This window comes from Antechinus flavipes, chromosome 2 (assembly GCF_016432865.1).
Source record: "Antechinus flavipes isolate AdamAnt ecotype Samford, QLD, Australia chromosome 2, AdamAnt_v2, whole genome shotgun sequence".
NCBI classification, from domain to species: Eukaryota; Metazoa; Chordata; class Mammalia; order Dasyuromorphia; family Dasyuridae; genus Antechinus; species Antechinus flavipes.
In genome coordinates, this window is record NC_067399.1 from 480,104,312 (window position 1) to 480,176,400 (window position 72,089).

General features: G+C 34.6%; 1 protein-coding gene across 1 annotated transcript; it reads left to right on the plus strand.

Annotated features, from left to right (window-relative positions):
* Positions 1 to 24,391: 24,391 nt before the first annotated feature.
* Positions 24,392 to 30,716, plus strand: LOC127550666 (cytochrome b-c1 complex subunit Rieske, mitochondrial). The gene is made up of 2 exons (XM_051979777.1): positions 24,392 to 24,663; positions 29,908 to 30,716. Exons 1-2 carry the CDS (start codon positions 24,450 to 24,452, stop codon positions 30,516 to 30,518), a joined length of 825 nt encoding a protein of 274 aa, XP_051835737.1. The 5' UTR covers positions 24,392 to 24,449; the 3' UTR covers positions 30,519 to 30,716.
* The last annotated feature ends 41,373 nt before the right edge of the window (positions 30,717 to 72,089 follow it).

Below are 72,089 nucleotides of genomic sequence, written 5' to 3' on the forward strand. Positions count from 1 at the left end.
ATAATTTTGCACATGAACATGTGCACACAAAGAAAGATAAATCTGCATATACTCTAAGGACCTAGGCCTTCTTTGTTCATTGCTCTATTACACATACACATACATACATGCTCCGTTTCATACAGACTTGTATATACTCACTTATTTTACATATATATTTTAAAAATAACATTTTAATACATGTTATTATTCTCTGTAATAGGTAATGTTTCATTTTTTTATCTCTGCATCTTCAGTGTTTGCACATTGAAGATGTTTAATAAATCTTGTGCTTGTTGATTGATTGATTGATTGGTGAGGTAGTGGACTCACCTTACATGTTAGTCTTAAAAGAACTTTGTGAATGAAATTTTAAAGGACATTCTTAAACAGGTATATGTTGGACTAAACGGCTTTGATGTTCCATTCAGCTGTACGTCTATGATCTTATCTAAATTCCCTGGATAATTAATGCCTTTAAAGATCCTTGTCCAATGTATTTCCCTTCAGAATTTATTCAATCCCTTAGCAAAAAGGGTTTTGGTCAGTTAGAGTGCTGCTTTTTGGTTCATTTCAGATCATAAACCCCATCAATTTTTCTTCAAATTTTGATTAATATTGTTCATCAGCCTCTTTCACTGATCCATTTACAGTTAAACTACATTCTTATTTGGAATTCTGTTGTTTTCTCACTAAGGCAAGAAGGCCCATATGTTGTGGGGAGAACCACTACAGAATCTTAAAGACATACCATACACTAAATTAAAAGATAATGCCACCATTAGACCTCAGATAGCATTCAATAAGTATTGATTAAGCACCTGCTTTCTATGGAGCATTGAGACAGGCACAAGGGTGAGGGTATGATAAGGATACACATTTAGATAAAACATTATTCTTGACCTCAAAAATCCTATAATACTTAAAGGAGGAAAGAAATAAACACAACTAATTCTAATGTACAGTATCACGTGGAAAGTGCATCAAAGAAGTGTCAAACAATGTGCATCGGGCAGAATAGGACCCTCAATATGGAAGACCCATTCCTGAGGTGAGGAGAGTAAGGATCATCTTTTGGTGTACAGCGAACTTCTCAGATTTCATTTTTCCATAGATAACTTTAATGCCCTTTGTTTTCCACTTTTGAAAATCAGGACATACACAAACTTGTCCATGGCATAAGGACACTTTCATTGAATTCCTTCCATGTTTACATCAAACATTGCCAGCAGTGATATGGATATCAGAGATGGGAACTTTGTCTAATTATTATCTAAAATTTCTCAAGTATGACTAGCTTTATGACTATGGCATAATACCTAGGTTTGGAATTGGAATTCAGAGAGATTGGGAATGAAATCCTGATTCTAATCCTTACTAGCTATTACGATCATGGGCAAATCATTGAACTTCTCTGACCCTTAGAGTCCTGTCTAGAAAATGGAAATAAATGTGTATATCTTTACAAGTTGTGATAAGGACAAAATGAAATTAGATATGTAAATGCTGTGCAAATCTTAAGATATCTTTAAAAAGATAACAATTCCCTATGGTTATTTATGATCATTTCTGAGCTTTATATTCTTTATCAGAAAAAAAGAACAATAATATCTCTATATCTATGCTCCAGGATTAGTGTAAAGAAGACACTTTGTGAATATAAAGTGCAATATAAATAAATTTTAAATCAAAACAATATAAATTAGCACAGGATTTTATTGCTAGAAGACATTCAGAATGGGAAAATCATTTAATCTCCCTTTGCCTCAGTTCCCTCATTTTTTTTCTGAGACAATTGGGGTTAAGTGACTTGTCCAGGGTCACAGAGCTAGGCAGTGTTAAGTGTCTGAGACCAAATTAGAACTCAGGTCCTCCTGACTTCAGGTCTGGTGCTCTATCCACTGCACCATCTAGCTGTCCCTAGTTTCCTCATTTTTAAAATAAGGGGGGTTGAAGCAGATATCCACTGCGTAGATCCTATCTCTAGAACTGTGAAGCTAAGATGCTAGGCTTGCTAATTAATTCTTGACTGACTGATTAATCATTTATTAAACATTGAGAGTTCTAGCCACTATGTCAGCTAGCTATAGATCTCCTGAGAGGTAGAAGGACAGTGGGGTACAAGATATACATACATTAATAGAGAATAATATAAAATAGTTCACAAAGAGGCAACCTGATGGACGGTAATAATACTTCATTTTTTAAATGAAGGTTTACTTAACACTTTACATATATTATCTCACAATAAGCCTGTGAGAGTGGCCGTTATTAGCTCCATTTTTCAGATGAGAAAAGTGATGCTGAGAGAGGTTAAATGACTTGTCCGCAGTCTCACAGCTAATGATATCTGAGACAGGATTCAAATTTAAGTCTTTCTGACTCTAGATTCTAAGCTCTATCTCCTAAATCAAATAAAGGAGATCTTTGTCAACTGGAATGACAAGGAAAGCTTCAGGGGAAAGATGCTGTCAGGTGACAAGTTTCATCACATGCCAGTCATCTCCATGCAGAGTATAATTTGGGAAGAAAGCCGATCTAAACCAAAACCTACTCAGATACCAGGCTTCCTGAAGAATGTGAAGAGTCATGTGACCAAGCAGAAGAATGGTGGTTAGAGCAGCAATGCAGGGCCAGAAAGCCTACAGTTCTTAATGAAGCCAAAATATGGAATAAGACAAGGAAGGCATCTGACTCTCAAGAGCTTTGGTCTTTTTATTTTACTAGTATTTTTATTGTATTTTTTAATAATTAATGTTCATATGGTCATGGGTAATGTCTTCTAGTCTCTTACGTTGGTTTGGCGTACTTGGTCAGTGGTTCAAACAGGTATGTCTTGTTCTTGTCCTTAAAGACTAAAAAAGGGGTAAAGAGGTATAGAGGAGAAAAGGTCTTTTGGGCAAGAGGAATCAGTGTGAATCAAAATATAGGGACAGAAAATGATGGGTTCTTTGAATATAACAGTGCTTGCCATATGGTTTCTAACTATTCCCCTTCCATCAATCTCATCACTTCTAGGGAGAGCAATAATTGAGCAAATAATCAGTTATCTGGGGTCAAATTTGACAAATTAAATTGCAGGGAATTAAATAAGTTGTAGATCAATACCATTTGAATGATCTATTAATCATTCCTTGTAATTAAAGCCACCCAAACCTAGTACCTTTCATTTATGTTTTATTGTGCAATTTCTAATTTGAAGCTTTCAGGCAATTGTATTGATTGGAGGTATACTTATCATACCTGGTAATCAAAGAATTTATTAATCAGCACACTTCCTTATGGGATATCTCATTTAATTATCATGGTCTTGCACTCAGAAGAATGGTTTTAATTCAGCACAGGAATACTTTGGTATGATAGCGCATTGCCAATCTATTCTAATGGTATTGTATCATTCCATACAAGGTTTTTTCTTTTTTCCTTTCTTTCTTATAAAGGAAAGATTTAAAAGAAAAATATTTATATATTTATGTAACAGGTAAAAATGTAGGCAGTAAAGTGGTTCTTCAAATTCATATTTTTACTTTAATCTTTTTCACAGAGGCCTTGTGACTTAATTTATTATTTCCAAGGAAGAGCACTCTTGAGATTCTCAGATGAAAGGGACCATGGCAGTACAAATTGTTACTACCATTGTTATTATCTGGAAATACAAATTAAATACCAAGCAGATTACAATCTTCTACTCTGCTGCCATCAATTCTGAAATGAGTGCAAATAGATCTTCCTATTCAACCTAGGATTTTAATATGCTACTGAAGAAGCTGGACAAGTAGTTAGACTGACTTTGCTCTCACAAACTATCCCTGAAGATTTTGATAAAAGCAAAAATAATATTAATTTTTTTCTTGTTAGGTTGGGGTGCCAGCCAGGCACAACTGGCCAAGAATTAACTTTTTTCCCTCCTCCTTCCTGAATTATAGCACTTAAAAATACCCCATGGGTCTTCTTGGGTGCTCTGTAAGGTTGTTGTGCCCAAATGAGGAAAAGAGATGTAAGATATGACTGTTTCCATTGTGTAGGGAGAGGGAGGGGGAAAGGTCTGAGGAAACATCTAAGACACACTGTGAAAGGCGTATCAAGGGAGAAACAAGAAGTCACCATGAAAGTATAGCCAGATTTCATGGTTATGGAAGAGAGAAACCTATCATTGCAAAAAACATTAGGAAAGGGGAATAGAGAGGTAGATATTCGCTGTATTCCCACCTAAACTAGCTTAGTCTTGGCTACAGATAGCAAAAGGCTCATGTGATACATTTAATAAGAATAGTAAAGGAATTATGTGCTATAAGTGGTAGTTCTAGGGTGTAGTGAGTGGCTTTTTAAGGATGGGAATGCTTTGGGTTTGAGACTCTTTGGGGTTCTAGGGTTTTGATGCTGGGTGGGACTACTGAGGATCTTTGAGGGAAATATGCTTTTTGGTTGTTGCCATAGGATTAAAACAGAGGAGATATTAGCTGCCTGAAGAAGGTTCTAAGATCAGGGAAAAGAGGAAAAAGGTGCTTTCCCTCTGTCTTTTAATTTGTCCAACCTAGTTGTCTAAAATAAGAAAAGGGACAAACTCTCTGTTCTAGAATAAGGATTATGTATTTGGCTAGTATGAATGATCTTTTGTTCCAAATCTTATCGTTATAACTACAATAAAGCTAGAATTATTTATTTCTAGTTCTAAGAATTCATGGCATAGTGTTCTTTCCACTTTCCACTAGAACATTGATTCTAGTCTCAAAGGACCTAGCTTCTGCCTCTGGTGTGTGACTAACTTTCAATAAGTATCTTATTCTCCTTGAGCATCAGCTTACTCATTTGATAAATAATATAGTTGGACTAGATGGTCTCTGAGGTTTCTTTAAGCTATAACTCTATAATCCTATTATTTTTCAATAGAAAAAAACCCTCAGGTTTTGAGGTGATTACAGTGAATACAGTGATTCCAAGGATAACCAACCAGAAACTGAGGAAAAGTTTCTTTCCAATACCTCTCCTATCAGCATCTTTTCTGAGCCTTTCAGATTTTCCAGGATCTTTCATTAAGGTGCTCTGCTTACATATATCCTCATTCCCTATAGTTGAGCCTCTTACTCCTACTATTTCTCATTTTGTCATCAAAAATTACCTATCCTATGTACCATTTTCTTAGGGTTCTTTTTTCTTCAAGAGAAGTAGAACCTTAACTGATAATGATACAGATATATATATATATACACTTAAAATAAAGTCCAAGAAAAGGTGAAAAGAAAGGCTGTTTTTTGTTAATGAGGAGGGGGAGGAAATCTACATGGGTTAAATCTTTATGATTTTTAAAATGAAGAAAACACCACCTTAACTTACCTATCTATATTTCATTATCTCACAGACATTGAATTCTGGTGGCTAGCTCTAGACTTCAAGTCAGGAAAATTAGACTTCCAGTTCTGCCTCAGATCCTAGCCATGGGAAACTGGGCAAGTTTTTAAAATCTCTTTGACTATTAGTTTACTCAACTATAAAATGGGAATAATAATAATAATAATACCCCATAGAGTTGTTTTAAAGATAAAATGAGCTAATGTGTGTGAAGTATGCTCCCTTAAAAATGGGAGCTATTAGTATTGTTGTGGTGGTTGTTTGTCAATTGGTATAGGGGAGGAAATTTTTAGCAAAGTAATTACTAATAATTTATGTAAAATATTCAAAATCTGCCATCCTAACAGGAAGATTTCATTAGTACAAAGAAATTAAGTTTGATTCAGAATGCCTGGGTCAATGAATCTAAATATTCAATTTAGTAAGAATTTATTAAGCACTAACTATGTGTCAAACATAGGACTAAGCCCTAGGGATATAAAGATTTTTAATCTTTGTCCTCAAAAAGCTTACATTCTGTTTGGAGGTATGGGAAGGGTTGGACATATACTTAGGAAATTAAATACACTATTTCATTCAGGTCTAATCATACACACACATACACACACACACAAACACACATACATATGTATTATTATTTCTGGATGTAGATGGCTCTTTTCATCAGTAATCTATTGGAATTTTCTTGAATCACATCACTGTTGAAAAGAGTCAAGTCCATCACAGGTGATCATCACATAATCTTGCTGTTATTCTGTACAATGTTCTCTTCATTCTGCTCACTTCACTTAGTGTTAGTTCATGTAAGTCTTTCAAGGCTTTTCTAAAATCAGCCTGTTAATCATTTCTTAAGGAACAATAATATGCTATTACATTCATATGCATTAATTTAATCAGTTATTCCACATACACACACTCAAACACACACACACACACACACACACGTAATTTATTAATAATAGAATGAGTATTCCAGAGGATAAGATGGAAAGTTAGGATAGAGTGGACAGAGACAAGGGAAAGAAGGAGATGAGATGGATAATGTACTAATTTCTTTCTTATGTGGACATTTTTATTTATTGAAAATGGGATAAAAAAGATATTTGTGGAGACACCCAGAGAAAAGCAGCTTGAGGAGAAAAATACAGTTCTGAGAGGATTTTAGAAAAAAGCAGCCCCTCTTTGAGATGAAAGTACTGATTGACAGCTGTATTGCTTTGTTTCCCAGCAACTAATTTACACATAACTATTTTAAGAACTTCTAAGTTATTACTGGGAAACTTTGAATCAGCAAACTTTTGAGGTTCTATGGTAAAAGTATATATTAACTCTGTTATATTTTATAGAAATGTAGATTTGGAGTTTTTGAATGTATGATAAAAATGGATTACTAAATATGAGGAGGCCCTGATTTGAGGCATAGGAAGCCACATAAAAAGCCAGGGAATTCAAAATAGAAGCATATATCATTTTTTACATGAAGTATCATTTTAAATATATTTCCGCATTTATTTATGAATGACAAATCAGAAGAAAAGTGAAAAAAAAAAAAGAAAAAAGAAAAAGCAAACCAAAAAAAGAAAAATGTGTAAATAGTAAGCCTCCATCGGCTATGAATGGCATTTTTCATCCCAGTTCTTGACAATTCAAAAATTGTCTTGAATCACCACTTTTCTGAGAAGAACCAAATCTATCATAATTACTCAGAAAGGAAATTACTTTTTTTTTTTTTTCTGAGGCAACTGGGGTTAAGTAACTTGCCCAGGGTCACATGGCCACAAAGTGTTAAGTGTCTGAGGCCAGATTTGAACTCAGGTCCTTCTGACTTCAGGCCTACTGCGCTATCCACTGACGACCTACCTGCCTTCCAACCATATTTTCATATTCATTATGCTGCACAAGAAAAATCAGATTAAAGGGGGGGAAAAACATGAAAAAGAACAAAAAAACAAATAATAACAAAAAGGTGAAAATACTATGATTTGATTCACATTCAGCCTCCATAGTTCTCTCTCTGAATGTGGATGGCATTTTCTATCAGAAGTCCACTGGGATTGCCTTGAATCACCCCATCATTGAAAAGAGCCAAGTCTATTGCAGCTGATCATCACATAATCTTCTTGTTGTTTACAATGTTCTTTTGGGTCTGCTCACTTCACTCAGCATCAATTCGTATAAGTCTTTCCATGATTTTCTGAAATCAGCCTGCTCATTGTTTCTTATAGAACAATAATACTCCATTACATTCATATATTCATATTCCACAACATTCCTTTATTCCCCAACTGATGGGCCTAGAAGCAGATACCTATAGAAACTAGAAGCCAAAGAAATTAATAGAATCAGAGAACCTATATGAAATCAACTGATAACAGACAGACAGGTTCCATAGTTGACTTGGGGAATTGATCTGATTAGAGAAAAATTCTTATGCTAGGAGCTGATCTGAGTAGCAATGGGAATATTAATTTGATTCCCAATCCCTGAGTGAGTAATAGAAAGCTGGTAATGGTGAGTTATATGAATGGTGAGACAAATGATGATTCCCAGATTCAGACTGATCTTCAAGGCGGGATTCAGTGGAGTCCTCGGGACTGGCTATAAAGAAGTAAGGAATATTTGATTTACTTAGTTTTAAATCTTCAGGTACGTCACTTCTGCCCTAGGATTTATTCAAATATTAAATAGAATATCCTCCCCCCCATCAAGGAGTGGATTAAGGATTATAGGGTCTTGATTTTTGATGGAAAATATGAAGGAATTTTCATCTGGGGTCACATGGGATTTGGACATAATTAATGCAGGGTTCTTATCAGTTCTAGAAAGGATTAAGTAAAAAAAAAGCTGTCATCTTTTCTTTTGATTTCTCCTTTCCAGCCCTTTCTTCAAAGTGCCCTGCATTCAGCAAGTGATATCTTTTCTTGTATGTTCTCCATCACACACTCTCTGGGTTATAACATTCAAAACTTTCTTCTCATCAGTGAAGCTCTCTGGGCGTTAAAGCATCATGATACTATCATTTAGACACAGATTATTTACATATGATTTCTGAATTTTGTATGTTCCCTTTTATTTTCTAAATGTACACCTAGAAAAATATTCTTACAGTCTGCAATATATTTAGGGATAATTGGGAAGGAAGATAAGAGCTAAGACTACGGAATCAAGAGATAGTGCTAGTAATAGAAAAATAAGGACAAGAAATTGGGTGTATACTGAGGACAAACTGGCTCAGAACCCAAAGAAAATGAAGGGATCTTAGTGCCTCAGGATAGGGTTTTGTCATTGAAAGTTTAGAAAAATTGAAAGTAAAAATTTCCTTGAGTAGTTTAATTGAGAGAAACCAGTAGTCAGAGAAGCTAGTGTGAGGTTATCATAGTCTAAGGGCAGGGTTGGATTGCAATGGGAGTTGATTAGTGGTATATCTCCCATATTCTAAAATTACCTCATCGTCCTCTCTCTGTTTACATCTCAATTTAGCTAGTTATGGCTCCCCACAAAATTCTATGGATTTTGCCATCTTCATTCCTTTGGCCACAGTTTCCTAAAATTACAACACTCTCCTTTACCTGTTGAATTCCTACTGATCCTTTAAAGCCAAATTCAAATGCCATCTCTTCCATTAAGAGTTCTTAGAGATAGTAATCCACTCCATCTTACTCATTTCAAATGGATTTGTCTAGAGGACTATAATGCCATTTAAGAATAGGGATTTCTTACCATAATGGCAGGAACGTAAGGCAAAAGTTATGGGTTTTGCCCTTCCCTCCATGATACTAAGTGCCTCCTAGAGGATTATATAATGTACATGGCAAACACCTGATGGGAACTAAAAAGCAACTGAAAAGAGGTACATGTATATATCCCTAGTCTCTGAATAACTTAGTAGTAGTTGTAGCCTTAGGAGACACATTGCCTACATTCAGGGGCTGGGAATTATATGAAAGAAACTTACTCTCTCTGACTCAGCAAGGAGATAGAATTAGGGAACTTTCAACTAGGAGAAGACAGTAGGAAAGTTCTGACTGCTTTCTGATTGACCTTTTCCTATGACTAACAGGTGTAGTAGGTAAAGGTCTTTCTAACAAAAGAATGGAAAATATTTTCATTATCCTCTAAGTCACAAAGGGTGAAAACACTTCACCTGAGGAATTAGACCCTGCTACAGCAGATGACTACTCATCACAGAATGTAAGCTCTGAAGTCTGAGAGCAATAGAACCTATGGCATGGGGTAGAGCAGATAAGGACTGCTTCTCTAAACCCACATCTAGGGAGCCATGAAAGAAAGGAATGAAGAAAGGCATCAAGAAAACAATGCCCTTTTATTTTCTTTCTCATTGTTTTCCTTTTTGATTTGATTTTTCTTGTGCAGCAAGATAATTGTATAAATATATGTGCATATATTGGATTTAATGTGTGTTTTTTTTACCATGTTTAACATATGTTGAATTACTTGCCATTTAGAGGAGGAAGTAGAGGAAAGGAGAAATTGGAACCCAAGGTTTTGCAAAGATGAATGTTGAAAAATTATCCATACATATGTTTTGAAAATAAAAGGCTTTAATTAAAAAAAAAAAAAGAAAACAATGCCTTTTTGACTTTACTTTTCTTAAGGGTTTTTTTTTTGGGGGGGAAGATTTATGCTTTTGTTTGCAACATGACTTTTATGGAAATGTTTTGTATAAGTTCATATGTTAGGGAGAAGGTGGGAAGGAAGAGGGAGAATCTAGAACTCAAAGTCCTGTACATCACCAACAAAATCTAACAGCAAGAGATACAAAGAGAAATTCCATTTAAAATAACTGTCAATAGTATAAAATATTTGGCAATTCTGCCAAGGGAAAATCAGGAACTGTATGAGCAAAACTACAAAACACTTTCTACATAAATAAAGTCAGGTCTAAGCAATTGGAAAAATATCAAGTGCTCTTGGATAGGTTGAGTGAATATAAGAAAGATGACAATACTCCCTAAACTAATCTATTTATTTAGTGCTATACCAATCAAACTCCCAAGAAATTATTTTACTGACCTAGAAAAAATAACAACAAAATTCATCTAGAAGAACAAAAGGTCAAGAATTTCAAAGGAATTAATGAAGATAAAAGCAAATATAGGTGGCCTAGCTGTACCAGATCTAAAACTATATTACAAAGCAGCCATCATCAAAATCATTTGGTACTGGCTAAGAAATAGAGAAACTGATCAGTGGAATAGGTTAGGTTCACAGAACACAATAGTCAATGACTATAGCAATCTAATATTTGGCAAACCTAAAGGCCCCAACTTTTGGGATAAGAATTCACTATCTGACAAAAAACTGCTGGGAAAATTGGAAACTAATATGGCAGAAAGTAGACATAGACCCATACCTAATACTGTATACCAAGATAAGGTTGAAATAGGTTCATGATCTAACCAAAAAGAATGAGATCATAAACAAATTAGAAGAATATAGGATAGTTTACCTCTCAGATTTGTGGAGGAGGAAAGAATTTGTGACCAAAGAAGAACTAGAGATCATTATTGATCACAAAATAGATAATTTTGATTATATTAAGTTAAAAAGTTTTTGTACAAACAAAACTAATGCAGACAAGATTAGAAGGGAAACAATAAACTGGGAAAACATTTTTTCGATAAAGGCCTCATTTCTAAAAATATATAGAGAATTGACTAAAATTTATAATAATTAAAAACATTCTCCAAGTGATAAATGGTCAAAGAATATGAATAGACAATTTTCAGATGAAGAAATTGAAACTATTTGTAGTTATATGAAAAGGTGCTCCAAATCACTATTAATCAGGGAAATGCAAATTAAGACAACTCTGAGATACTATTACATTGTCAAAATTGACTAAGATGACAGGAAAAGATAGCTACAAATGTTGGAGGGGATGTGGAAAAACTGGAGCACTCATACATTGTTGGTGGAACTGTGAATGGATCAATCATTCGGGAGAGCAATTTGGAACTATGCTCAAAAAGTTATCAAACTGTGCATACCCTTTGATCCAGCAGTGTTTCTACTGGGCTTATACCCCAAAGAGGTCTTAAAGGAAAGAAAGGGACCCACATTTTTAAGAATGTTTGTGGCAGCCCTCTTTATTGTGGCAAGAAACTGGAAACTGAGTGGATGCCAATCAATTGGAGAATGGTTGAGTAAATTGTGGTATATGAATATTATGGAATATTATTGTTCTGTAAGAAATGACCAGCAGGAGGATTTCAGAGAGGCCTGGAGAGACTTACATGAACTGATGCTGAGTGAAATGAGCAGAACCAGGAGATCATTATACACAGCAACAACAAAACTATACGACGATCAATTCTGATGGACATGGTTCTCTTCAGCAATGAGAGGATTCAAACCAGTTCCATTTGTTCAGTGATGAAGAGAGCCATCTACACCCAAAGAGAGAACCATGGGAACAGAGTGTGGAACACAACATAGCATTCTCACTCTCTCTGTTATTTTCTTGCATTTTGTTTTCTTTCTCAGTTTTTCTTTTCCTTCCTTCTTGATCTGATTTTTCTTGTCCAGCAAGATAACCGTATAAATTTGTGTACATATATTGGATTTAACATGTATTTCAACATATTTAAGATGTATTGGACTATCTGCAAGCTAGGGGAGGGGGTGGAAGGAAGGAGGGGAAAATCTGGAACAAAAAGTTTTGCAAGGGTCAGTGTTGGAAAAATTACCCATGCATATGTTTTGTAGATAAGTTTTAAAAAAATGTTAAAAACAAATGTAAAAATTATTTTATGTGCAACTGGGGAAAATAAAAATATGAATTAATTTTTTAAAAAGAACACTGCCCCCAAGATACAGAGAATTGCTTGAAAGGGTTTCTTAGGAGGGTTTTTTAAGGAATGCTTCCTTTTTCTGTTAGCATGTCAATTGGAGGGATGTGATATGCATTTCGGTATGAAAGAAATGCAGCTGATTTTGCTTACTTTCCAGTGTCCAGTCAAATGTTTAGTTATTGGAATTATGAATCCTTTTGGTTGGTAAAGCTAGCTTGATGAAGATTGAGTCAACTTCAATTATAAAATTATCTCCTATTCCCCCTTTTCCCAAAAAAACCAATCTTATAGTATTAATGGATTAATTTCCCCTAATATTTATATTAGACTTCTAGTACCTAAGTAATAAAGTAAATCTTAGTTTTCTTACTATGCTATAAGTAACAAGGCAAGGAACAATTTTCCAACTCATAATTTCACTTCACTTTTTCTTCTGCATGAACCTTGGATATGTTCAGAAGTCATAAGCAGCCTCTGGAAGTCCTTTACACAATCCAGCTGAATGTGATGACACCCATATGTTATTGGTCAGGAACTTATACAGATGTGAGATTTCAACTATTAGTTACTCCTATGGATTAAAGTATCTTGTCTTTAGAAAGCCACTGTCAACATGAAAATATAAACTAAAAATAATTCAACATTCAATAAATATTTATTAAGCATCTACTATGTATAGAACATCTTGCTAGGTATTGGATAAAAATACAAGATCTACATAAGAAATAGTCCCTTACCTCATTAGAAAGATAAGACAGAAGCACAAGTAATTATTTTAACATTATTATGCAATAGGAATTTGAGAACTGATGGACATCTAAGTCAGCACTTGGCACAAAATAGATATTTAATGAATGTTTGTTGCTTGACTGATTGATCTTGCAACTTTTAGTTTAGAGGGACTGGAATTTCTTAATATTGAGATCAACTCTCTGAGCCAGAAAGTACATATGAGTTCTGCTTGAAAATGCCTAAAGAGGCAAATAGTTAGTGAGGGAGCAAACTACAAGGACTATAAGAACTAAACAACAGTAGCCATAATGGTGAAGTGATGGTATTATCCTAGTTATGAGCTGTGCTAGAAAAAATCAGTGGCATAGAGTTAACAAGGGAAAGGATAAAACTGAAAGAAGAGTTGAGTTGTAACAAAGAAGAGAAGGATTGAGATGGGCAAACTTAGGAATTATATTAATGCTTTATAAATAAATTTATACATTTTTAATTCTACTCTAACACTATATAGTCTAAGACATACTGAAGCATTTTGAGATTGAATTGTAATTGTCTCTTTAAGGAATGAGGAGACTTCCAAAATGTATATTCTTTTCCCAAATTTCCCCATGACTATGCAGAAATTGGCATTACCCAATAGTTTGTTAATTTCTTTTAGACAAGTGTTTCCAATATCCTAATTTTGCATTAAATATAAAGGAATTGGACATTTCCTAGAAATACACAATCTTTAAATTAGAGCAAAGAGTTAAATTTCTGTCTGTTAGAAATTTTCCTAGCTAGGGGCTCTGAACTATTGTGATTATATTAATAACTTTTCATCCAATACAAACTCCATAAAATAACCAATAAAAGGAGCGCAGGGGGAGCTGGGGTTGGGGAAGAAACCACCTGAGCCATTATGTTGTCCCTAGGCTAAAAGCAACCAAATTGTTATGACATGCTATGACTGATTAAATCCCCAGTACGGTAGATAGGGCAGTGAGAGAAGAAAAGATCACACTTTAACCTATCCCCAGGGAGGAGATCCCAGTGGTCTGAGAAGGCTTCAGTTTATCTTTTCCAGAAGGGATGAGTGAGCAAAAAAGATCAAATACATTCCGTGGCATCACTCACCTATATTATGATGATAGCCCTTCTCTTTTTCAGCTTCAAAATTCTGCACTACTCTCAGTTCAATGACCCACACCAGAGGACACACTCTCCTTTTAAATCTCTCTTGGTCAGGCATTTATATGAATATGCCTTCAGGTGTATGCTTCTATCATTGGTCAGGGTACTCCTGCACATCTAAATCCTAAAATTGTATTTAATTATATGGACACAAATACCTACAGGCAATAGAACTTTATGGAGAATTATAGGATCATAGAACTGGAAGGGTCCTCAGAGACCATATAGCCCAATCCTTCATCTTGCAGATGTAGAACCTAAAGCTCATGCTGGTTAAGCCATCTCTCTGACTCTACACAAATAGGAAGTGTCAAGTGTGGAGGGATAAATTCCTTGAAAGAAGGATAGGATTTTATCAGGTAGAGATGAAGAAGGAAGAAGACAGTGTAGGAAGAGGGAATGAATGAGTTAACAAAAATACTAAGAAACAAGCTTAAGAAGCATTGAGTCATAGGGTTTGATTGATTTGGTGAGAATGTGAGGAGGAATAAAATTTGTTTACTGGTTTGTAGAATAGCATCATAGGAAAATAAGAAGTCTCCAAAAATGTACCAAGCCAGAATACATCAATACTTTTTGGTGAGGATAAGTCACATAAGATATGGAGGCATATTGAAAAACTAGCATAAGAGCAGTCATTGCGTTTGGGCGTATTCTCAGGCAGTGATGTGGTAGATAGTGGGTGCCTTGCCAATAGGAAAACTGATACATTTTCAAACAAAGCCTGAAAATTAATCATATTTAATGAATGTGACTAATATGTTAAAGGAGCTAGTGATTAAAATATTAATACAACTGATCTCCTCCTCCCTATTTAATTCCATCTCCTCCTTGGGGTTACCAGTTTTCAAAGAGACAGGGGCACTGCATTACTGAAACTGACTGTATTGATGGTGGGTGGGGGGAAATGCCAAATTTTAAATAACTCAGATCCAAGATAGTCTGTACAATTTGAACATGACTGTTAATCTTTCCTGTTTCATTGCTCCAAAGAGAAATGTGGGGTGTGGGGAATAGCTGAATATGACAAAGAAATAAAAATATAAATTAGAAATCCCTTCCTGAGGGCAACAAAGAAATCAATGGAGATTCCTTTCAATAAAGAGAAGATTTAGGTTATACTGAGACATAAATTTAGGGAGTGAGCACTCTGAATACAAGAACTATGACTGATGAAATAGTGTTAGCTAGTGTCCAGTTCTTGTTCTATATAATATCCATTGCAGAGGTCCATATGAACATAAGTTTAAATGATTTCAAAAGGTAGTATATTTCAGTGGAATAAGTGGTGTATTGCTTTCAGAATCAGAAAACCTTATACATATATGTTTCATCAATAGGAAAACTTGGGGATGAACTGTTTCCATATTAACATGGGATAAGAAACAAATCTCAAAACCATAATATCTTTAAGAATTATAAAAAACTAAAAATGACAGGGCTCATGAGTGATTTTATTCTGTTTTGATAGGAGAAGGAGAAGATAAAAATGTGAGGGAGAAGGCAGAGGATTACACTGGGGAAAAAAGGAGGAAGGGAAAGGAAATCATTATCACATAATAGAGGTGAAGAAGATGAAAAGTATATAATCACAGAAAGAAGAGTGGGGAGAACAAGCATACTGCAAACCTAACTTTCATCTGGAAGAGATAAAGGAAGACTGAACATAATCACACACATATACACAGAGATTTCAGCATAGAAATACATTAATTTCCAAAGAGAAATAGGAGAAGTAGGAACAAGGTAGCAAAGAAGGGAGATCTAAGAGGAAGTTCAGGAATGGTAAGGAAATAGTCATAAACCAAATAAATCAAAATGTTTTGAAGAGGAAGGTGAAACAGGGATTAAAAAGAAAAGAATAAAGGGTAAAGACTTGGGATTTGGGCAGGCAAGGGAGGAAAGAAAAGCTACAACACAAAGGAAGCAGGTTATTTATTTGTAAATCACAAGGGTCAAGGAAACTCCTTTTTTACTGCCTTATTTGGAAATAGTAGGATGGGAGCAAAGAAAGGAAGAAGTACAAGAGGATAGAATAGAAAGAAAGACATGTTAACAATTATTACCATTAAAGTGGATGTAATGATGTCACGTATAAATCAGAGGAGAACAAAACAGTTGCTTATAGGGGAAATATATATAACCTGAAGACTTTCATTAATAAAAAAAGATAAAGGACAAATCAATGAATTGGACATGCAGCTAAAAAAATTGAACAGCAATAAATAAAAAATCCCCAAATAAGCAATAAAGGAGAAATTTTGAAAATTAAATAAAATAATAAAAACAACTGAATTGATAAATAAGAGGAAGACATGAAATTTTCAAAATATAATAAACTTAGCCATCTGATATAAAAAAGATAAAGAAAAAAACAGAATTGTATCAAAAATGGAAAAGAACAAGAGGAAAAAATTGTGGAAGAAATAAAACCTTATAAAATATTTATTTGGTAATTTGGTTGATACGTACTGAATAAGTAAATTATTTTAGTTGTCATTTTCATTTTTATTATATTGGTTCAACCTACCCATAGGCAATTGGGGTTTCTCCAATTATCTTCATCTATCTTTATTTTTCTAGAGTGTTTAAAGTTTATATATAGATAGCTTATATAGCTCTTGGTTACATCCTAATAGATACATCCCCCAAATGTTTTATAGCTTTTGCAATAATTTTGAGTGGAATTTCACTTTTTAGCTCTTCAGGATGGCTTTTATTGAAGAAAAATAGTAATGTTAATGACTTATATAATTTTTTTCTTATCCTGAAACTTTGCTGAATTTTTTACTACAATTAATTTTTGGTTGTATCTTTTGGGTTTTTAAGTGAATAATCATATCATCTTTAAATAAATGATAATTTTGTCTGCTTTGTTTCTCTCTGATTTAGGCATCAAGATTAGATAAAATATTTGCATCATAGAAGTTGTGAAAGTATGTGAAGATTCTTCTTCTTATGAACAGTTCATGTAATATTATAGTTAATTGGTCTTTGAATATTTGATATGATTTATTTCTAAATCCAGCTATTCCTAGAGTTTTTCCTTGGGACTTAACTTGTGACTTATTAATATCTTTTTCTGATATTGGGTTATTTAGGTAGTCTATTTTTTCTTTTATTGATCTGAGTGCTTTCTATTTTGGTAAGTATTCATCTAAGAACAATAGGAAAAAAATAACAAAATTCATCTGAAGGAAAAAAAACAAGAGAAGCTCCAAATCTATATGTCATTGAGATGTAAAAAAAAGACAGCATAAATAAGAAAACCCAAGGAAGAAATTATATTTTCTCCTGGAAATTCAGAAATGAATATTTTATAAGGATTTATTTCTTCCATAATTTCTTATTCTTGTTCTTTTCCATTTTTGACACAATTTTGTTTTTTTCTTTATCTTTTTCATGTCAAATAGCTAACTTTATTTTATTATGTTTTGAAAAAAATCAAGTCATCTCATTTATCAGTTATTTTTGTTAATTCTTTAATTTTTATAATTTGTCCTTCATTGCTTATTTAGGAATTTTTTATTTGTTGCTATTCAGATGTTCAAATATGGGAAAAGAATTAATAAGAAATAGGGAAGACCACACAAGATAAAATGGCTGGTTTTGATTCAATAAAATTTAAAAGTTTTCACACAAATGCATCTAATATAGCTAAAATTTAAAGGGAAATAGGTTAGTAAGAAAAGATCTTTGTATCAAGTTTATCTGATAAAGGTTTCATATACCAGGAATGAAAAGAACTGATTCAAATTTATAAAATTAAGGTCAATTTTCCAATAGCTAAATGGCCAAACAATATTTTTAATAGCATTTTGTTTCCCCAAATATATATAAAGGATAGTTGTCAAAATTGATTTTTGTAAAACTTTGTATTCAAAATTTTCTTGCTTCCTCTTCTATCTTCCCTTCCACAGGACAGCAAGCAATCTGATATAGGTTAAATATGTTCAAATCTTTTAAACATATTTCCATATCTGTCATATTGTGAAACAAAAAAACAGATCAAAAGGGGAAAAAACACAAGAAAGAAAAACAAGAAAACAAACAAAGAAAAATGAGGAAAATACTATGTTTTGATTATCCACATTCAGTCTCCATAGTTCTTGCTCTAGATGCAGATGACATTTTCCATCCAAAGTCTACTGGAATTGCCTTGAATCACCTCATTGTTGAAAAGATCCGAGTCCATCAAGTTGGTCATGACATAATTTTATTGTTATTGTGTACAATGTTCTCTTGGTTCTTCTCACTTCACTCAGGATCAGTTAATGTAAGTCTGTCCAAACTTTTCTGAAATCAGCCTGCTCATTATTTCTTATAGGACAATAATATTCCATTTTGTTCATATACCATAACTTATTTAGTCTTTCCCCAACTGATGGACATTCACTCAATTTCTAGTTCCTTGCTACTACAAAAAGGACTGCTACAAAGAGTTTTGCACATGTAGGTCTTTTTCTCTCTTTTATGATCTCTTTGGAATATAGATTCAGTAGAGACACTGATGGATCAAAGAGTATGCACATTTTTATAGCCCTTTGGACATAGTTCCAAATTACTCTCCATAAGAGTGGGACCATTTTACAACTTCATCAACAATGCATTAGTATCCCAGTTTTCTCATTTTCATTCCAACATTTATCATTATCTTAGCCAATCTGAGATTTATGAAGTGGTACCTCAGAATTGTCTTAATTTGCATTTCTAATCAATAATGTTTACAGCATCTTTTCAAATAACTAGAAATGGCTTCAATTTCTTCTTCTGAAAATTGCCTGTTCATATACTTTGACCATTTATTAATAGGGGAATGGCTTGTAGTCGTATTAATTTGAATCAATTTTCTCTATATATTTTAGACAGCCTTTATCAGAAACACCAACTGAAAATTTTTTTTCCAGATTTCTATTTCCCTTCTAATCTTGGCTGCATTGATTTTGATTGTGCAACAACTTTTTAATTTGTAATCCAAATTATCCATTTTGCATCTCATAATGTTTTCTAGTTCTTCTTTGGCCATATGTTCCTACCTTCTCCATAGATCTGAAAGAAAGATTATCTCATTCTCCTAATTTGCTTATAGTATCAATCTTTTATATCTAAATCATGAATCCATTTTGATCTTATCTTGGTATAGGGTGTTTAGCTATTGGTCAATGCCTAGTTTTGGACACATTATTTTCCAGTTTTCTTAGCAATTTTTGTCAAATAGTGACTTCTTGTCTCATAAGCTTGAGTCTTTGGGTTTATCAGATATTAGATTAATATATAATTATTGCCTCTTGTGTCTTGTGAACCTAACTTATTCCTCTGATTCCCTGCTCCCTAAAATGCCTTTTTTGCCATCAGATATTTTCTTCCTATGGTTTTGATGACTGCCACTTTATAATATATGTTTAAGTCTGGTATAGTTAGATGGCCAAATGATTATAACAAGCAATTTTCTAAGGAAGAAATCTAAGCTATCAACAACCACAGGGGGAAAAAAATGCTCTGAACTAATAATAGTTAGAGAAATGCAAATTAAACAACTGAGATTCTATGTCATACCCATTAGCTTGGCAAAGATGATAAAAGAGGAAAATGACAAATATTGGAGGAGCTGTAGGAAAACAGGTATTAATGCACAGTTGGTGGAACTGGTGAATTGGCCCACTCATTTTGAAAAGCAATTTGGTATGCTTCCCTAAAAATCACTAAACTAAGCATACTCTTTAAACTTAGCTACATTACTTCTAGGTCTATCCCCAAAGATGCCATGGAAAGAAGAAACATATATAACTAAAAATAATTGACATAATTAATAACTTCAGCAAATTAAAAAGATATAAAATAGTCTCACACAAATCATTAACTTTGTTGTAAATTACCAAGAAAACTCAGTAAGCAGAAACAGACTATATATAAAATATATGAAATCATCTACTAAGAAACATATTGGAATTATATAAGTGCAACACACTCTATACACACTGTATAAAAATGAAGATAGCCTTAAATAATTGAAAACACATTAATTGTGTTTGTTTGGACCAGCCAATATAATAAAAATAAGACTACTACCTAACTTGGTTCCATCTATGACTTCTAGTTTGTTTTTTTGCTGCTGGGTCTTCCTATGTAGTCCTTCCGGTTTCTTGGTTTCTGAGACTTTCAGGAAGAGCTGTGTCATTCCCAGTCTGGTCTGCTGACTTGTGACCTCTGCCTTCACTCCTAGCCTTCTGAGAAGGCCTGGATCTAACCACTCCGCCTCTCACTGTTTCATTCCTCAGCCTTCTGGAGATGTCCTGCAGTTAATCTCCCAGATCTAGGCCTCAGATCTCTGGCATTATCCCATTTTCTTCTCCAGCCCTCTGGAGAGCCTTCTGCATGCTCCACGCTGTATTTTCTGATCCTGCCTATTGGGAGCTGTGGTTCTTGGACCTCAAGAGATTCAACATTATCACTTTTCCCCAGGTGAACATCAAAAGAAGTTCCTAAATACCCTAATCACTTTCTAATGGATTAATTATTAAACTACTTTCCAGTCCTTAAAATTTCCCTGCATTCATCCAATAGTTTACATAGTCCTTCCTCATTATATTCTCCTTAAGCTAGTGATTCTGAATCCACAGATATTAGAATACTACCCTTGTCTCCATGCCTCATTCCCATTTCCTTATTCTCATCTGCCTCAAATCCATCTCTATTCTGCCCCCATTTGCCTGCCTATTCCATTGTACTTTCTGAAATGAAATGTCATCAAATATTTTCTTCATAAAAAAGAAATCCTATCATCCTCTTCAACTCCCTGGTTGCATTCTAATGACATGAGATCCCTGGCCATCTTTTCCAGTACTGGTTGCAGTTTCACTCATAAAATAACCTGGACTCACTTGTCACAATGAAGGTAATTACAACACTCTTTGCTCTACCCTGGTCGCTTCTGCTTGCATGATGGATCTGGAGAAAATGTAAAACTGTCCTGACTAGGCTGACTACAAATTTATGTCACATAATCTCACCCAGTTCACTCCCCCATTCATCTCAAGACATCTATCTATCTGATAAATTTTAGATAATCAAAAGAGGAAAGACATTAGTATTAAGAAGGACTAGGGGGCAATTAGGTGCTCAGTGGATAGAGCAAAGGCCTTGGAGTCAAGAAGACCTCACCTCAAATCTAGCCCCAGATACTTGACACTTACTAGCAAGTCCTGAAACCCTGACTGCTGGAGGGAAGAAGGGATTGAGAAAGCCTTCTTGTAGAAGATAGCATTTTAGTTGGCACTGAAAAGAAACCAAGAGATAGAAATAAGGTGGGAGAGAATTGCCCAGTCTTGATTGAGGAACAGTAAAGATGTCATTGAATCATAGAGTATGTAGTATAAAAAGGCATAAGACAACTGGATAGGTAAAAGAGGGTCAGATTTTTAAATGCTAAATTGAGGCTTTTATATTTGATCCTGAAGGTGATAATGAGCCACTGAAATGTATTGAATGGAGAGGAAACATGATATTGTCAGACCTGAAATTAAGGAAAATCATTTTGTCACCTGAATAGAACATACTTGGAATGTGGAGCAACTTTTGAGACGGGGAGGCCAGTCAAAGCAAGCTGCTGCAATATCCCAAACATGAGGTGAGAAGGGTATGCCTGAATCAGAGTGCTGATGTCATCATCAGAGGAAGAAAGGAGCATATATAGAACATATTAGAAAGGTAAAGTCTATAAGATCTGGCAACAAATTGATAACTACAGTGGGTGGAAGAAAGTGGGGAGTTGAAGAAGACATCTATCTAGGTTCTAAGCATGAGGGTCTGGGAGAGTGGTAGTTCTCTTGGCAGAGATAAAGAAATCTGAAAAAAAGAGAGTTTTAGGGAAAAGATGGAGTTCAATTTTGGACAAACTAAGTTTAGGATATCTATAGGGCATCAGTTTGAAATGTCTAATAGGTAGTTGGAAATGTGAGGTCAGCAAAGCAATTAGAGATGAATTAGAATAATTAATTAGATCTTAAGATCATCAGCATAGAGACAATGATGAGAATGGTGAATCATGACATTCACCTAGTGAAATAGTATAGAGTGAGAGGAGGATTCCAAGACAGAATTTTGGGAGACATTCATCTTTAATGTGAAAAACATGGATGAAGATCCAGCAAAAGACATGGAAAAAGAGAAGTCAGGTAGGAAGAGAATTAAGATAATGTCACAAAAATCTAGAGAGAAAAGAATATCAAGAAGAATGGGGTGATTGACAATATCAAAGACTGCAGAGAAATCAAGAAAGATGAGGATTGAGAAAAGGTCATTGGATTTGATGATTGAGATGATTGGTAGTTTAAGACAGAGTAGTTCAGTTGAACCATGAATTCAGAAGCGGGACTAAAGAAGTTAAGGAGAATGGGAGGCTAGGAAGTAGAGACATTGATTGCAGAAGGTCTTCCAAAGTAGGTTAGCCACAAAAGGAAAGAGAAGATGATAGCTAGAGGGGATGGATGGATCAAGTGAGAGTTTATACACACAAACACACACACATTTTTATTATTCAGTCATTCAATTATGTTTGACTCTTTGTGACCCCATGGACTCTAATTGTCCCTAGGATTTTCTGGGCAAAGATACTGAAGTGGTTAGGGTATGATATATATTGGGTATGAGATGTATACTTACACACATATATGTAAAATATATAAATTTTCTTTTAGTATTAGAACTAGAACTAGAACTAGAAATAAAGTTCCTGCCCATCAATTAAGAAATGACTAAAAATAATGTTGTATATAAACTCAACACACTATTATTATGCAATATAAGAAGTGTGGACAAGGATGGATTTCAGAGAAACCTAAAGTGATTTATGTGAATTGGTGCACTAATTGAACAGAGCTAAAATTTATATGATGAAAGCAAAGCAACTTTGAAAAACTAAACACTTCTAAAGAACTGTGGCCCAATGCAATGACTAACCATGACTCAAATAGAATTCCTTATAATTAGGTGACAGTCCAGAGGTGCAAAATGAGAAATACTGTTTCAGACATATACATTATGTGGATTTGTTTTGTTTCACTGTGGCTTTTTTTTTTTCTTTCCATTTTTGGGATGGGAAAAAGGAGGAGGAGATGAAGGTAAGAAAGTGATCCCCTCCTCCCTCACTGGTGTGTGAGGGGAAATAGCATTACTGAAGCATGTAAAAGAATGCACAGAAAAGACCAGAAGGTGTTAGAGGAGACATAAACAGAAAAGAATAGCTTGGAAACTAAGGTGTTGAATTTATTATGTACTTCTAAGCAGGAACATTTCAAGGGCAATCCTCCAGTCATGCTCCATGATCTTTATTTATCATTCATGTTTGTTGGCATTTGTCAAGTTCAGAGGCACAAAAAATAATTTTTGTTCTCTAAAATATAATTTAGTTTAGCCCCATATTTTACAGAAGAAAAAACTTATGTGTTAGAGGTCAGGAACTTGCCCAAAGTTACACATCACTTTTTTTTTTTTTTGCTGAGGCAATTGGGGTTAAGTGACTTGCCCAGGGTCTCACAGCCAGGAAGTGTTAAGTGTCGTCTGAGGCCGGATTGAGTTTAGGTCCTCCTGACTTCAAGGCTGGTGTCCTTTCCACTGCACCACCTAGCTGCTGCCCCACGCATTACTTTCGCCTTCAAAGTGGAGCAACTAAAAATGGGACAGATTCATAAGGATCTGGAGTTGATACACTTGTCTAGAAATTTTTGCAAGATATAATTGCTAAATGAACATAAAAGCTCATATTCAGTATCTCCGAAATCCTAGAAAGAACTTTTGCATTTTTGCTTTTGTTCGCAATCTAATTGTTTCATCTGACCTCGTTAGCTTTTACCAAGACCTTAGCATCGGTGAAGTCTCTTAGGAACAGAACAATAAGCTTTTTCCATTTTTTACCATGGAGCGCTGCTTTAACGAACTAATAGCTTCTTTGGGTATAGGGCATTGGTTAAAGAAGTCGTCTGCAAACGGGCTTTGTCCCAAACGTGATGATCCAGTCTAACTTCTAACATTTCACCCTAATGTGTCCCGATGGCTGATAACCATCAGTAAATGAATTATCAACTAGGTATTAAATGAATGGTTATAACAAGTTGTATTCAGCCGCGCAAAAAGTGGCTTTATGAGACTTGGGGGTGGGATTAGTGCTATTCCATTTCAGCGCTACATTAGCTGAACAACAAAACAGCACAGAAAATAGGTCAGGGTTCGAAGAAACAGTTCTATAACATTCAAGGCTGCGCAACGTTTTTTATAGGCACAACTGGCGTGCTCGCGTCACTACGGGCGTGATGACGCCATGCGCGCGACCGCTTTCGGGGCGCTTGCGCAGTTCGGGAAAGGTCGTCCGAGTGACCGGCTCAGGGGGTGAAAGGAGCCGTCGCCATGTTGTCAGTTGCCGCTCGTTCGGGCCCTTTCGCCCCAGTCCTTTCAGCCACATCCCGCACGGTGGTGGGTCCTCTGCGGCCGCTGGTGCAGGCCTCGGTGGTGCCCGCCCCGGAGCCTCCCGTGTTGGATTTGAAGCGGTCCCGCCTGTGCCACGAGTCCTTGAGCGGGCAGGCCGCAGGCCGGCAGCTTGTCGCCAAAGTCAGCCTCTTCGGTGAGTGGAGGGCGGGGAGGAGAAGAGACTCGGGGAAAGCAAAGCAAAGGGGCTGCGCCGAGCGGGGAAGGGCTCTCCTGTGGGGCCGAGGGAGGGAGCTGCGGCTGTTTCCAGGATCCGGGACCCCCCACTTCCGGAATCAAGGGGCGCCCAGGCCGAGTGGAGGCTGAAGGACCTGGGGGAGGGAAGGGACATTCCTCCCCTCGCTGCAGCAGAGGTCTGCTGTGCCCTGTCCTTGAACCCTGGTCAGTCCTTCCCCTCCTGGGACTTCGGTGAAAGGTGACCTCCCCACCCCCACCCTGGAACTTTTTGGATTAGCTGGCGTTTCTCTAGAGATAGGGAATAGTGATGATGTTAACTCACTTTTGAAGTTTTACACAATTATCTCCTTTACTTCCACAGCCCTTTACGTAGTAAGTGTATTAAATGTTGTTTTTATAGATAAAGAGATTGAAATTCCAAAAAGTGAAGTGACATCATAGATTTATAGAGCTAGAAGGGATCTTAGGTACAATGTAATCCGATACTGTCCTGTAATAATAATTGAGGAAATTGAGGCCCCTGTAGGTTACATGATTTGCTCAAGGTCACTCTGGGATGGGAGTAAGCTCTGAGCAAAATTTGAACCCAAGTCTTTTGAGTCTGTTCTCTTTCTGCTGCACAGTGCTGACCATGCTCGTGTTATTAGTGTGTAGCAGAGCCATATTGGAGATCACTTACTTCATTTTAAATTTAGTGTCTCATATTTTGAGTTAATTACAAGTTTTGGAGGGGAAGTTTGGTTCAGGAAAGTGACTCCATTACCAAGGTGATTGTTCTAAGATCCCACTCTGTTTTATCTCTAGGTGGAATATTATTGAACATGTTGTATGGTACTCTAGTTCTCACTTAGGTGGGGATTTCCTAAGTTTTTTCTGCTCCTAGTTTTTATGTGACCTTGGGATATATAGGTATGTAAATCAAGCATTTATTGATAATCAGTTTCACAACTCCCCCATTCAGTTCAGATACTCCATTATGGGGTCATGACCCACAGTTTAAGAAACTGGTACTTGGGTCCTACACTTGGTAATTGCCCTTTAGCAATTAGGAGATTTAGGGCAAAAAGACCTTGTTAGAGGCGAGTCTTGGAGCTCATTGACAGCTTTTTACCGATAGGATAACTAAAGTTCAGAAAAGTTAGATTACTTGTTGAAGGTCACATGACTTGGTGCATAAAATATTTACACCATATTGCTGTCTCCTAAATGTGGAGGAAGAAAGAAAATGAAGATACAAAGAAGGAAAAAAGTGGAAGTTAACCCTTAAAGGGGACTTGTATTTTATTTACTTTGTTGGAAATACTTTTACTTGTGATGGGAAAATAATACTTAGTCAATATCTTCTATCATTGAAGCCTCCAATTTGCAATATAATATTACTTTTAACTTCAAAATGCAATCTGTAGTGTTGCAGATACTTGGTAGATTACCCAAACATAGCAATTTAGAATTTACAAAGTGCTTTATTTTTGCCCTGTTTTGATCATAACATCTCTGTGGGTCAAGCATTACCATTTTACTTATGAATAACCAGGATCAGAGATTGTGATTTTTTTTTTTCTTGGATTCATATCTTGTAAAAATGTAGACCCAGGAATCATCTCAATTTTAGTGTTCTTTCCACCCAAGTTATAATTGGAAAACTGATTCCTAGATAGAATTGTGGACTGAAAAGTATATTCTGATAATGGTGAAAGTCTTGATTTAAGGGAAGATAGTTCAAATGCTAACTTTAATATTCTATCCCTAATGCTAGGTGCAGGTGAAGCAAAAAGTACATTCTCTTTTTTTGAAGACTTTTACGTCCTATTGGTCTTTCTATAATATCTTATTTTCTTCAGTTGAAATGGAGTCAAGAAATGATAAATTTGCCACCTTGGAGTCAGGATGAAATAATTTAGTGCTTGAATTTTGAGGACAGGAACTATGTTAAGTTTCTTTTCCAAGTTTCTTTAAATTCAAATAAGAAATATACCTTTTAGTCAATTAAAAAAAAATTCTGATGTAATAAGAATTTTTTCTTCCCCTTCCCCCATTGGACAATTTTTAAAAAAGGATAACCATAATAAATAATTAAGCAAAATATTCCCACAGTGACCAAGTCCAAACATGTATCTTTTGGTCTTCATTTTAAGTCCATCATCTCTGAATTATTAGGAGGTGATTAGTGTACTTTATTTTGAGTCTTTTGAAATCATGTCTATTGTTGTTTTTCAATTGTGTCTAATTATTATGTGACACCTTCTCCTTCCCCCTTTGGAGATTTTCTTGGGAAAGATACTACAGTAATTTTTAATTTTTTTTCACCAGTTTATGTTACAGATGGAAGTAATTGAGGAAACAGGGTTTGTCCAGGAATACAGAGCTAGTTCCTAGGCTGGATTTGAACTCAGGTCTTCCTCACTCTAGGCCCAGAACTTTGTCATTTATTCATAGAGGTCTTCCCAGTTTCTTTTGAAACTGTCCATCTTATGGCATATTTTATTATATTCATATATCATATTTTGTTTAGCCATTTTCCAACAGATGAGTATCCTCTTAATTTACAGGTTTTTTTTTTTTTTTTTTTAACTATTCTCTTCAAAGTCCAGGTCTAGGACTGGGATAGTTGAACCAGAAACACTTTGGAAACTTAGTTCCATATTGCTTAGCTGAATGGCAAGATTAGTTCACAGCTCCACTAATAGTGCATTAATGTACCTGTTTTTCCAGTGCCCTCCTACATTTTTTCTTTTGTGAGTGAAATCTCAGACTTGCATTTTAAAAAATCATTAGCACTTTTAAACATTTTTACAATACAGTTTTTGAAAGTATGAATTTCTAATTTTGAAACCTGCCTGTTCATATCCTTGGCTATATATGTAGCTTTTGGAGAATGTATTCTTAGAAATTTGAATCAGATCCTTTTATTTTGAATATGAGACATTTTTCAAAGAAACTTGCTGCATTTGTTAATAAACCTGCACGGTTTTTGTGCAAAAACTTTAATTTTATATAGTCAAAAATGTCTCATTCTTTGATTCTCCTTTATACCCCATCCATATATTGAAAAAGTAATTTTGTCCTTTCTCTTCTGATTTGCTTCTCATGTCACCTTTTGTATCTAAGTCTTATATCCATTTATTATTTATCTTGATATATGATGTAAAATATTAGTCAATGCCTAATTTATGCCAGATTCACTTTTCTTTAGCTATTATATAAACAAGGTCAGTTGATTACTTAGTAATTTTAATCCAGAAGTGTCCATTTCAAAGTGCTGATAGGTTTTTGTTTTGTTTTATTATAGGAATTTTATTTAATCCTGTCTTCTATTAGCAGAAATCACTTGTTTAAATGATTTTTTTTTCTTTTGGTTTGGACCGGTTATTTCATTTTGCCTGGGTAATTTCCAGTGAAAAATTGGTGCCAAGAAAACTCCCTCTATTAGTATACTTTTTAGCTCCTCTTTAATTTATAATCTTTGAAAACTGCCTAAACTTCTAACAGGTCTATGGTCAAAACCTTATAGTCAAAGCAGGTGGGGAGATTTGAATAAGGTCTTCTAAAATCAACATTCTGTCCTCTATCCCAAGCTTGTGTAGGATCATTTTCTTATTCTGGAATTTGCTTACATGCCTCCATCTGGAAAAATAATATAGTTATTTTTAGATAGATTCCACTAATTTCATTAGTCTTCCATTATAGGTAACTTTTTTTATGATTTGCACTTGGAAACTAAAGGAAAAACAGTTGAAATATATATTATACAGTGGTTTTGATTACTTGCAAAATAGTGTGAACTATATGAATTCTGGCATAGAGATTATTGTGATGGAAAGGAAGTAAGTTTTATAAGTAAAACATAGGGTATAGATTTTATATATATATGTATATAATATGTATATATAGTGTGAACTATATAAATTCTGGCATAGGGATTTTCATTGTGATGAAAAGAAGTTTTATGAGTAGAACATAGGGTATAGATTATTTAGAGTTGGAAGGAATCTAAGAGGTGTTATGATTTCCTCCTTTTATAGATCAGGCCCAAAGAGATTAGGTGCCTTGTTGAGGTCATATAAATACAGTAAATGTCAGGACCAGAATTGGGTATAATCTAACAATCTTTGGAAAAAAAATTTTTTCCTGTAAACAGAAGTGACTGAATAGATGAAATAAGATTTTTATATTTATTTTGGAGAACCTGCCAAGAGCTTCACTTTTTCTTAAACATATTTGAATATGGTACCAATAAATTTTTCATCAAGATTTGTTTCAGAGTAATTTTTAAGACAAAAGAATTTCTGTTAAAATTCTTTTAAATCATTCACTAATTATAAAAAGTATATAAAAAATATACTATACTATATACCTTAACAAGTTGGCTATTTTTGATAAGGCTGTTTCTATTTCATTCATCATTGATAATATTTGAAGTTAAAGTAGCACTAATTTCCATCTTAAAACACTCTACTTCCTCTGGACTCTGATTTATTATGCCTTGCCTATTTTGTGCATTGTAGTTCTTAAATTCTTCATGAATTCCCAATATGCTTGGGAATTTTAACATCATTTTCTTGGTATCCACCTTTGTTTCTCACTAGCTACAATATAGGTATATCTTTAATTTTGACATTTCTTGGCTATCCTTTACATTGCTTTTTGTTATTCATTCCTTGTGTATAAATTGTTACAGCTGCTAATGTTCACCTAGAGCTTCTTATTTACTTTTTGGATGGTCCTCAATTGCATTTCTGTATAGATTACAAGGTATTTCATAATTTGCCACCATACAACATTATTGGGAGAATATTGGTGTTAAAAATATGGACCTTTGTTATAGGGAGAAGCTGTCTTTGAATGCTTTACAAAAAGAAAAACCTTCAATTTCTTGTAAAATTGTATTCATAGGGTAGTCTTTTCTTGAAAAAAAGAATGTCAAAAATTCTTAGTTTTAGGTTTTTTTACAATTTGCATTATAAAGCCAGAGATGAGTTCAGTGCTAAAGAGTGGATGCTGGTGGCTAACAAATTGAATTTTTAAAATCTGAAATATTTAACAACAAAATATTGTTATTTTCAAAACATTTAATCTTTGCTTGAATTTGTTTTTTACTTTTAAAGATTGGCAGTCATATATGTGTATTTTATATATATGTACACAGACACAACTTTTCAGGGGTTTATCCAATATTCTTATAACTTTCTTTTTTATTTTGCAGCTCCTGCTTCTGTTCGTTATTCCCATACAGACGTCAAAGTTCCTGACTTCTCTGCCTATCGCCGAGCAGATGTGTTAGATAGCAAAAAATCTTCAAAAGATAGCAGTGAAAGTAGAAAAGGCTTCTCCTATTTGATAACTGCAACTACCACTGTAGGTGTTGCATATGCTGCTAAGAATATTGTCTCCCAGTTTGTCTCCAGCATGAGTGCTTCTGCTGATGTATTGGTCATGTCGAAAATTGAAATCAAGTTGTCAGATATTCCTGAAGGCAAGAATATGGCTTTTAAATGGAGAGGAAAACCACTGTTTGTACGTCACAGAACCCAGAAAGAAATAGAGCAAGAAGCTGCAGTGGATGTGTCACAGTTGAGAGACCCACAACATGATTTAGATCGTGTCAAGAAGCCTGAATGGGTTATACTGATAGGTGTCTGCACCCATCTTGGTTGTGTACCCATTGCAAATGCAGGTGATTTTGGTGGTTATTACTGTCCTTGTCATGGGTCACACTATGATGCATCTGGCAGAATCAGAAAAGGGCCTGCACCACTCAACCTTGAAGTTCCAGCATATGAATTCACCGGTAATGATCTAGTTATCGTTGGTTAAAGTACTGGACTCAGGTCATAGTTCCCTACAAATTTTTCATGTTTTCAGAAGAGTTCTTGAGAGATAATCTTAACATACTTCAAATTGGTTGATGTGAGAGATTCAAGTATTTCTGATAATGTATTGGAACACATTGATCTGAATTAAATAGTGAATACTTTCAAGTGTTTGCTTTTAATAAAACCACTGTTAAATATTGTTCTGTTGTCTATTTGTAAGGTTTTTTTTTCTTTGATAACTTTTGAATCAATTTGCATATAGGAGGATGAGAAGAGTGTATTCATTAGAAAAGAAATTGAAAGTTGACATTTATGTAACATGTCAGGACTCTGATCCTTATCATGGGTTAGGGAGTCAGTGGCAATTTAGGTAAGGTGTAAGCAACAGAAAGACTGTTAATGTAGGCTATTAAAGTGGCATTTTACCTATTGTGAATTTTGCCATCAGAGAACCAGTTGTGTCAGTGTAGCCTTATAATCTCTGTTGCTAGTGGATTAATCGCTCAAGATTAGTAATTCTGAGCTGTAAAGTGTCAAAGTGATCAAGTGTCAGCTTTGTTTGGCACCAATATAATGCCTCTTTGGGAGTGAGGAACTGTAAGGAGGGATGAACCATCATAGGTTAGGAAGCGAGTGATGGGATTTGGCCTGTGAATGGTTGCCGCCCTTCAAATCTTGGGTAATGGATCTAGTTCTTTCCCCACTGGAGAAAAATTGTGGGTTAAATTCATTCAATTATTAATTTTTTTTTTGAAAAGACTTTTCTAAGAACAACAAAGAACAAATAAAATTGATGCACGATAGATTTGATAGAGCACATAATCATAATCTGAACCTTAATTTCCAAAGCTATAAAATGTGGCCAATACTTTTTACACTAGCATATTGTGAGTAAAGCTCTTTGTGAAACTTAACTATAAAAATGCATGTCCAATCTTAAAGACCTACATATGTGGGCCTTCCCACCCCCACCCCCGCCCTTTAGGTTAGTGATATTTCAACATTTTTAAATGGAAAATGTAGCTTTTATCAGTTTTCCACTAGACACCTTGGATTTCCTGTAGATAATACAAATTAAACATGCCTAAGAACTATTTCCCTCTTCGTTTCTAATGTACTACCATCTTCTCAAACAACCAGATTGATAAATCCATAGTTGTCCTTGAAACTTCCTATTTCTGCATCACCCATATGAAGTCAGTCTCCAAGTCTTGGTCCATTTACTTCTGACATAACTAAATCTCTTTTTGATCCATGAGGCCACCATCCTAATTCAGATCTTGAAATCTAGTCTTTCCAACTCTTGCACACAATTGACAAAATCAAATTTTTAACATGTCACTTTAGTGTTTGGAAAGTGCCAGTGACTCTCCATTGTTTCTGATTAAAAAAAAAAAAATTAAGTCTGGCCTTTAAGACTCCCTACAGTCTGACCAATTAGATTTACCAGCTTTAATACACATTGCATTCTCTCCATCAGCAAGCATCTGTTAATCACTTACATTGTGCCAGAGGCTGTGAATACAAAGAACCATGAAATAGTCCCCACTTTCAAGACGCTTACAAATGTTACATAACCTCAACTGGTCCCTCACTACTTCAAGGCAGTGCTTTTATATATACCTAATTGACTCACAATTTCACTACAGTGGTTCAAAACTTTTCTCCTAAAACTTCTGTGGCTCTCTCCCTATCTTCTCGGGTGAGAATCTTGCCTTATATTTTACTGAAAAAAATAAAGGCTATTCACATCTCCCACTTCTCCCTCTTTATCATTGCCTATCATACAGATGCCTTCTGCCACCATCTCTTCCTTTACCCATCTCACAGGAGGTGGCCTTTTTTACAAGGCATGTCCTTTATGTGCAGAAGGGATACCCTTCAGTTGTGTCTTCAGCAGATTACCTCTCTATCATCCCCACTCTTTTACCTTCTCCACTGCCTATTGGCTGCTTCTACACTGCTTACAAACATGTCCATATCTGCCCCATCATCAAAACAATTTTTTTTTATTATAGCTTTTTATTTACGATATATGCATGGGTAATTTTTCAGCATTGACAATTGCAAAACCTTTTGTTCCAATTTTTCCCCTCCCCCCACCCCTTCCACCAGATGGCAGGTAGACCAATACGTGTTAAATATGTTAAAGTATATGCTAAAAACTATATGTATACATAGCCACACAGTTATTTTGCTGTACAAGAAGAATCGGACTTTGATGTAGTGTACAATTAACCTGTGAAGGAAATAAAAAATGCAGGTGGACAAAAATAGAGGGATTGGGAATTCTATGTAATGGTTCATAGTCATCTTCCAGAGTTCTTTCGCTGGGTGTAGCTGGTTCAGTTCATTACTGCTCTGTTGGAACTGATTTGGTTCATCTCATTGCTGGTGATGGCCACGTCCATCAGAATTGATCATCATATAGTGTCATTGTTGAAGTATATAATGATCTGGTCCTGCTCATTTCACTCATCATCAGTTCATGCAAACCTCTCCAGGCCTTTCTAAAATCATCCTGCTGGTCATTTCTTACAGAACAATAATATTCCATAACATATACCACAATTTTTTCAGCCATTCTCCAATTGATGGGCATCCACTCAGAAAAAAAACAACTCTTGATTCTTCCATCCCAGCCAATTATCCTATATTTTCTGGGTTTTGCTTATAAACTTCTTGAAAAGATTATGCAATAATTGCCTTCATTTTTTTTTTCTTATACTTTTTTTAGCCTGTATAATCCCTTATTCCATGAAACAACTCTCCAGAGTCACTGGTCATCCCACAATCGACAATTCAAATAGCCTTTTCCAATTTTCATATTTCTTGACCTCTGCAGCTTTGACATGTCACCCTCTTGATGCTCTCTTTCGAGGTTTTCATGATAATGTTGCTCTTTTCTTGCTCTTCTCTTAGCTTTGACCTTTTCTCTGTCCTTTGCTGGGTCTTCCTCCAGATTGTAACTATGTGTCTCATTGGGCCCTCTCATGGCCCCTTTTATCTCCTACAATATTTCACTTGATCTTATCAGTTCCTATGGATTGTCATATCTACTTACTTAATCCTAACCTCTTTACTGATCTTTATCACATCTCTAATTGAGAACTGGACATCTAGAACTTGATATCTCAAAAACTTCTTTAACTCAACATGCCCAAAAATACCCTTTTCCAAACTTTGCTATTACTGTTCAGGGAACCAACGTGCTCCTAGTCCCACAGATTCACAATTTCCATGTCATCCTTAATTCCTCTCTCTCACTGCTCTCTTCTCCCTCTCCTCTCGTTTCCAAAAGGTAATTAATGTCTGTTGATTTTGCCTTTATAACATTTCAAATCTATCCTCTTCTCTCCTCTGACACTGCCATTATTTTAGTGATTCATATTAATTTCATTTCATTTGTATATTGTCCAAGATGAAGCTCTTGAGTAGATGCAAAATTGTCTTTAAAAAGATGATATTATTGGGCCTTTGAAAATAACAGGCCTAACATTTTCAGGATTAGAATATTAATATAACTTGTGCATAATTTTTACCATGCTCTGAGGTCTTTAGGTTGAAGGAAAGTATTTCAGATTTAAACATAGGTGTCATTTTTAGAAAAAAGGAAAACATAAATTATGAAGTTAGATGATTTTAGGATCTTAGATTGCTGAAGTTTGAATTATTTCCATTTCATTATGAATTCTTCCAACTTATAGTTTGACTTTTAAAGAATTTTAGGGTCAAAAGATTTATAGACCTATTTCCAATATCTTCAGTTACAAAGAATGATAATTATTTTCATCCTTTTGTCCTTTCTGTGTTCATTTCTCATGTTGGAAATGAGAATAGAAATCTGTCCAAATAAACCCAAGTACCCAGAAGATGACTGCTTCTTTGAGGTAGTGTGGTGAATGGATAAAACCAGCTCCCTTTTTGTGACAGGAAGGATTTGTGACAATTTTTTTCTGCTTTATTATTAGCTATTATTTATCAGATGCTGCAAGTATTCTATGTTGTTGTGTTGCACAAGATGTGAAGGCAAGGTTGCTTCTACCCTGTAGACTTAAGTGACCCTCAAATCAACAACAAATGAAATTTTTTTTCAAGTGCTTGCTACTACAAATAAGTACAAAATAGATTATTATAGTATGAAAATCTTTTGTTTATAGGACAAGGTTGCAATTAAGAAGGACTTCTAACAGTATTTCTATAATGCCTCTGATAATGACAAAGGTCCACTGAACAGAAAACCTACAGTAATGAACTATCCTTTTTATTTTGACACTGCTATTATCCTAAGTTGGGGCCAGTTTGAGTGCAGCAGACTGAATACATCTGGATTCTCTCTTGCTTATCTGATTACTTTTATATGAAAATCTTTTTAACTGAATATCTCTGACTTAGTAGTATCCAACCTACACACAACACTGAAGACTTCAGTTTCTTTCCTGCCATTTTCTTGATTTTCATGACCTCTACTTCTCTTATAGACCCTTAGCCTATTTTGTGTCATGGAACCTTTAACAACTAGGTAAAGTTTATGGACTCTTCAGAATAATCTTAAATATATAAAATCAACAATTGCATTGAATACAGTTAAAAATATTAAAAGAAAATAAATTCATGGGCTTGAAGTTAATTGGACTCTAGTTGCTGGCCCTGGTATCTGGCCTTGGTGGCCCACTCTTGTAATCCTTTCTACTGGGGAACCTGAAGTTGGTGTCTTACTTGTGTTGTAGAATTCTGAGTGGAAGTAGACTAGCTAATTCAGCTGCTTGTCTACTTCTATTGTCCCTTCATCCTCACCCCATGATGGGCAATCTATTTCTTGTTATTGAGTCAGTTTAATCGTGTTCAACTCTTCATGACTCCACTGGGGTTATCCAGCAAATATTGGAACAACAAACAGAGTAAAGTGACTTGACCAGATCACATAACTAGTAATTGAGGCCAGATTTGAACTCAGGAAGAGGTGTCTTTCTGACTTCAGATTCTGACTCTATCTACTACTCCACCTAAGGGCCCTGCCAATATACCTGAGGGCCAAAACAGCCCATGTCAGAAAAATGGAACACGTTACAGGCCCAGATGCTGATGAACAAGATCAACATGGTCAACATGGAGACCTAATCTAACAACACCACTACCATAAAACCCCTGTGAACTAGGATAATTCTTTATTCTCTCTTTTCCTTCCTCTGAGTTTTTAAGACAACATATAATGAACAGTTGGAAGAGTAAATAAAGCATTTATATTGATATATACATATATGTTCTTAAGCAAACTGCTGAATATGAAAATTTTATATAAGCAACAGAATTAGTTTGCTCTAAAAGAATTCTTTGCATTATAGAAGGGTTCATATAGTTTAAATAGCCAGCTCCTCAAAAATATTTGGAAACTACTCTCTCACTTTTCCTCTGAAGCATTTTTAATAAGATTCAATTTGCACCATTTAGAAGTTTCAAAAAATTTAAAGATATATCAATAGCATTCAAATATTTAGAAATTACATATATTATGGAAAATGCTGATTTTGGTTGCGCTATATTCAACCTCTAATCTGTGACTCACAAATTTAAAAGCTTCAGAAAACTCCAGAAGTGCAGCTTTAAAATTTTTTATTATTATAAATTTAATCAAACAGCATTTCAGGATAAAAATAACTAAAAAGAAATATATATGAAATCATTAATTTCTGTTAATGTTTTATTTCTTGATTAATTTTTTATGCATTCATTGTCATATGTTTTTTTCCCCCCTAAGTTAAATTTAACAAGGTAGTAACATAATTGTCCTGCTGTGTAGTTCTCTGCATTTTATGTTTTTAATATTTTCAGAAAATTTCTTTTTTTTAATATTGTCAATCCCCACTAATTTATACTCTTCATTTCTATCAGAAGTCCTCCTTTGTAACAAATAAAGATAGACGATCAAAATGCATCCACATTGGCAGTGCCTGAAAATGTTTGTCTCATTCTGGACCTCTATCCATCATTTCTCTGCCAAGAGAAAACAGACATGTTTCATCACTGATTTTCTGAAGTGGTGATTGACCACTCTTGTTCAGTGGTCTTACAGCTTTCAAAGTTTTTTTTTTTTTTTTTTTACATTCTTGTGGTCATTGCATCCTTTGTTCATCTTATATCTTTTTCATTCTGCATCAGTTCACTCAAATCCCCCAAGTTTTTCTGAATCCTTCAAATTGTCATCTCTTGTTATAATTAATATTTTATTGTATTAATTTTTTTCTACCAAAAATGGAGCATTTTGAGTATTCACAGAAAAATGTGATACAAATACAAAATAGAGAGGTAATTTATTTCAATGGATAATAATTGAACTGAGGCAGCTAGATGGCACAATGGATAGAATATTGGGCATGGAGTCAGACCCGAATTCAAATGCAGCTTCAGATATTCGCTATCTTATGACACTGTGCAAGTCATTTAATTTCTGTTCACCTTAATCCACTGCAAAAAAAAATGGCAAATCATTCCAGTATCTTTGCCAGGAAATTTATGGTACAGAATCATGAAGAGTCAAATACAACTGAATAACTGAACAACAGAAAAATTGAACTGAATTCCATGGTACTACCACATTATCCTCCCATTTATTTTTAAAATATGAGAATTATTTGCCATTAAATACACACACACATATATATATATATACACACACACTCACACATACACACTTCTATTCCCTGTAAAACATTCATTCACCAGTGAATCCTGTCAAGTTTGATCCAGATGTGAAAATTATAAAGTGAACTTTAGGAAAAGATGATAAAGATAGTATATCCCAAAAGACAATTAAGTTCCTGGAAGTCAACAATATCATTTCATCTAATCTGTTTTTCCAGTTCTGTCACAATAGGTATTACATATGTGTGTTTGCATCTCATTATATACCATGTATAAACACTGTCTAGGTATATGATATAGATATTTTTATGGGCATCCATGAAGGGAAATAATTGCTAAAAACTGTGATTTGTTATATGGTTCATTGGACATTTGTTGAAAGTTAGAAATCCCCACAAATCTAAATTGATACTTGGAACTTAATATTCCAAGTTCATTTCAAGTTCTTTTTTCCAAATTTAATGGTAGCAACTTCTAAATTTTAATTATTTTAAAGTTGTTTAACAGCTTTTGACAAGCCAGCATGGTATAAGGACATAGAAATTGGTCCTGAAGTTAAGAGGACCTGGATTCAAGTTAATTCCACTGTACATACTATATAATTAGTCACAAGTCACTTAACCTCCCAGTGTCCAAAGCAACTCTCTACGGCTCTATGTAGACTCCTGAGTTTTCACATTTGGAATTCCTACACAGAAGAAATCACAGCTTCAGATCAAACCAAACCAAACAAAGCAAAACAGGTATTGATTGCGTGTTCGCTGTGCTGAGTAGCCTTTTATATTAGGCATCACAGGCAGATAAGAAGGGGAGAAAAGGTATTGTCCTGATCTTCAAGCAGATCAGATGCTAGCTAGTGAAAAACCAGCTTTCTTTCATGAAACAACAGGAACAATCAAAAAAGCAATGTAGTAAAATGCAAAGTGTAAATGCTGAAGAGAGGTAAAGTGGGATGTAGTTAACCAAGAAAGGCTTGCTTGGAAGCGTGGGTTAGAGAGGGAGCTTAAAGAAGTATGGGAATAGGTATGAATAGTTAGTCAACAGGAGGAGAGAACATTCTAAGAGTATTGTAATATTGACAGCAAAATGTCCATTGTGTTATCGCTTTGTAAGAGAAAGAAAAATAGTGAAATTGAATGAATAACATCATTTTTCTTAAGCTTGATAATATAGTCAGATATTGAATTATCTAAGGTCTTACCGTGATGTACCAGAATTGCTTTTCATTTGAAAATAGGGGGCACCAAGATTGGGAAGTTTAGTAGAAGGGAGAAAGGGTAATTCCATCTACTCCCTTTTTGCTTGTCTTCAGTATTGCTGATGTCTGAAGTAGTAGTAGTTCAGTTAAAGCATTTACCAGGTGCTCTTGCAGTGTCCTGAGGGGAATCTTTTACTTATAGGTTCCAGAATCTGTCCCTTTGTCACTTTTAAACATTAAATTCACTCTCAACCTTTAAGAAAAAAGAGGATTACAGGTTGTTTGATAGACATAAAAAAGATTATAGAGCAAAAGAACAAGGCAGAAAACTCCAAGAAGGAGAGTTTTACCAGCCAACACAATTGCTCCAGCAATTCAGGAGCTGATGGGCACTCAGTGTGGTTGTATATTGTAAATCACATTATTTAAGGAAAAAGGTGTATTTGTCATTTGTTCTTACCACTCACTTTATTCAGGCAAAATGGTGGTTCTTGGCAGTTCACTGGTCTGTTGAGTGAGAGGTTATCATATACCATCTTGCAAAAAGCAAGGATATTTAGTTTGAGGCAAAGCCTGCACTAAGCCCTCTAAAATCATAAAAGGAAGTGTATTGCAAACCAAAAAAGTTAAAAATGATAAAAATTAGATAAAGTAGAGGAAAAAGAAAAATTAATGGAAAGATTAAAAATACCAAGAACTTAAGCTTTGGATAAAAGCTTATGTTATATGATATTATAAACATAATATTATATATATATTGCACATCCATACATACACCCATATATACATGCACACACACACACACATCCATACATAAAAGGGCCACTTATCTTCTATCTTGTGCTCAATTGGTGATCCCATCATGAAGATGACTCTTAGATCTATATGTCACGGACATTTTGAACTAGATGTCCTATAGACATCACAAACTCAACATATCCAAAACAGAACTTATAACCTTTTCCTTTACTGACTTCCCTGGCTCATTATACTGTATCATCATCTTTCATTTTTCCTAGGTTATGAACCTTAGTATTATCTTTTTATTCCTCACACTCTTTCACCTTATACATTCAATCTGCAATTTTTTTTAACCTCCATACCATTTCTCACATCCACTTCCCTATTGCTATACACATAATCAACCACCTTAGTTTTGGTCCTTATCTCTTTTCACCTGAGGATTGCAATAACTTCCTAATTGGGCTCCCTGTCTCAAATCTCACTCCACTCCAAACCATCCTAAATACTTATCAAGAGGCAACCACAACTACATGAAATTTGTGTGAAAACTAGGTTTATTTCAAGAGAAATGAACATGCATATAGAACACAAAGAGTTCATAATCTACACAGAAAGTTGTATTTTTATAATAGTAGGACAAAGGGAAGATAAGAAAACACAAATTTCCTCCTAAAGGGGCACAGTATGGGAGGAAAAAAGGAGTCATAAAAGTGGAGAAAAGATAAAAATCTCTCCTGAAGGAGAAGAGCAAGATGATGGCAAAAGCAGCATTTTTTTCCTCTGTAAACTGAGGGACTAAGAAATGGGGGGTCTGCTTATGTACAAGGGTCCCAACTGGCTAAGCAGTTTCTCAGCCTCACCCAGACTGACTGATGCCTGTCCTGACTCCTAAGGACACATAGGGAGTCGAATTTGGGATACAAATAATACATTATGTCAGCTGGAAGTGGAGAGGGACTTTATCCATGACACATTCAGGGCCTCCTGTATGCTTTGGATCTAGTGTTTCTGGAAAATATAGAAACTCAAACAGAGAAGTTCAAGGAACCCTTTAATGTTCCTCAACAAGTTTCTCATGCTTTTCCTTAAGTACTTGTTTGACCATGTCATTTTTCTTCTCATTTAATTGCAGTGGCTTGGTCTTGCCTCTAGGTATGAGCTTTTTGTTGTTTTTAAAGTTGTTTCATCTGGCATAAATTGAACTTTCCAGCTTCACTATTCATTACTCTCCTTCACACATTCTATAGTGTAACCAAACTAGCCTTTTACTCCTTCTCATATAAGTGCTCTGTCTTCCATATCCATGCCTTTATATTGGTTGTTCCCCATATCTGGGATGCACTTCCCAGCTCTTTCCTCTTTATACAATCCCTTATTTCCTTCAAAATTCATCTCAAGCATCAGTTTTGGGAGGGAGGGAATCACATATGTGATTCCCTAAACTCCTAGTTCCCTCCCTTCCAAAACTAGTTTGTATTTATTTTTGTATTTATTCTACATATATTTTTTATGCATCAGTTGTTTCTTCCAATTGTTAGGGACAATTCCATTTTACTCTTTACTCTGATACCTAGCACCTAATAGGTATTTTGACATCAGCAGTTAACAGAGTGATAGGCTAGCATACATATGCCGATTTAGAGATGCATATAAAAATATTTTGGGAAATATATTTTGACTAGTTTAAAAAATCAGGATGGTTTAGTAGATACAGTAATAAACTAGGATTTAGGAGAGCTGGGGTTTGGTCCTAATTCTAATATAATCTAACTGCACAGCTCTGGGAAATCACATAACTTCTCTTTTCTTCATTTACAAATAAGGATAATTCCATTTTCCTGTCCACTGCACATGGTAGGTAGTTCTTCACTGCAACTTCACATGGTTATGAACATCAAATGAGGGATGTCTATGGAATTACTTTATAAAACATGAATGCTCTCTGCAAGGAGAGGGCATTCATTTAGGAGTAAGGTAGGGTGAGGAGGAAGAGGAACAAGCAATCATGAAGTAGTTACTGGGTTCCAGCACTGTGCTAAGTTCTTTATAAATATTATTTCATTTGATATAAAACTCTTGTGAGGTGGATGCAGTTATTATCCACATTTTATAGTTTAGGAAATAGAGGCAATTAAATGAGTTGTTCAGGGTCACTTAGCTAGTAAATGTCTGAGTCTAGGTTTGAAGTCAGGTCCATTTTATCACCAGCTGCTTTAAGGTAGAAGAGATCATACAAATATTTAATACTACTACTAATAACTAATACAAATAATTTTCACTGGTAGCTATTAAAGGAAATAACACTAAGTGTAACTTGTAGTGACTCTACGGCATCCATATCCCTTGGACAATAAGAGAACAGTAATATTAATTCTTAAGGAAAAGAACTTAGAATTCATAGAGGAACATACTCTATTTTAAAAGAATTCCAGAATCAAGAGTTAAAAAGAACTTTAAAAAGACTCTAACCAAGTCTAATTCAATGAGGTATTTATGAATTAAAGAATTAAGTAGTTCTCAGTTTTAAGCCATTTAGGTTTGATAGTCACATTGACAACTATAGATAATTCACATTACTGAAATCAGGTCAGTTGACAACTTACACTTTTCCCATGTTTCATGCTACCAAGAAGAAAATAGAGCTTATATTATTAAAAGTTATGAAATTCCTATTTCAGTTAAGTTCAGTTAAGCATTTAAAAAACTGACCCCCCTCCAAAACTCAGAAACTACCCTATATTTCAAGATTTTACCAACTTTCAAATTAGCTTGAGGGCAAGACTCTCAGTAGACAGTAATTGGACTTGATAGGGGCTTAGATGGAATGGTCGGCACAAATTATCTCAGCAAATTACTCACCATTTCATGTCACACATGTGTTCCATTACATTCTTCTTTATGAACTACTTAGCATAATTATATCATTTTAATCACTACTTCACCAATATTAATTATGATATCACTTAGCAGCTTGGCAATAGGTGTTTGAATGCTTTTGTTCAGATTCAGATTTTTCCATTTTTGTCACTTCTGAAAATAGCATTATCAATATTCGTCCTAATAATCATGTTAAAAGCTTGAAGGTAATTCTGGCCAATTTAGAGGTACACAGAATTCTGCCAAGTTTTGTTGTATTGCTTGGCTATCTCTTGGTTTTAGTCAGTTTATTTGTTGCTCCTTTCACCTTGGTGGTGTAGTAGGAAGGACACTGGACTTAGAGTCAGGAAGTTCTGATTTCAAATTTTGACACAGTAATACCACTATTAGATTTTTTTTCCCAAGATAATTAGGAGAAAAAAGAGAAAGATCCTATATGTTCTAAAATATTTATAGCACCTCTCTTTGTGATGACAAAGAACTGGAAATTGTAGGGATATCTGTCAAATGGGAAATGGCTAAACAAGTTGTACTATCTGATTATGATGGAACGCTACTATGTTATAAGAAATGATGATCTTGATAATATTAGAAAAACATGGACAGATTTACATGAAATCATAAAGAATCAGACAAAAAGATATGATGGGATAAAATATTTGACATAAAAGAGATTTGAAAGAGCTTTTGCAGTGGAGGGGAAAATGGGAGAAATGGGGAAAGGAACATATGACCTTTATACTTTCATCAGAATTGGCTCAAAGAGGGAACAATTTACACACTTAGTTCAGTGTAGAAATCTATATTAATATATAGGAAAGTAGAAAGAAAAAGGGAAAAGAGAGGAGGTCAGGGGAAGCTGATAGAAGGGAGGGCAGTTTGGGAGAGGTAACAGTCAGAAGCGAAACTCTTTTGAGAATGGATAGGTCAAAAGGAGCGAGTAGAATAAATTGGTAAAATAGAATTGAGGAAAATACATAATTGGTAATCATTACTGTGAAAAAAAACTTTACAGTGAATTTCTCTAACAAAGACTTCAGTTCTCAAACATATAGAAAACAGTCAAATTTTTAGAAATAAAAGCCATTCCTCAATTGATAAATGATCAAAGGATATGAACAGCAGTTTTCAGACAAAGTAACAAATATCCATTTATACTTGTAAGAGAAAAAATGCTCTAATGTGTCAGAAGAGAAAAATGGCAAATGTTATAGGAGATGTGAAAAAATTAAAACATTGGTTGGTAATTGTACTTCATTCTCAAAGAGGGCCAAAATGACATCACCATTTTAGAGTGGAGTTACAGTGTTTCTGACTGTGGCTGGTAAGACCAATATGAGCTCAAAAGGCTCTACCACAGGTAAAGCATAAATAATTCCTATAAACATTTGGATTCTAATTTTGTGCACCTCATGTTTCTTCTGAGCTAATTCAATTCTGCTTTGCTCATGGGACACCATACCTCTGAGGAGGGCACTCCATGCTGGGAGGTCCCTGTTCCAGTGTTTCCAATGTCATACAATCTCAGCAGCTTGTGCTAATTTTGGTCTAATTAGCACCCAGAAAATACCCATCCTCCATCAGCCAGCTCCACACTATCCATAAGTGAAACTATCAACTATAATATATGGTAAAGTCTTGAGGGCTGTGGAAAACTTCCTTTACCTTGGCAGGACTTTCCAGGAATGTCCACATTGATCATGAGACTGAGACATGCATTGACAGAGCTGGCTCTGTGTTTGGGAGACTCAGAAGGAAAATGTGGGAGAAAAGAGGTATTAAGTTGAATACCAAACTGAAGGTCTACAGAGCCATTGTGCCGAGCTCATTGTTGTATACCTGTGAAACTTGGACAGAATACCAGCACCATGCCAGGAAACTGAATCGCTTTGAAACAGAAACTGAAAACATTAATATACTCTTGGTAGGATTGTGTACTGATTCAGTCCTTCTGGAGAGCAATTTGGAACTGTCCCCGAAGGGGTATAAAATCATGCGTTCCCTTTGACCAAGCAATTACCAGTACTATGTCTGTATCTCAAAGAGACAAAAAACAAAAAGAAAAAGGACCTATGTATACAAAGTATTTATAACAATTGCTTTGGCAAAGAATTGGAAATTATGAGGATATCCATCAATTGGCTGAACAAGTTGTGGTATATAATTGGGATGGAATACTATTGTGCTTCAAGAAATGATGAGCAAGATGTTCTCATAAAATGATGTAAGACATGAACTGATGCAAAGTAAAATGAGCAGAACCAGTAAAACATTGTACACAGTTATAGCAATATTGTATGAAGATCTATTATGAACAACTTAGTTATTCTCAGCAAAACAATGATCTAAGACAGTTCTGTAGATTTAATGATGAAAGGTCTTATTCATCTCCAATAAAAGAACTGGTTGAGTCTGAATGCATATCAATGATACTTTTTCTTTACTTTCTTTCTTTTTCTTGGTTCTTTTTGTTTTTTGTTTGTGTTTTTTCACAGAATGATATACATGGAAATGTGTTTTATATGCACAGATATAACCTATGTCACATAGCTTGCCTTGAAAATGTGGGGAGAGGAGGCAGGGAAAGAATTTGGAACTCAAAATTTGAAAGAAAAAAAGTGATGCTAAAAATTTTACAAGCAAGTGTGGGGAAAAATGATTATTGAAATTGAATTGAAATTCCCTGTCCATCCACTAAGAAAACCTATAAAAAAAGAAAACTGCTTATAAGAAAACCTTATATAGAAAAATTCAAAGAGACAAATAAAGGTAATTTTTTCTCTTTACAAAAGGATTGATATTAATTCATATTAAATTACTCAATTTGTGCCCGATTTATGAAGAATATCACTTCTGCTTAAAGTAAGGAACAATAATAGTGTAAATTAGTTTTGTTTCAAATTTTTTTTGGCATTTCTTTCTCCTCCTTCCTCACCTTGTTATCCTCTTCCTTCTCATTTTCCTCTTCCTCCCCCTGGTACTTGCCCTCCCTCATCTTCTTCATTCTCCCCTTTTCCTTTTCCTCTTTCTTTTCTATCAGTGACTGAGGAATCTGGATCAGAATTTCCTTTTATGGGATGTATTCATTGCAAGTCAGCAGCTGTAGGGAACTGCAAGATTTATCATGTCTCATTTTATTTGTGGAGGGACATAGAGACTAGGACTGTAGGTCATAGAAAAGGCATGCTAAAGCTTTCCACCTCTACTGGTATGCAATTCCCTGGAGCTTTCTTTAATTGCTTTACATGCTACTGAAGGCTTTGTACATAAGGGCCCATTTGAGAAATCAGCATCTTCTGACCTCAAATCAAGCAGAGTCTGGAAATCCACCCTCTGTTTCATAGTCAGCAAAGTTTCTTTGGCCTAATAGGCCTGGAGTAATTTGGAATCTGTGCTCCCACTTCTGACTGTATTGGAAATGAGATAGGCAAATGACTAAAGATGGAGCCCTGCTCTTGGTAAATCATCCATTTTGAGCAGTTCTAGTCCTGCTATTAGTCTGTGACAAATGACTATGGTGTCATATGGACAATAGAACTAACAATGATTCAGGAAACAGACAGTCAGTAAACCCTTTTTGCCCCTTCCCTTGTGACCAAACACTTAATTCAGATTGAAAATCTGGAGACCACATTGATTCTTATAGCTTAAAGACTTTTTTTGGCCTACTGGTAGAATCTGAATAGCACTTTCTCTCTTTTCAACAGCAAAAATAAAAGTGGCCTCTGAAATGATTTTGCGTGTGTGTGTGTGTGTGTGTGTATGTGTGTGTGTGTGTTGAGAGAGAAAGAGAGACAGAGAGAAAGACAGACAGACAGAGAGACAGAGAGACAGAGACAGAGAGAAAGAAAGGGGGGAAGGAAGAAAAAAGGAAGAAAGGAAGGAAAGAAGGAAGGAAGGAAGGAAGGAAGGAAAGAAGAAAGGAAGTAAGGAAGGTAGGAAGGAAGGAAGGAAAGTAGAAAAAAAGGAAGGAAAAAAGATTCCCTGCTGTCAAAGACTTGTCATACTTAATTCAGAGAAGAGTCTGGAAAAGAAGCACCAACACCACACTTATCAATGTACTGACATTTCTCCTCTTTTCCTTTATCTTGTTTCAAGTAGGGTAGTAGATAAAAAGGATAATTGTATTTTGGGGGTAACCACTTTGGGGCACCATATTCTAGAAAGAGAATGGACAAATAAAAGTGTGTCCAGAAAAGGGAAACAAAGATAGTGAAGTCCCTGGAGACTATAATGTATCAAGGACTGGTTGAGGAAATGGAGATTTTTAGCTTGGGAAAGACTTTCAGAATAGGAATATGATTTGAGAAATCATCACACAGGAGAGGGATTAGCTTTGTTCTACTGGGCCTGTAAAAGGCAGAAACAGCATACAGATGGAAAGAAGATTTTGGTTGGATGTTGGAATCTTTACAAACTGCTAACTCATTAGAGTTGATAGATTATTGATCTGATCTTACAAGATGTTTTGGGCCAGAACCTGAAACAAGGTACTAAGTAGAATTAATTGATACAATGCTTGTGTTCACACCTTTACTCATTGGAGTTCACAAGTATGGGAGATTCACAAAGTTAACTGTGTAACTTTGTGAATTTACACCTCCCTTGAAGCTCTTGGGGCCAGAGAGCACTATGGGAGAAACTCATAATCCCTCTTTCTCGTATCCCACAATTCCTCTCTCTCGTATAAAAGAAACAGACAGAGGCTCTCAGACAGATTTCAGCCAAATTACATGAAGAGAAGAGCATCAAGTCAGAAGAAGCCACGAGTCGGAGCTGAACTGAAGACTGAGAAGGCTCTCTCAGAGGCACAACCAGATTCATCTTCATCTCACACCACTGTGGTGGCTGGACTCCTGCACCTCCCCCACTGAGACCAAGCTGGTCTGAAAGACTCGCCAGAAAACTAGCCGAGCCCCAAGTGAAGGAGACAAGAGATTCATTCCATCTTTGTGCCGGCTGGAGGCTGAAGAAAGCAGAGGCAGAGGCTGAAGGACAAAACCTTTGGATTTGGAGACATTCGGAGGGAGCTCTTGGAACCAAGCAGAGAGGTAGCTTCTAGGACTCTAAGCTAACCGGGCTATATTGGAGGCAATAAAACATCTGAACTTTTATCACCTGGCTGTGTTTTGAGGTGATTATTACTTTCAACTGATACTAAAGCTGCCTTCCATAAAAACCTTCCCCAAGAAACCTACCTTCTCCCCCAGAGAGAACTATTCTACTTATTTTAAAAGAAGAATCACCACAGTTGACTTAAATGATTTCCTAAAAATTTAAGGGTGGTTAAAAGGGTAAGTGAGCTGATACAGGAAGCAATGAATTATCTATTATATACATTCTCTTATAAGGACAGAAAAATTTGTTCATTGTTAATTTTTTTTCTTCTGAAATTCCATTTAAAATAACTGTCAATAATATAAAATATCTGGGAATGTATCTACCCCGGGAAAGTCAGGAACTATATGAGCAAAACTACAAAACTATACACTTTCCACTCAAATAAATTCAGATTTAAACAATTGAAAAAATATCAAGTGCCCATGGATAGATTGAGTGAATATAATAAAGATGACAATACTACTTAAACTAATCTATTTATTTAGTGGCATACCAATCAAACTCCCAAGAAACTATTTTACTGGCTTAGAAAAAAATAACAAAATCCATCTGGAAGAACAAAAGGTCAAGAATTTCAAAGGAATTAATAAAAAAAAAAGCAAATAAGGTGGCCTAGCTGTATTAGATCTAAAACTATATTATAAAGCAGTGGTCATCAAAACCATTTGATACTGGCTAAGAAATTAGACTAGTTAATCAGTAGAATAGGTTAGATTCACAAGACAAAATAGTAATCTAGTGTTTGACAGACTCAAAGACTCCAGCTTTGGGGATAAGAATTCACTATTTATACAAAAACTGCTGGAAACATTGGAAATTAGTATGACAGAAATTAGGCATTGACCCACACCTAAAACCATATACCAAGACAAGGTCAAAATGGGTTCATGATCTAGACATAAAGAATAACATTATAAACAAATTAGAAAAAAAACATAGGATAGTTTATCTCTCAGATCTGTAAAGGAGGAAGGAATTTATGACCAAAGAAGAACTAAATATCATTATTGATCATAAAATAGATAATTTTGATTATATTAAGTTAAAAAGTTTTTGTACAAACAAAACTAATGCATACAAGATTAGAAGGGAAGCAATAAACTGGGAAAACATTTTTTACATTCAAAAGTTCTGATAAAGGCCTCATTTCTAAAATAATTAACTCAAATTTATAAGAATTCAAGCCATTCTCCAAATGATAAAATGGTCAAAGGATATGAACAGGCAATGTTCAAGTGAAGAAAATGAAACTATTTCTAATCATGTGAAAAGATGTTCCAAATCACTATTGATCAGAGAAATGCAAATTAAGACAACTCTGAGATAACACTATACACCTGTCAGATTGGCTAAGATGACAGGAAAATTAATGATGAATGTTGGAGAGGATGTGAGAAAACTGGGACACTGATACATTGTTGGTGGAACTGTGAACAGATCCAACCATTCTGTAGAGCAATTTGGAACTATGCTTAAAGGGCTATCAAACTGTACATACCCTTTGATCCACCAGTGTTACTACTGGGCTTATATCCCAAAGAGATCTTAAAGGAGGGAAAGGAACCTGTATGTGCAAGAATGTCTGTAGCAGCCCTCTTTGTAGTGGCTAGAAACTGGAAACTTGGAGAATGGCTGAATAAGTTATGGTATGTGAATGCTATAGAATATTATTGTTCTATAAGAAACGATCAGCAGGATGATTTCAGAGAGGCTTGGAGAGACTTACATAAACTGATGCTAAGTGAAATGAACAGAACCAGGAGATCATTATACACAGCAACAACAAGACTATATGATGATCAATTCTGAGGATTGTGACTCTCTTCAACACTGAGATGATTCAAACCAGTTCCAATTCGTCAGTGATGAAGAGAGCTATCTATACCCAGAGAGAGGACAATAAGAACTGAGTGTGGACTCAACATAGCATTTTCACTTTTTTGTTTGCTTGCATTTTGTTTTCTTTATCAGGTTTTTTTTTTCCTTCTTGATCCAATTTTCTTGTGCAGCAAGATAGCTGTATAAATATGTATACATATATTGGGTTTAATATATATCTTAACATATTTAAGATGTATTGGACTACCTGACATCTAGGGGAGGAGCTGGGGGGAAGGAAGGGAAAAATAAAGTCCTTGAAACAAATATATGTATGTGTGTATACACCTACACAAATATATTTTATAGCTCTAGATATATCCATGCATGTACATATATATATATACACATATGCATGTACATATAGTCATGCAAACCAAATTCCTACACAATGTTTTAAAATACATATTTTATTCTACATCTTAAGTCCATCATTTCTATATGAAGAGCTGAATAGCAAATTTCAACGTTATTCTCTAATTATCTAATAATAACAACAATCTAAACATTTAAATAATCTAAAAATTAATCCAGTAATCACTGAAATATTTATAAACATATAAAAATATAGCACATTTTTTGTGGTAGTAAAGAATTGGAAATTGAAATGTCCATCAGTTGGGGAATGACCAAACAAATTCTTGTATGTGATTGTAATGGAATACTAGTGTGCTAAAAAAAATGACAAGCTGGCTGATTTCAGAAAAACTTGAAAAGACTTATACAAACTGATACAAAGTGAAGTGAGCTGAACCAGGAGAACATTGTACACATGAACAACAATATTTTAGGATGATACTTTATGATGATTTAGCTATTTTCAACAATGTAATGATAATTCTAGAATATTCATGGTGAAAAGTACTATCTGCTTCCAGAGAAAGAATTATTGAAGTCTGAATATATATGAAAGCATACTATTTTTTACTTTATTTTTTCATGTTTTTTACCCTTTTCCTCTGTTTCTTTTTTTACCATATGACTAAAATGGAAATATGTTTTGTATGATTACACATATATAACCTATATCAAATTACTCAACAGGCTATATGAGGGAGGGTAGAAGGAAAAAATGGCACTCAAAATCAAAAATAAATAAATGTTAAAATCATTTTTATATGTAATTGGGAAAAAATATTATTTATTTATTTTTTTAAAGATAGTCAATTTCAGAGAGGTTTTAGAGTGATTTTTTATTCGGGTAATTCAGAAATCTCCAGCTCCTTTAATTCCTTATGCAAGGGAACCTGTTTAGATCTGAATACTTCTTAAAATTAAATTGTTTCCATGGGGATCACTATTTTAAACAGTCAACCTATCAAACAATCAATCCACAAGAGCATCGGTTAATCCTTTACTATGCTCTACTCATACTAAACCCTGGGAATATAAAGACAAAAAATCAAAACAGTCTTCTGTCTTCAAGGAGCTTGCATTTTACGTGAGTAGCTATCTTCTAGTTTGTCTTTTCTTTATGTCTATCTACATAAAACCCACTAGGCACCCAAGTAAGCATGCCAGTTTTCAGTAAGTTTTATGTACAACTGACTTCCCATTTTCTTTTTCTTTTTTTTTAAATTTTATTATTATTTTTTAAATAACTTTTTATTGACAGAACCCATGTCTGGGTAATTTTTTTACAACATTATCCCTTGTACTCATTTCTGTTCCTACTTTTCCCCTCCCTCTCTTCCCCCTCTTCCCCAGATGGCAAGCAGTCCTATACATGTTGAATATGTCACCGTATATCCTAGATACAATATATGTGTGCAGAACAGAACACTTCTCTTGTTGCACAGGAAGAATTGGATTCAGAAGGTAAAAAATAACCTGGGAAGAAAAACAATAATGCAAACAGTTTACATTCATTTCCCAGTGTTCTTTCTTTGGGTGTTGCTGCTTTTGTCCATCCTTGATCAAATGAAACTGAGTTAGATCTTCTCTTTGTCAAAGAAATCCACTTCTATCAGAATACATCCTCATACAGTGTTGTTGTTGAGGTATATAATGATCTCCTGGTTATGCTCATTTCACTTAGCAGACTTCCCATTTTCTTAACCAAAAGATCAAGGTTCAGAGAAATTTCAAGGTTTCCTCATTTTTTTTAAAGCAGCTGAAATAGAATCCTGAGTCTCCCAAGGTCCTGTTGCTGGCATTGCACTTGCCCATTAGTAGTCTGCAGTGCTAAAAATGAAGAGTATATTTCATTATAGATGCATAGACTCTCAGAGCTGACAGTAACCTTAGAGATTATCTAAGCCAGAATTCTTAAACTTTTTGTATCATAGACCTTTTTGAAAGTCTGGTGAAGTGCACTATCACCATCTTTGATTTATGTTTTTTTAAATGTTTAAAATAAAGTACATAAGGCTGCATAGGAAACAAATTCTGCTGAAATAGTTATCAAAATGTACACACAAACACATACACATACATTTTAAAGTTCAGAGACCTCAGGTTAAAAAATTTTGCTCTAGTTCAATCAATATTTCATTGGAGAAACTAAGATCTAAAGAAAGAATGTAGAGATTTGTCCAAAGTGGCATCTATTGTCTCCCATCAGTGACATTCAGAAACAGAATCCTTGTCATGTTTGCCCTCCCTCTCTCTAGTCATTTGACAGCTATTCAACAAGAGTTTATTAAATTCACATATTACATGCAAAGTATAATTGGTTCTAGGCAAAATGTAAGGTTTAGATAAATATTCTTTGTCATATTGGATCTTACATTTAGAAAGAAAACATAAGACCTATGAAAATAACTAATGTGTAATAACATTATTATAATTATAAATGTTTATTGGATTGATTTGAGTTAAATTAGATTGAATGAAAAGTACATTAGGAGTAAATAGATGTGCTATGTGAGTACCGAGAGAGAAGATTGTTTCTGATTAGGACAAATTATAGAAGACTTCATGAAGGAGGTGATAAACAGACAAGCAGAAGAAGGATGTTCTATTAATCCAGAGTATCTTTAGCAAAGTGCTGGAGGTAGGAGAGGAAGAGGGGAGAAAAAGAGAGAGGGAGAGGGAGATAGAAAGAGAGAAAGGGAGGGGAGAGAGAGAGACAGAGAGAGAGAGAGAGAGAGAGAGAGAGAGAGACAGAGACAGAGACAGACAGAGAGACAGAGACAGAGATAGAAAGGGAGAGAGAGAGAATGAAACAGTGAGAGAGAGAGGAGAGAGACAGAGACAGAAACACAGAGATAGAGATACAGAGATAGAGATAGACTGGCAGAGACATAGAAACAGACAGAGATGGACAGACAGACAAAAAGAGAAACACACACAAAGACAAATAGACAGACAGACAAAGACTGAGATACACAGGTAAAATGGAGTAGGTTTTTCTGGAATGTTGGATTTAAGGGAAGAATGCAGTAGGATACAAGGAGAGCACCATGTGAGGCCTTGGAGTATCTACACATTTTAGTTGAAAGATTCTTTGCCCGAGGAAGTTATAGTCTAATAGAGGTGGGTGGTGAGGAAGTGGAAAGGAAGAGACACAAATATCTAATATAATCTGACTCAATTGAATAGAATCCCTGTCCACATAGAGTTTATAGTCTAATAATGAAAATAAAACATTAATATGAATAATATAATGACATAATTATGATACAATATAATAAAATATAACAACATAGCATAACATAGCATAACAATAAAGCCATCCCTTCCCACGCAATTTCCAATCTACTTGGGGAGAGAGAATTTGTAAAATAGTAACCATAATCTGTACCAGGGGTCCTCAAACTATGGCCCGTGGGCCAGATGCGGCAACTGAGGATGTTTATCCCCCTTACCCAGGGCTATGAAGTTTCTTTATTTAAAGGCCCACAAAACAAAGTTTTGTTTTTACTGTAGTCCGACCCTCCAACAATCTGAGGGACAATGAACTGGCCCCCTATTTAAAAAGTTTGAGGATTCTATAATACTACAGTAATAATATAGTATAGTAGTAATAATACCATATTACTGTTGAATTGTGTTGAACTTTTTCCAGCTTATTTTACAGAAAAAAAAATGGAGGCAAATATAGTTGTGACCTGCCCAATATCACACAGCTAGTGTCTGAGGTCAGATTTAAACTTTAGGAAAATGAGTCTTCTGGACTCCAGAACTGACACTCTGTCTGCTGTACTATCAGAATGACCCATGTTCATATTATACTATTCCATAATTCAACAAAATCTCTTCCCTCATAAAGCTTTCAATCTAGTAGGTGAGAGGAAAAAAAAAAGAAACCTAAGCACAGATAACCTCTGCACAAAGGAATATGTTGAAATATCCAATTGAGTGGCAAAAAAATACTTGAGTGTATTTGTTCCATCCTTGTTTAGGGCATTTTTTTTGTAGTAAAAACTTGATTTGACAGGTGCCTTTCCCCTGGCTCATATAAACTCTGCTATTCTTATGACCTGCTTGACCCCCGAAGCTCATTAGGGATCTAATGAAGATGCTATGATTGACTATTTCATGGATCCTGCAGATGCTGGGAAGGATAAATGACTAAGATGGTCTCGCCTTCTGCCAATCACTCTCTGACAACATTTGTTTTTTGAAGATGGCTACCTGTCTTGACAGATAATCTGCCTTTGCTTATGATTCACATCTCCACCGTGGGCCTGGGCCACCCTGACATATGCTCTATAAATCATCAACCTTTTTCACTGTGAATTTCTTGTCATCTCCAGATTGCTGTGCTGAGGTCATTAAAGGTTGCTGCTGCCAGTACTATTTATCTTCTGACTTTGTTCTCTCTCCTGCCTTCCCAGTCCCTTGTACTTCCCGGGCAAATCTCCTTTCAATTATTTCAGTAGGTCAACCCTTCAGTGACAGAGGCGCATTTCATTAATTTTCTCAATGATGGGATGGGTACCAAGGCATCTGACCATTTGGGGGTTCCAAGGGTATTGGGAACACTTGACCATTTCCTTTTCCTCCTATTGCATTTCCTTGAGAACAATATGGATACAGTGACACAGATAACAATGCACAGTGTGTTCCCTGGTACCATTTTATGTGAATCTCTCAAAATTTATCCCCCTAGGTGGGATGTGCTTGAAAGTAGAGGGGGACAATATTAATTTAAAGAGTCTGTTGTGTGTGAAATCACACATTGCTAAGCATTGCAGAAAGTCAAAATAAACAACAATTAGAGCCATGGATAAATAGCAAAATTCACCTTTGGGTTCCAGGCATTTGTAAGAAGCTCATCTCAGTTCTCTAGCAATATCAGAAAACAGAAGAATTCCTGGTTATCAGCCCACTCATTTTTCAGGGCAGTGTTTTCTCCTGCTGACACCAATAATTCACACTCATGGCTCCCTCCTAATGCCTTCTCCACATAGGCTCTCATTATTATTTGCTGGCAAGTTCCTGAGATCTGCCGAAAGGGCCAGCTGATTGAGCACTTGGTGAATGAAGATGAGCAGCGATGTGAGCCTGGGGAACTGAAGGAGGTGGGGATAGATGAACAACACGTGGGAAGATGGAGATATGGTAGTATGGCAGGGAGGGGCAAATGCTTCAGGAGCTGTCTTGAAAAACTGCCAGAAATAGATTTCAGAGAGAGTGGCTGAGCAAACAGCAAGATCTAGAAAACAATGCACCTTACTTGTTGGGGCTGGGGTTTTTTTTGGGGGGAGAACTGAAGAACATAAGAAATGGAAACGTGAAGCCCAGAGTGGTGGGTACGAGTTAATGAAACTAGATAGACTGTTTGAACAATATTGAATGAAACAGGGCAAGCCACTTAACCTGAAACTCAGTTTGCATTTATTTGGGTTGGACTTTAGAAGTTTTTGGAGTCTATGGACTTAAATTTGTTTTTGATGATAACTCTATTTTAAAACCATTCATTTCCATCAAAATACTGTGCATTTTATTTTTTCCTTAATAACATTATTCTGGGAAGTCCATAGACTTCATAATACCTCCAAAGCAGGATATTGATGGTGGTCCATGCCACAAAAGAAGTAAAGACTCCCTGGATTAAATGTTCTCCATGGTCTCTCCAGTTATAGCATTCTATGATCTTATGAGATGCTATTTAATATAAAAAATATAGCAAAAAAAAAAACACAAGAAAGAAAAAACAAAAAACAGCAAAAATTTTAAAACATTATGCTTTGATCCACATTCAGTCTCCATAATTCTCTTTCTTGGAATGTGGATAGCATTTTTTCATTTTAAGTCTATTGGAATTGCCTTGGATTACTGCATTGCTGAAAAGAGCCAAGTCTGTCAACAGTTTAATATCACAAAATCTTGTTATTGTGTACGATGTTCTCTTGGTTCTGCTCACTTCAATCAGCATCAGTTCATTTAAATCTTTCCAGGCTTTCCTAAAATGAATTTGTTCATTTCTCATGGAACAATATTTCTATATGATGTAATTTATTCAGCCATTCTCTAATTGATGGACATCCACTAATTTTCCAGTTCTTTGCCATCACAAAAAGAGCTGCTACAAACATTTTTGCACATGTGGGCCCTTTTCCGTCTTTGATTATTTCTTTGGGATACAGATCTACTAGTGTATTTTGGATCAAAAGGTATACATGGTTTTATAGCCTTTTGGGAATAGCTCCAAATTGCTCTCCAGAATGGTTGGATTAGTTCACAACTCTACCAGCAATGTATCTGTGTCCCCATTTTCCCACATCTTCTTCAAAATTCATCATTACATTTTCCAATTCATTTATTTTAGTCAATCTGATAAATGTGAGATGGTACCCAAAACAATACTTTTTTTTTTCTGAGTCAATTGGGATTAAGTAACTTGCCCAAGGTCACACAGCTAGAAGTATGTAATGTCTGAGACCAGATTTGATCTCAGATCGTCCTAACTTCAGGGCTGGTGCTCTATCCACTGCACCACCTAGCTGCCCCCACAAAACAATATTTTAAAAAAAAACTTTTTAAAAAAGTTAGAGCTATAATTTCCTTTGGTTAACTGGACTAGTACCTACTTTACAATTTAGCTTCTTAGAAAATTTCTTGGGGGCAGGCACTAAGAGATGAGGCAAATTGCCTGGAATTACACAACTGCTGTGTGCCAGAAATGAGACTAAAGTCCATATCTTTCTGTCTTTGTGGTCTCCAGTCACTATACCTTTGCTGCCTCTCAGTGACATGGCTTAATAATTTTTTGGTGTATTTGTCATGAGAGATTCAAATAGGAAAATTACTAACTTGGTGACTAAGGAAGGCTTCTTGGGGGGGGGAGCAATTGACATATATGGAACAAGATCTTTAATATTTTTAGTTAATATTTGGGTATATGGCAAAAAAAGAGGGGAGAGGTACTGGACCTGTGATTTCAATGATGTAGAGGACTCTCAGATGAGAAAATTCCTCTGGTCAGTGCAGTTCACCATTCTCTCTGTAACTTAAGTTACAGTGAATTTCCCAGGATATTTAAAGATTAAGTGACATGCCCAGTGTCACACTGACAATATGTATGGAAACATGACTTAAACCTTGGTTTTCCTAGCTTTGAGGTCAATTCTATGTCCACAAATGACATATTGCCTTTGATGAGAAAAATATAAACTTAAACATTTTGCATTTTCTAATTGCTTTTTCCTTCTGTATCTTTAACTAGAACAGATATAAACTAGTGCAGATCATACAAGATTATACATCAGGTGATGGGTTACATTTCTTTTAGATGTTTCTGTGATTTATTTCTTTCCCACCTAGGCTGGGGATCAGCAACTATGAACATGATCAAATAGGATTCTCTTTCTTAACTTTTTTCTTCTCTCTCTCTCTCTCTCTCTCTCTCTCTCTCTCTCTCTCTCTCTCTCTCACTTTCTCTCTCTCTGTCTCTGTCTCTTTTGGAGGCAATGAGGATTAAGTGATTTGCCCTTGTCACACAACTAATCAGGTCTTTTTGACTCCAAGGTTAGGGCTCCATCCATTGCACCACCTAGGTGCTTCTCTTTTTTGATTTTTCAAAATAAATATCTTTTCCCTCATATTTCTCATCATGTAGCTGTAAATTAATCCTAGCAACTAAGACCTGTTTTTCAAATCTACTTGTCTACAGATTCCTTTCTAGAGAAAGTTCTTTAAAACTGATTTTTGTGTATCATCCCAGAAGAGACTTACTAAATATTTGTTAAATTAATATAATAAGGAGGTTATCCACCAAAAAAGTTAAAAACAACTTTTCACAGATAGTAATCACTAAATATTGTTGAGTGAATGGATGAAGATCTTAAAACATAGATTTTTATTATTTTTACTGAATCCTAAATGTTTAATTCTAACTCCATTGATTTAACAATAATATTTTTACCTACAATATAAAAAAAAATTTGAGCTTCCCTAAGACATGAAAATCAACTAGGTAGCACAATGAATAGAGTACTGGACCTGGAGTCAGGAATACCTGAGTTCCAATCTATTCTCAGATTCTTGCTAACTTTGCTAACCTGGATGAGTCCTTTGCCTCTATTTATCTCGGTTTCCTCATGTATAAAATGATCTGAGGAAGGAAATGGCAAAGCACTTCAGTATCTTTGTCAAGAAAACTCCAAATGAGGTCATAGAGAACTGGATATGACTGAAAATGACTGAGCAGCAACAAATAAAAATATTTAAACAGCCCTGAGATAGGAAAATCAACTAGCTGTAGGTCAAGCAATTGTATATTTATCTTGTTTTAGAAACAAACCTATTTCTTTTAAATGACATTCATTTTTACTGTGAGTTTCTGTCAAAGACCTGAATGGGGCCATGTGAAAGTACAGCTAGGTTCTCATTAGTGTGAATAATGAATTTCTTTATTCAAATCCATATTGCATATCTCCCTTAGACTTAAAACATTTACTCTATATTAATTATAAATTCAAATAGTGCAAACTAGAATAAATGTGATAAGGATGACAGAGAGGGAAGAAGGAGTGGTATAGATTATTTGCATTAATTGGGACCTAGGTATATAGATAAAGCGCTGAATTGGTAGAGTGTTGAATCCAAACTTAACCTGCCCAAAGAAATAGCATTGATTATCCATTTCAAGGCTCACAGATCCTTTTCAGCATCTTGCTTCAATCTCTCTCTATTTAGTGTGATAAGCCAAGCGTTAAGGTAAACAATGTTGATGATATGTTTGTGCTATACAATTTCTTAATCAATTTTGCAATCAGATTGCATCTATCTTCTAGGTTGGCTGCTAATTCTTTGGGGAGATTAAAATTTCCCATGTTAGCTCCTAGCTTGGTTCCTATGATTATATAGCTTCAGTCCCTGTCTCTTGAATGAGAGGATAACCTTTGCACAATTTGTGGGAACAGTTATGCAATCTAATTTTTGGCTGTTCTCATATAATTGTGAACTTTAAAGAGATACATAGGTGATCAGAAAATCCTATATGTTGTTTTAGCAGGTGTACTTGCTTTTCTTTTCTATTCTCAGCTCAAATTAATCATCAGTGTCTTCTAGACATCTTTAAAATGGAACTCCTGACATCTCACGTATTTGATCTACAAAACATAGCTCCCCCTTCTCCTTTCTAATTGTTGTAGTCCTTAGGAATTCTTACACATATTTAAAGTGTACCAGCAAGGAAAGTGCAAAGAAATAGGATTTGTTTTATCTCAGTACTTCAGTGTTATATTTTTCAAATGGCATTTTGCTTAATAAGAAAGTAATTTTGGATAAAAGGATTCTTCCTCCTCTTTAACGCCTGATCTCTCTGTGGGAATGTGAGTCTAGGGATTGCCATTACCCTCTGTTCATATTTTATTTTGGCCAAGATTAGCTTGTCATTCACTTGTCACTCTGTGTCCTTCAGTGTAACCACGGCAACCCTGCAAATAGGGCATGTTTCCTTTCCATTGAGCTCTGAGATACTGCTATTCCCAGTTCATTTCAGACATTTTTCTGCAGCATCTTTTACCATGTATATTCAACATGTCCATCCTTCTGCTAACTAGAGGATCTTATCTTGCCCATGCAGAAAAACAGAAAATTAATGAATTACCAGCTTAGCTAGTCAATCACCTTATAGGGAAAAGGAAACCAAAGTAGCATGAGTGCTGAATTTGGATTCTGACTTTGCATTATCTGGATGACCTTGAGCAAGGGCCTCTCTTTGGACCTCAGTTTTTTCATCTGTAAAATGAGAAAGTTAGAAAGCAACTTCATAGGTTTCATAAAGCTTTAACTCTTAGCTCAAATTCCACTTCCCTATAAGAAGTTTTATTTAACCATTTGAGTATCTTAACTGACCTCATAGTCTTTAGAGTCAGGAGTCAGTCAACACCACATGCTTCTCCAGTTGATCCAATTGTGTGTTGATCCTATTTTCCAAGGAAATTAGAAGCTCTTTGAAGATAGGAACCTCCTCTTAAGTTGTTCTTCTATCATATTTTTGGTAACATAAAGCAGGAGACATAATGTCTGATGCTGATTGGCTGATTGATGACCTATGAAAGCCCTTTCCAACTTTGTCATTCTTGATGCTACAATAAATAGAAATATATTTAACCTTCACATAATCTAAAGATGATACTGAAAAGGCAAAGACCACATTTTGGTTAGAAGCTAGGTAGACTTGCCAAGCAGCTCTAGGTATTGTACTGTGGAAAACTTTTTTTCCTTTTTCTTTTTTGAGGGCAAGCAGCTAAGGACTAGTGGAAAGACTATTGAATTTGTGATTTTGAATCATGATCCTGGCATTTATTCTTTTGGTGTGACTTGGGTAAGTCATATCAATATGATGTGCCTTAGATTTCTTGTCCGTAAAAAGTAGGCATAGTACCTGTAATTCCTACCTCTAAGAGGAGTTGTGAAAATCAAATGAGATAACAGATATAAAATACTTTGAAAACCACAAAGCAATCTATACCTGTGAATCTTTATTATTCCTCTCTATTCCAGTATCTACTTTGTTTCACCTTTTTGCTTGAAGGAGTATTATCCTTCTGGTCCAGTCTTCTCAGGCATGAGTTTCCCATTTTGATCTTTTCCTTTGGGACCCATTTCTTTGACTTGTAGTCTCCTGTTCCCTGTGTTATAATTGAGAAAAGTCATTTGGATCTCTGTCCCAGTTGCATTCCTGGGATTATTAACCCTAAAGAAAAAGAATCCCCTTCAGATTCCACCATTTTAAGTAGGAGATTTATAACAGTAAATTAGAAAAAAAAATTATTTTTGCCATTGTTTGGGCTCTTTCTTACTGTTACCTTGATTGGGGTAACCCCAGTTTTAGATTTTTTAGATGACAAACAGCCCATTGAGATCTGTTGTTATTACTACCATATTTTGTTTGGAACAAGGCTTCATTCTGTAACTCTTTACAAAGACTAATTTTACACTGTACTATGCACTCTACTGCATAGTATATAGCATCCTATAGTTCTCTGAGACACCTTAGATCAAGGGTCTTGAATTTCAATGATAATGGCTTCTTTAGAGCCAAGCGAATTGCAGTTCAACTATATAGCTACCATTTAATCTCCCAAATGAGACAGGAAGAGGCTGGGTAGGACATTTTTCATAAGCAAAAAGGTTTTAAACCTTGAATGTAGACTTTAAAAACTTGCATATATTTCAGATACCTGGTACTTGGCTGCTTTATAATGAAAGGTCTGGTCAATAAATATCCTGTGGCCAGCTCAAACTAATCTCACAAAAAGGGGATGCCAGTCAACCAGGAAGAGTTCATCTTTCCAAAGTGATAGGGTATAGGGGCTCCCTAGGAATGTTGCAGTTTCTTACACTTATTATGCTCTTGTAATATACTTCCAGTTTAGTTCTTTTAAAGGTGTTTATAGAATGTCCAGAAGAATGGCTTGTGGCCATGTAAACAAACTGACTTACAAATAATTTACTGACATCCCCCATCTCTGATGAACTTATTTATATGTTTCTTCTGACAAGTCATTTTTATTTTACCCACTGACATTTTAGCCAGTATGCCTGAGCCTGGAGGAAGTATGATAAGGTTTTATTTGGTACTGTGCCTAGGACACTGTGGGTGCCCAATCACTACAAATTGTTAATGGAAATGGTATAAATCAGTCTTGAAATTTTATCTTTCAGGACCAGAAGATGTCAACATGCTTTTGATATTTCCTCAGAACAGTCATGTGGTGTGAGTTTATTGGAAGGGTTCATGTACATGTCAAATTTCACATATGATGAATGTAAGATATAGATGCTTCAACATAGTTTTCTAAGAATGAGTGTTAAGTTGAATTTTCATTCATATTCTCTCCCTCACTTGGTTTTCCCTTAATGGCCAAAGTCATTACATCTATCATACAGATGGCTGGGGCCAGGTATGTGCGGATATTATATTAGCATCAATGGATAAAGATCTAGTTTCAGAGTTAAGAAGACCTGTGTTCAATTCCCACTTCTGACATATACTACTTTTGTGACCTTGGAAAACTAAGTTTAACTCCCAGGTAACTCTGCATTATGAGGGAGTTCCCTCACTGGGAGTTCCCTATTAATATTATGAAACCACAGATCTCCTGAGCATAGTTCTTCTTTGTGCCCTTCTCTAGTTCTGTATGCTCAGACTTGTTAGAAGAAGGATCTGGGGAAAAGCGAGACAGTATGGAAGAGACATTTTAAATGTATAGCCATGGCAAAGTCCCCTTTCCCAATGGAGGTTTCTGGTGGGTACCGTGAGTAAGAAATAAAATGGGGCCACAGATCATCATCACTTGCTTTCTTTTCTGCCAAGGTCAGCCATGGAATTGTTAGTTCCAGGGCCATGGAAGTACTTTCCATACTTAACGAATGTTCTCTCTCCCCTTCCCAGAATGGCTTAGCTAATTAGATCCTTAAAGGTGCTTTTAGAAAGTACCTGCATAACAGATTTCCTTGCAAGGAAAGATAAAGTGAAATTCACACTCTGCAAAATAATTAACCAAGAACAGAGACATTACATTATGCAGTGATTTTGAAGAAAAGGTCTCTTAGATTGCAACTTAAAACTTTAAATTATTTTGGGGACTAGTCTTGGCTTTTAAATAGATTATAATAAAAGCAAATTATTATACATTTTAATAACTGGCTTCTTCAGCAAAGTAGATCTGATACCAGACTGATGGCTGTGATGTATCTCATAAAAGCTAATTGACAGTCTAGTTCTTTAAATACCAAAAGAATTCATCATGGTTAACATCATACCAATGAGTTCCAAAGAAATTAAAGATGATTTACCAGTCATTGAAACATTTTTGTTAACATTATATATACTGAAGGCTATAATAAAAGAGATTAATAATTTTTGGCACCTGGAATTCCCTAATTTGTAAACAGATACCATGTGGATCACTTATCAGTTCAAGGTCACTTTCTGGGCTACAATGGTGATTTTCAGGAATTTGTGCAGTTCCATAAAAGACATAATTTTGCTTTTAGAAACATACATTTTCTCTAATAATCTTTTGCTTATTCTTACTTTTTCTGTTTCCCTGATCCCATGCTGAACTGAGGTTAGCAACAAAAATTTACTTAGGGAGAGCTATTAATATATAAGAAAAAATTAGGTTGTACAGTGGATAGAGCACTGGACCTTAAGTCAGGAAGATCTGAATTCAAATCCAGTTTCAGTTACTTACTTGCTGTGTGCTCCTGATTACTTAAACCCTGATTTCCTCAGTTCTTCATCTATTAAAATGGGGACACATTGGAGAAGGAAGTGGTAAATAACTCCAGTATCTTTACTAAGAAAACTCCAAATGAAGTCATATAGAGTTGGACATAACTGAATGACTGAACAACATTAATATTATATAAATAGGTTCAGATTTTTGGTTAAGTTGGAGATATGAAAGGTAGTAGAGAAACCCATCTCTAATATACATGATAGCAAATTTCTATAAAGGACTACAAACTGAATAATGATAAAAGAAATATAAAAAGAAACACTAAGCCCCAGTTTCTTTCTTTCTTTTTTTTTTGGCTGAGGCAATTGGGGTTAAATGACTTGCCCAGGTCACACAGCTAGGAAATGCTGTGTCTGAGGTTGGATTTGAACTCAGGTCTTCCTGACTTTTGGACTAGTGCTTTAACCATTGCACCATTTAGCTGCCCCTAAAACCCACTTTCTAACCAAGATCTGTCTATGGCTTAGTTGAGCACGTCTGAAGCAATACTCTCACCAGGAAAGTTTCAGGAAGCTGAAAGCAGTACCTTGACTGGGTAGATACAGTGAGGATGGAACCCCAAAGCAACATTATTTATCCCAGGATGGCAGCTCATGACAATATTTTGTAGAAATGATATCCATCTGTGAAGTTCTGCAGATCTGCTAGCCCACTTAGCAGAAAGATACAAAGGAAGTTAGAAATTGGTGGCAAGATACAAAGAAAAGGGGTAGAACTTGGCTCTCATACAAAAAAATCTAAAAAATAGGATCTGAGGTTATAATTAAATAGAAGAAAACATAGAAAACTATGAAGAAATATTATGGATAATGAGACACTCAAGAAGCAAATGCAGAAGAAACGAAAAACATTACAAGTCCAAGCAGAGCCTTCAAAAATATAAGTGGTTTGGCTATACCAACTACAAGATTCTAGGAGAAATTATGAAGCAAAACTAAAAGTAATAAATTTTTGAAGCAACAAATGGAAGAAAAAGAGTTCCTTAGAACAGAAAGCAAAAACTCTTAAGTGAGTTGTGGGTTATATAATAATTAAAATAGACCAAATAGAACTTAACAGCACTATAAGACAAAAAGAAATATAAGAAAAAAATCATATAATTGAAAAAATAGAAGTTCAAGAACAGTTAAGTTTAATAATAATTAGATTGTTTGAAAATTATGACCAAAAAAGGTTTTATATAAATTTTTAAAAAAACCCTAAACAAAATTTTTAGGTTTACTAGAGCCAGATAGTAAAGTGAAAATAGAAAAAAATATCAAATGGTTACTTGTTGAAAGACTCCCCAAATGAAAACTTCTAGAAATGTCATAGCTAAAATCCAGATTATGGAGCTCAAAGAAAAATTACTATGAGCATTCAGAATGAAAGCATTCAAATACCAAAGAATCATAGTCAATATCATGTAAGACTTGGCAGTGAATAAATTACATGAGAGAAAATCTTGATACAATATATTCCAAAAGGCAAAAAAGAAATTGACAGCAACCAAGAATAAATTTCTAGTCAAACTGAGTATAATCCTACAGGAAAAAAAAAACCGGATCATTAGTGGAATAAAAGACTTTTAAATAATCCTGAAGAAAAGATGAAAGATGAATAGAAATCCTGGAGTGGGAAAAAAAACACAGGAAGAAAAGAATCCCATAAAGGTATATTCATTTGAACATTTGGAAGTTAGTAAAAATTATGAGGTAGTTATATTCTAATAAGCAATGAAAAGACAAATGCTGCTTCAAAATCTTACTATCTTCAAGGTTCAGAGAATGAATTACATAAGACAAACAGATGGACTGGAAATGCTTTTGTTCTGTTTTTATGGTCTAAAAAAAGAAATGAAAGGGGGAAAATAATTCTGTGAGGAGAAAATGAGGGAAATAGAGTAGAAGTTACTATGTTTCATAATTTATGTGTGCAAGAAAAGTATTTAAACAAGGAAAATGTTGGGAAGAGGAAGTTACACATGAATCTCATTCTTGTCCGAATTTGACAAAGAAGGGTTGAACACATACATAAATATTCAAATGAAGTTTTCTGTGGTAATATATTATACTCTATAGGGGAAAAGGTGGGGATTAAGGTAGAGTCAGAGAAATAGTCAGAAGCAAATATGCTTCAATGTCAGAGGATGGGTCATAAAGGGAAATGGGAAAAAAGCGAAAAAGAACAAGAAAGGGGAAAAGGAAAATAAGTATAAGACCCAATGCTCAGAATTTGGATAAGGGAAAAAATTAGGGGATATTGTAATGGAAGCAGATTGCTTCAATTATAGACCAATAATGTTGATAACAAGACTCCCCTTTCACCACTTCCTTAATTGTAAGGAAAAAAGCAGCGACTAAGAGAAAAAATATGAAAATATGTTAGAGAGAATCGCACAATTAACAATTATTACTATGAATGTGAGTGCAATGAACTCATCTGTAAAACAGAAGAATATAGAAGAATAGGATAGAAAGCAAAATCCAACAACATTTTTTTCCTTTATAATAAACACAAAGATTTGCAAAGGGTTAAAATAAGGACCTGGGTAGGATTTATTATGCTTCAGGTGACCTTAAAAAAGAGTGGTAATCAAGATCACAGAGAAAGAAATAGTTTTTTTTAAGCAAATAGAAATACAAATAAGGAGCCTATATTATTGTTTTTTTAATGAAACTTTTTATTTTCAAAACATATGCATGGATAATTTGACAACATTGACTCTTGCATAGCCTTGTGTTTCAGATTTTCTTCTCTTCCCCCCTCTCCCCAAGATGGCAAACAAAATTCAATATATGTTAAACATGTTACAATATATGTTAAATCCAATATGTATAAGCATATTTATACAATTATCTTGCTGCACAAGAGAAATCAGATAAAAAAAGAAAATGAATGAATAAGAAAACACAATGCAAGCAAACAATAGCAAAAAGAATGAGAATGTGATGTTATGATCCACATTCAGTTCCTACAGTCCTCTCTCTGGTTGTAGATGGCTCTCTTCATCGCAAGATCATTGGAACTGACATCAATCATCTCATTGTTGAAAAGAGTTATCATAAGAATTGATCGTTGTATAATATTGATATTGTTGTGTGCAATGATCTCCTGGTTCTGCTTATTTCACTGAGCATCAGTTCATGTAAGTCTCTCCAAGCCTTTCTAAAATCATCCTCCTGATCATTTCTTATAGCACAATAATATTCCATAACATTCATATACCATAATTTATTTAGCCATTCTCTAATTGATGGGCATCCTCTCAATTTCCAGTTCCTTGCTACTACAAAAAGGGTTGCCACAAACATTTTTGCATATGTGGGTCTCTTTCCTTCCTTTAAGATTTCAGTAGTAACACTGCTGAGTCAAAGGGTATGCACATACTTTTTGAACATAGTTCCAAATTGTTCTCCAGAATGGCTGGATCTGTTCACAACTCCATCAATAATATATTAGTCCCATTAGTCCTACGAATCCCAGTTTTCCCACATCCTCTCCAACATTTGTCCTTATCTTTTTCTGTCATCTTAGCCAATCAGAGAGGTGTGTAGTGGTATCTCAGAGATGTTTTAATTTGCATTTCTCTGATCAATAGTGATTTAGAGCTCTTTCTCATATGATTAGAAATAATTTTAATTTCTTCATCTGAAAATTGTTCATATCCTTTAACCATTTATCAATTGGAGAATGAGCCTATATTATTCTTAAAGACATTATAGATAATTAAGTAACTTTTTTGTTCTTTTTTTAATTTATATATTATATTATTATTTTGTTCTATTTATTTATTTATTTTATTTTGCTCTATATTTTTATTTGTTCTATTATATTTTATTAAAATATTCTATATTTTTATTTTTTTGTTTGTCTTTAAATTTTTTTCAACATTTCCTTTTATAAGATTTTGATTTCCATTTTTTTCCTATCTCCTTTCCTCCTTTTCCTTTTCTCCCACCTCCACCTGATGGCAAGCAGTATTATATAGGTTGTACATGTTCAATAAGTCATCTTAATACTTGATACATATATAGCAAACAAAAGATTAGTAGGATTACAAGGAGAAATAGAAAAATTTAATAGGGATATCAGTGTATTCCTCTTAGAACTAGACAAATCTTTAAAGAGAATAAAAAAATAAATTCAGGATTTGAATAGAACATTAAATGTGTCTATATGTATACAACATATGTATAATTGTATGTGTGTCTCTTTCATTTATATCTTGTGATTCCTGAATCAGAATGGAAAAGAATATTCAAATTTCTCAACTTAACATGGCACCTTTAAAAAAAACTGGTTATTTTCTAGGATACAAAAATTCATAAGTGCAGAAAAGAAGACATATTAAATACAGTGCCAAAAAATACCATCAGTGATTGGCATTTGAAGAAAAAGTTCACCCTAAGAGACTAAATAATATTAAAGAACTGGAACATAAAAAAGTAAATCAAAAAAAAAAGAATAGATATTTCAAAGAAAGTGACACCAATGAAGCAATATACAAGACTTAAATGAATTAGATAAATCATTAACTACTCTAATTTAAAAAAGGAAAAAGAAAAACCAAATTACAAATGCAAAAAATGAAAAGGAAGAATTCATAATAGAGGAAAAAATGTCAGAAAAATATTTTTCTCAATTTTATGACCCAAAATTGATTTCTTAAATGAAATGAATGAATGTTTACAAAACTATAAAATGCTCAGGTTAACAGAGCAAGAAATAGAAAATTTTAATGTTTTAATATCAGAAAAATAAACTAAATAAACTATAAATGTACCTGTAAATTAAAACCCTAGAATCAGTCATATTTATTGGTGAATTTTATCAAACATTTAAAAAACACAACCACAATGTATGTAAATAAGCCATGTTCAAAAATAAAAGAGAAGGGATTCTGCTAAATTTCTTCTATTAAATAAACATGGTCTTAATACCTAACAAAGAGACAGAGACAAAATAGTGAAAGAAAACTAAATTAATATATTTAACAAATGCTACTGGAAAATATTGAATAAAATATTAGAAAAATATTAGTGAAAATTCTAGCAAAGATACTATGCCCAGCTTTAATTGTTTAATATTTTGAAAACAATGTTAAAATCATGTGATTATTATTAATAGGAAATTTTTTTTAAAAAATCACTATCATTTCCTGTTAATAATAAAATTAAAATAATTGGAATAAAAATACCTTTCCTTAAATACTCTCTTCTCCTTGAAACTCTCTTTTCTCTAGATTTTTGGGGCACTACTTTCTCCCAGATCTCCTTCTACCTATTTCTCTGTTTCTTTTCAGTCTCCTTTGTTGGATCTTTATCCAATACATAGCCAAATAACATTAGGTGTTCTACAAGGCATTGTCCTGGACTTTCTCCCTTTCTTTGTCCCTCCTTCTCCTCTCTCCCTCTCCCCCTTCTCTCTCTCTCTCTCTCTCTCTCTCTCTCTCTCTCTCTCTTTCTCTCTCTCTCTCTCTCTCTCTCTCTCTCTCTCTCTCTCTCTCTCTCTCTCTCTCTCCAATTCACATGGTGATCTCATCAGTTACCATGATATTACAATGATCATCCCTATACTGATTACTTTCATATTACTGTGTCCAGCCCTAACCAATCTGTTGTCTTCCAGTCTTACATCTTCAACTGCTTTTTAGAAACCCTAAAGTGGGTGTCTAAACCTATAAACATTTGAAGTCAACATGTGAATGTACTATCTGGTGCAAATTCTCATCTCCTTATACCTACTGGTTAAAAAAGAAAAATAAGTCAGGAAGCTGTAGAGAAAAAGACAGATCAACCAAACAAAACAGAAGGGAACAAAAAAAAATTGTATCATATAATTTGAGAAATTTAAAGACTCCAAATACTTGAGCATGGATTCATTATTCAACAAACATTACTGCAAAAACTAGAAATTAATCTAGCCAAAATTGGGTTTAAACCACTTTCTCATACCATTTACCACAATTAACTTCAGATGGATACATGATCTCGATGTAAAAGGCCACATTATAAACTAATGAGAGGAAAAGTGAAAATACCTTTCATGAATGTTAGAGGAAGAAGTCTTAACTAACTAAAGGATAGAGAAGATTACAGGAGATAAGTTGGGCAATTTAAATCAATGATACCAACCACAGAAGGGAAACAGTTAACTGGGGAGGGGGAAAATCTTACTACAAGTTTCTGTGATAGAAGTTTGATCTCTCTATGTATAAGGAACTGGTTCAAATATAAAAAAGAGGCATTCCTCAATAAATAAACACTCAAAGGTAGTTCTCAAAAAAAAAGCAAAGAAACATTAATTCATTAGTAATAAATAGAAATACAAAGAAAAAAATGGTGAATTTATACTTTATACCTTGAAAACTGGGAAAAAATGACAAAAAAAATAAAAATATGTTGGAGAAACTTTGAGAGTAGCTTGCTGGTGAAACTGAATTGATTCAACTATTCTAGAAAAAAATTTGGAACAAGCAAATTGAATGGAACAAGCAAATGAATGTCTTTAACTCATTGATAGTATTCTTTATTAAAAAAAAAACACCAAAGAGATTAAGGAAAGAGAAAAAGATCCCACATGTACAAAAATATCGTCATAGCAATACTTTTTTGTCATAGTAAAGCTCTAGAAATAAAATGAATAGATATAACTTGAGGAATGACTGAAAACATTTATATATGAATATAATAGAATATTATTGTACTTAATGACAAAAGAAATGGATTCGGAGAAGCCTGGGAAACCTTGTATGAACTGAAAGGAGCAGAATCAGGAAAAGTTTAGGTAGCATCTACAGCATTGTAAAAAAATAAGACTTAAGATCTCTCAGCAGCTACTGACCAATTATGACTTCAGAGGACCTATTATGAAGTATATTAGACTCCTCCTCAGAGATAGATAATTGGTTAAAGATGCAGTTAGATAAATATTGTTTTCTGATACAGACAATGTATTTGTTTAAATCGACTAAGTTGTTACAAAGTAAATTGTTCATTTTTTTCTTTATATTTGGGATGTAGATAATTAGAAATAGCAATTCTAAGAAAAGAAAAGAGACTCAATGAAGCATTAAAAAAATGGACAGAAGAGAACATAAGGATGTTCAGATGGTAAAACAGACAAATAGAACAGCTTTGGAATGAACATGCTGAATTTATATTTTATTTTATTTTATTTTTTTTTTTTGAGGAGCAGCTATTCTTTAAAGTCTTCAAACAATTCAGAATCATCTATTTATCCCAAATGGACGTACATGGCATTTCTTTGTTTATATCAGTTTAATTACTTTCTCATTTGAAAACAAGAAAACATATCTTACATTCAGATTTTTTTCAGGAGTTAACAGAAACTTTTTACTACCACTATCAATCCCTCCACCCCAACCCTTTCAGATTATTGAGATATTTTTGTTATATTATAATATTGTAATTTGAGTGTTTTTTTAAGATTTTATTTTTGCTTAGTTAATAAATACTTATCTCTGTGCCAAATTTAAAAATCCCTTCTTAAAAATATTCATGAGCAAGAAAACAAATTTATTCACTGATCATATAAATATATATGTTTCATTCTGCATCTGAAGTCAGTAATTAAGAGATGAATAGCATTCTTTACCATCAATCTTCTGACATTGTGATCTTTTCATCAGAGTTCTTAAATCATTAAAATTGCTTGTTTCTATAACATTGATATTATATAAATTGTTCTCTTAATCCTGCTCACTTCAATCTGCATCGGTTCAAACAACTCTTTCTAAATTTCTTTGAACCTATCCCTTTTATCATTTCTTATGAGACAATGATGTTCCATTATATTCATCAACCTCATTTTGCTTAGCCATTCACCAATAAACAGGTTCTCCACTAGTTTTCAGTTCTTTGAAACTATAGAAAGAGCTCCTATAAGTATTTTTGTAGATATGAATCACCCTTTTTCTCTTCCTTAATATCTTTGGAGAACAGGCCTAATAGTGATGCCATTGTATCAAAAAACATGCTAGTAACTTTGGGGGCATAATTCCAAATTGGGCCAGTTCCCAGCTCTACCACAAGTATATTATTTTGCCAGTTTTCCTACTGCTGTTCCAATATTTATTATTTTCCTTTTTAAATCAACTTTGCTAATCTATATGAAGTGTAACCTCTGAATCGTTTAACTTGTATCTATCCAAGTATCAGTAATTTGGAATTTTTTTCACATGGCTATTTATAGCTTGAATTTCTTCCTTTGCAAACTTTCTGTTCATGGTTTTTTACTGTTTATCACCTCACAAATGTCTTCTTGAAATTTGAATCAGTTCTATATATTGGAATATAAGAAAACATGATACAAAGATTTTTCTTTTTAGTTAACTGTATCCTTTTAATCTTAATTGAATTCAACATACATTAACTTTAAAATATATTTTTTTTCCAATGGGGGAAAAATCCATTTTTTCTCCTTCTTATCTTTCCTTCATTAAAAAAGAAAAAAAAAACTTTTAATAAATGTTTTATCAAGTAAAACAAATTCATGCATTATTGTCCATGTCCAAAAAAAAAAAGTTTTAATGTATACCCTGAGTTCGTCACATTTCTATCAGACAGTGGGTACTATGTTTCACCATGAGTCCATTGGAATTGTTATTGTTTATTGTTGGTTAGAGTTTAGAGTTTACCAACCCTTCTTTATAAAGAACAAGAGGAAGGTGATAACTTGAATGCTTTGGGTTAGCTGCCTTATTCTCTGTACTTCATCCAGAGCCCAACCATTGGTTTTCATCATTTCTCTTTCCTTTTAAATCTTACTTCACAATCTTTCCTTCATAGCTAGAGTTTATTTTACTTAGGACTAATACTACCTCCTTTTTTCTACCTTTTTTTCTTATCCTCCCCCTCTCCCTTGTTCCCTTTTCTTCCTGGTTCCCTGTTAAGTGAAAGGCATTTCTGCATCCAACTGTGCGTATTCTTCCTTCATTTGACAAGTTAATAATTATAATAATGATGTTAATTATAGATAACGTTTATATAGTACCTGCTATGTTCTAGTCACTGTGTTAAATGCTTTACAATTATTATCATATTTGGTCCTTACAACAACTCTGGGAGGTAAGTAATAGTATTAACTTTACAGATGAGAAAACTGAGGTAAATAAAAGTTAAATGATATGTACAGGGTCATACAGCAAGTAATATCTGATCTCATATTTGAACTCATGTTTTCCTGATTCCAGGCCCATTATGAAGTTAATCTGGAAATTTAGTTTAGATGAAAGTGTGAATTTAAGTCTTAACTACTTCTTACATTTATTCCTCTTTCGTGGTATATGGAATAACGTGAAATAATTTCCCCTAACTTTCCTCCTTTTTCTTTCCATATATATATATACATATATTTCCCCTTCCCTTTACTTTCTTCTTTTCAGTCATCAAAATATTTTAAAAATCACTCCCAGATTCCTCTGTCTTCTTAATATTCCCTCTACCACCTATAGAAGGCC

Excerpts from the sequence above, each read along its gene's own strand:
- LOC127550666 (XM_051979777.1), top strand. The coding sequence starts at position 24,450 with ATGTTGTCAGTTGCCGCTCGTTCGGGCCCTTTCGCCCCAGTCCTTTCA. Across the intron at positions 24,664-29,907 it reads CGCCAAAGTCAGCCTCTTCG|CTCCTGCTTCTGTTCGTTAT; the intron begins GTGAGTGGAGGG and ends TTTATTTTGCAG.